Below are 51,346 nucleotides of genomic sequence, written 5' to 3'. Positions count from 1 at the left end.
GGTAGGCCAGTGGTTGGTCTGGGCCAGTAGTACTGGCTGTGGTTGCAGGTCTCTGATGTTGATTTAATCCATAATACAAATGCCATGCCAGTCCTTAACATACGACTAATCAACATTATATCACTAGCATTAATGTTTTTATTGTTACATCTTAACAGACTGCAACTGACCTTTGCTAGCTAGCTAAACTATTATAATAAAGTCATTCCATTATTGCGCAGTGTTGACATATGGCAACACAGACGTTTTATCGATTTACCAAAAACTAATTTCATAAAAAAAAATTTGAGTGGTGAATATGTCATCATACATTAACTGAGATGATTTTAACAATTTTTTTGTGAAAATGACATGGGCGGGTCCTTGTTTGTTACTGACGTTTTAGTTTGCTTTCAGCAACTACCGACAAGAGACGGCAGTCTGTCAGAAATCACGCCACAGAAAAAAATTGCATGTCATGTGACTTAACCAAAGCACATCATTGGCTAAACTAAGGTCTTCTCTTACCAACAAGAAAAATGAGAATGTTCTCTTAAAGAGACAGTGGCAAGGAAATGAACACAAAGATTACGTTGCCATATGGTAGGGTGACCAGACGTCCCCGTTTTCCGGGGACAGTCCCGGTTTTTGGTGCTCCATCCCCGACTGGAGCTGTCCCCGGAAATGTCCCCGTTTTATATCTCGTTCAAAATAATCCGCAAATACATTTCAAAAAAGTCTGGCCAGCATACAGCATAGAGGTTTCTTAATAGTGCTGTCAAAATATATTTTTTCTAAACATATCTCTCTATTGAAATATGTTAAACAGTTCAACACCACTTTTCTACAGTATACATACACCGGCAGTGAGTTCACGCACACCGCAGTTGAACACAGACACGCCTCCTGTGACACTCACTCAGCTCAGCGGCAGACCTCGAGACGCTCTTTCGGTCCGGTTGAAAGGTTTTTATGATATAACAATTGATATGACAACTTTAGCACATGCGTCAGCTAAACATTCATTCAGTGTTTCCCATTAATGACCCTGTGCGCCGCCATAGTTTCATAATGAACCGAAAATTTAAAACATAAATCGTCTCTACGTTGTATTTTGCCAACGAACTAAAATCGAAACCGTGATATGGCTTTGTGCCTTTATAAAACAGCAAAATACAGTGATTAAGTATATATACAGTCTGTCTGTCCTGCGTGTTTTAAAGAGAAGTGAGCACAAGTGCGCAATTTGCTCACGATCAGCTGGTGATCAAAATTAAAGCTCAAGGATTTATCTTAGAAATTGGCTACAAACTAGTATTTTAATTTCCCTATAAGTTGAGTAAAGTAGCCTAACTAAATAATAATTTATTTTAGAGTGCATTTGTTACAATAGCCTAAATGGATATTATATTATTTTATTGTAATAATTGTTTGGCATCCTAAAACACAATGTAGACTAAGACACTATATCACAACATAAACATAAACATAAAAATATGTTTAAACCCTCTTTAATGTCCAGGTACAAGTCAATGTTGTTTCTTTGTTTAATTTGCACTCTGTACATGGGTTGAAGCTCTTAATTTTGAGCTTCCAAAGTGCAACAGATTGATGCATTTAACCTCAAAATGTACAAAATTTTTCCCCCTAGAGGAAAATGAAATGAAAATGAAAATATTAAATTCAATAATAAATGTTGCAAATGTTATTTGTGTTATTTAGCTCATATTTTGTAATGTGATTTTTCAAAATAGTGAAGTAGTTTAATAGTTTTTTGTAGTCAGGCCTACTGGCTAGTTATTTTGGTGAAATGTATTAAAACCAGACCAAAAATCCTAATAATAAAATTAAATCATTTATTAATGTAAAATGTAGAACCCCCAACAATTAAAAAAAAAAAAAAGAAAAAAAAGTAGGCTACTGTCCCCTTTTTTTAATTAATAGATAATAACAAATGAGATTTTGGTGGTATTTTGACCACTCAAATAGGAAATGTCTCCGGTTTCCATTTCAGAAATCTGGTCACCTTACCATATGGCAACACTATGCGGTAGAGGGTTAAACACATGCAGTCTGTATAATTCATAAACACAACTTCATTCTGTATTAGCCATTAGCCACTGAGCATACTATGAAACTCATTCAGAATCAAATGTAAGCATCCAAATAAATACTATACTTACATGATCTGATATGCTGCATGACGAACACTTTGTAAAGATCCATTTTGAGGATTATATTAGCTGTGTGAACTTTGTTTATTCAGTGTTTTATAGAGTTGCGAGCTCGGGGGCGGGGAGCTCGAGCATTTAAAGGGGACACACATTTTTAATTACACCCCAAAATAGGCAGTTAAAACATTATGAAATTTTAGCTCAAAATACCCCATAGATTTTTTAATATACAGACACATTCTGGTGACACCTTAGACTTATATTACATCTTATGATATAGTGTTCTAGTGCACCTTTAAATCCTAACTCTGTTCCCCCTTTTTTTTTTTACAAATTAAAAAATATGATCACCAAATAATTTCTTGCACTCACTCAATAACATAGGCCTTTTTACCTGGAAAACACTCATGCAGTGCTGTAAAAGGAAAAAGTTAAGTGTGATGTGGACAGGGCAAGCTTTCTTGCAGGTGTGCCACTGAGTTCTTTCTGCCAGTTTAGCATAGTGGTTGAAGAAATGTTTGGGTAAACAAGGTTTACCATCAACACTAAATCAAATACCATCTTTAATACTGCAGATTTCCTCCAGACAGCTCTCTCTGCCTCTGAAGCTAAAATATTTCATGCTCTGTAGAGAGTTAGAACAGTCAAAGTTATTTTTAGATAACGTGGTACACACAATCTCCCTTGTTTGGGTGGCAGCAGCTTTTGCCTTTTTAGAAACAGAAATCCAAATGAACAAAATATTGTCCAGCAAATCTGACACGAACACACAATGAATGATTTGGCGACCATCTGACTTCAATCATTTTCCATGTTTCCACAGCGCCCCAATATCATGTAACACCCCAAAACAAAAACAGGAGTCTGTCAATCGTCACACATTTCCCTGCCATTAATTTACAGATCATTTTGATAGTGACTGTCATTTTTTATATCCCTACCGTCAAGTCTATAACATTTTTTGTTTATCATTCTGATCACACATAGCTAACGGTATTTAAATTTAGACCCTCAGTTCAACTTAGATAAAGCGTCAATCTTCAACTTCACATTTCCAATTTGAATCAATACTTAAACTAATCCTGAATATAATTCAAATCAACATCATAAATGACAGAAGTAGTCTTTAGCAGACAGAACTGATAACCGCTCTAATTAAAGCTCATCTGTATCATCTTTTTCATCAGATTCAGTCAGAATTATCATCTTCTTTAAAGTTTTGTCATTTCATTTAACCCATCTGTAATGACACTCTTTCCAGAGGTTAGTGACACAATATACACACGGTAGGGACAAAATAGTACCTTGAGCTAACAAATACAAAACAAAGTCCAATGACCACACACACACACACACACACACACACACACACACACACACACTAGACACACATGACTATTAACCGCTCATTTTCAAGGTTTGATGTTTGGTGTTAACTCTAAAACATTTAAATGTTGCATTTTTCAGGTTTTACCTAATTCTTTACATGGTCTCTTAACCATTTTTAAAGCATGTCTGATCATTATAAATTAGTTTTAAAAGAGTCAGCTGGGATTGTTTTGGTTGTGATATCATTACTTTATGTTTTGTTTAAGCTTTAGCAGATAACATCCCTGCTTCCACTAAGTCTCTCTTTCTCTCTCTCTCTCTTACAGCACAAATAATCTTTTCAATGGCCTCCTAACACTGTAACTTAGACAAAATGTAATATTAAATTCATTACGATATAAAAGCCTTAATGTTCAAATGTAAATGTTTAACTACCAAATAAAAACCATTACAACAATCTTGAAATTTTTTATGCTAGGATCATTTTTAAGGTTACCTTTAGTTAAAATGCTGAAATCACTTAACCTTTGTAATCCAGACTTTTCTTTAGGCACCACCATGTCTTGGAGTTATTCTATGTCATGTCTAATGACCTGCAGGATTGAAAACTATAATAAAGACATATTTGTTCAATATCAACATATCTCACAGGTTCAGGAACTCATCATAATGCTGAATCCTAAACTTCTACAGTTCTTGCCCATATGGCAACCAACATCATGTTAATAAATTTTGGTCTCCCCAGAAATTACATACAATCACCTTATGGTCTTAGCTGGCTCTTGAAACCTCGCTTTCATCAGCTCTTTATAATCTTCTTCTCCTCAGGGTCTTGTCCCCTGGCACAGTTGCTTGTCACAATGAAAAGCAAGCCGTCTTAGGAATGCGGTTTCTGGTATAAAGGAACATTTTTGGGGCGGACTGCTGTACCTTTTACAGGCCATCCCTTCTTAATGGTGCTGCTGGCCGCACAGTCATCGCTCAACTCTCATACCCATCTCACGTAAAAAACCTCCCATTAGGGTAGATGTCCAGTGGCGGCGGTAACCCCCTGCCTTAGGTTGTCCCGTCTGGCCAAAGAATTCATTTAATTTATTTGATTCAAAATATTCACAAACTTGTTAACTATATAATGAATTTTTGATATATTCCGATTGTAAAATACGTGGAAGAATGTTTTGTTGCGCGATGAGTTTGCACGGCAATTCAGCTGTCAGATTTACAAAATCTTCCCCAAAATACATAAAAGTAGCCTATGTTGCCGGTGAACTGGGAGAAGAATAGAGTAAACTTTATTGTTCATATTATTTTACTGATATGAATAAAACACTTCATCAAATTCTATAATTGAAAGGGTTATTGTTGCAGCTTCCGTAGACATCAGTGTATGGAATTTGATTTTAACAATCTATAAATGCCTTTTTTTATGCAGTAGCCTACTTAATTCAAATGTGTATTTAAATGTCTCAACACTGGGTGTATTACAGCTTCAAAATTATATCAACACGATCACATGAGAATGTGTATCAATAGTACAAGTGTGTAATCTCGTAGAATATATACACCAAAATGAGTTTTGGCGTGCAAATGGTACGCAGTTTTTCGCGTGCATATGATACGCATTTTATGGCGTGTATATGACACGCTGTTGGGTAGGATGGGGGTGGGGGGGGGTGGTGGTTTTGTGCGTATGATACGCCATAAAGTGAAAATCATATGCACGTGAAAAGCTGTGTACCATAACTCATTTTGGCGTATATATTCTACCAGATTACACACTCGTACTATTGATACGCATTTTCGTGTGATCAGGCTAATTATATTCATATAGACTGTCAACAGTGATAAAGTATCGTTAAGAGTGGTCCAGACCAACCTTAAGAAAGTATGACTTACAGAAAGTATACTTAACTAGGAACGTTTCGGGAAACATGTATTAACGTTAAGGTACAGCTTAAGGTATAATTTAAGAATGATGTAGAGTTAAGAAGGTTTCGGGAAATCCAGCCCTGGTCTTCATTGTACACAATGCAGAGACAAACGTAACAGCTGTCAGTGACAAGCCGGTTTCACTGACACTGTCACTCCTCGTGTTTCTGGATTTCAGGAAAGCACAGTATTATACACAAACCTGTAGGGTCACTGCAATAATGAATGAGCATAAACAGCCGCGTTTCGTCACTGTGCGACTCTCAGAATCCAAACTACAGTGACTGCAGAAAAAAACATGTTGCAAACATAGAGGAATGCATGTCTGGTACTGGATAGTTTGTACTGTTATTAAGTCAAAAGTTCAGAGTTTTGTAAGATTAAAGCTGCCAAAGAAAACACAACTTTAATCTGTCAACATTGCATACATTTGTAAAACATTAAGCCAGCACAACAATATTTTTTGAGAAGCAGTCATATGCTGTTGGCTATTTTGTCTGTCATTGGCTAAATTGTTAATCATGTGAGCATTACTTAAGATTATGGTACAAAAGCATTCGATTTGTAACATTCTGAACATACAGATACAGCACACACATCTCCAACACGCTTTAGCTAAAGCACTAAGAATGAAGTTCAGAGTAGCAGTTCTTCTGCTTCTGTACAAATGTCTTGTATTCGCTCCGAATGTCATATTCGCGACAGAATCTGCCGTCTCAGGATTGCCTTGTCCTTTGAAAACATGCACAGATGTACTGAAGGAACTTGGAGCCACAGAGAAGCAACTAAAAGATCTGGAAATCAGACATGCTAAGAGTGAAGCTAAGACTGAGGAAATCAAACAAGATCTGGAAATCAGACTGGCTAAGAGTGAAGCTCAGATTGAGGAAATCAGAAAGGAAAAACAAGATCTGGAAATCAGACTGGCTAAGAGTGAAGCTCAGATTGAAGAAATCAAAAAGGAAAAACAAGCTCAGATTGAGGAAATCAAAAAGGAAAAACAAGGTGAGACGACACTCAAAAAAGTGATTGAAAGCAGTTTTTTTTTTTTTCAAAAACATGAAAAAACAAGAAATTCAACTACATTTTTCATTTTTCGTTCAGGGAACGACTCTGTGTCCATAAATTTGGCAGCTTACGTGTGTTTATCTCAGAAATATTATCCTTATACTAGTTTATCTCAGATGTGATAATTTAAGTCATTGTGTTAAGGAAGGAGCTATTTATTCATTCTCTGATTCATTCAGGAATAAAATCAAGTGGCTGTCTATATTAATTGGTCACTGAATCATCGTCTATATTAATGGGTTGTTCATAGACTCTTATTCATTCAGGAATGAAACAACTCTGTGTGCCTACAGCGAGTCAGTCGCTCAAAGGTTCTGTGAATTTATTTGCTTTGGAAGTTTATTTGGCAGAGAACATAACTGTTCTGTGTACCATCAGTTAGCCGGCCAATACTTAATATTAATTAAATAATCTCAGCGTATTGCCTAAAACAAAAAGTTATGACATCTTTGTATGATGACTTAAATTGATACTGATCTGGGCTTCACTATATCTCTGTGCTGTCCAGCGTGAGTTGTGCAGCATTGCAACACAGATTTTGATAGGTGGTCAGCAATAATAAAACAGGTAGTGTGACAAAGCTGTTGGCTATTAGGTAGTTGTGAGTGCAGGTGCGAAGTAAATTATTACATCTGAGATAAATAGTATAATAATATTTCTTATAGCCTATTAACACACTTAGGTTGCCGAATTTATGGACACACAGAAGGAAGCCTTGTCTAGGGTCTGCCTTGATATGGTAGCCAATGTGTCAAGCCATTCGTAAATCTGGCTGTTTAATGAGAAAGAGACAGAGATTTAGATTAAATATAAATTTAAAAGAACACATTAAATCTATCACAGCAAAGGACTATTATTCTGCTGCACGGAACAGCGGAAGAACTGATGACGGCACCGTTTCATGTTTGGTTGACCAATCAGCAGAAAGGGGTGTTTCATTCCCACCCACATGTTGAGATCAAATATTCAAGTTGTTTATCATTTTCTACTCCTGAACAAAAAATTAAGGCAAGGCAAGGCAAGGCAATTTTATTTGTATAGCACATTTCATACACAATGGTAATTCAAAGTGCTTTACATAAAGAAGAATAATAAAGATAAAACATAAGGAATAACAGTAAAACAGATAATTTTGCTATCTGGATGGAAGAGCTAGGAAGTCTTAGGGAGTTTTGTGTTGTTGTTGCCGTCAGAGTGGATCTAAACCTCACACGACAGGACCGCTCTCTAGCGACCTGTTAAGGCACTTCAAACTGATAAACAAAGTTTCAATCTCCTCTTTTGCCAAGACACCTCAAACTGCGCCACACAGCCCTAATCCCCCTTCCGGAGATATCTTATCTATGCAACACAGTTCAAATTTCCCCTTTGGAAAGTGTCCTGACTGTAATCCAGAGATATCTTAACCATCCATCACAGCTCAAATTTCCCCATGGTTTGTCCAAATTTACCAAATTTTAACCTAATCACAAATGCTTTCTTCCTAATTCTCCCAACTTTTTCAAACAGACAGCAGTATTTAAAATGCATTAAAAATATATAAAAGAAATAACAAGATAAAATACATTAAAATGAAATAAAAACAGGAAAAATTATTAAAAGAATAAAGAGATAATACATATAATACATGCAATCAGTTTGGACATAGCACAGTGCTCAATCTGCAAATGCATAGGTAAAAAGATGTGTTTTGAGTCTTGATTTGAATGTGGCTACTGTTGGAGCACACCTGATCTCTTCTGGAAGCTGGTTCCAGCTGCGACTAGCGTAACAGCTAAAAGCAGACTCTCCCTGCTTTGAGTGAACCCTGGGTATTTCTAAGTGACATGATCCTGATGATCTGAGTGATCTGTTAGGTTTATATTCTGTGAGCATATCCATAATGTATTGGGGTCCTAGGCCATTGAGTGATTTATAAACAAGTAACAGTACTTTAAAATCAATTCTAAATGCAACTGGAAGCCAGTGCAAGGACCTGAGGACTGGTGTGATGTGTTCATGTTTTCTGGTTCTGCTCAGAATCCTGGCAGCAGCGTTTTGTACGAGCTGCAGCTGTCTTATGGTCTTTTTGGGAAGACCAGTGAGGAGCCCATTACAGTAATCCACCCTGCTGGTGATGAAAGCATGAACAAGTTTCTCTAAGTCTTGACTGGAGACAAAGCATCTAATTCTTGCAATATTTTTGAGATGATAATATGCTGATTTAGTTATTGTCTTTACATGGCTACTGAAACTCATATCTGACTCCAAAATCACACCAAGATTCCTGACTTGATTTTTAGTTGCTTGACCCCTAGCATGAAGATATGTGTTCACTTTGAGAACTTCATCTTTGTTTCCAAACGCAATGACTTCAGTTTTGTCTTTGTTTAACTGAAGGAAGTTTTGGCACATCCAATTTTTAATTTCATCAATGCATTGGTACAGGGAGTCAATGGGGCTGTAGTCGTTAGGTGATAGGGCAAGGTAAATCTGGGTGTCATCTGCATAGCTGTGATATGCAATTTGGTTCTTTCTCATTATTTGGCTCAGTGGTAGCATATATAGGTTGAACAGGAGGGGTGCAAGTATTGAACCTTGAGGGACTCCGCATGTCATGGATGTCCACTCAGACTTATGGTCACCGATACTCACATAATAACCTCTCCCTTCTAAGTATGACCTGAACCATTTAAGAACCATCCCAGAAAGCCCAACCCAGTTTTCCAGCCTGTCAAGAAGAATGTTGTGATCGACAGTGTCAAACGCAGCACTGAGGTCGAGTAGAACCAGCACTGATAATTTACCTGCATCTGTGTTTAGGCGAATATCATTTATTATCTTTATGAGTGCTGTCTCTGTGCTGTGATGCGGTCGGAAACCAGATTGAAAGTTGTCAAAGTACCCATTCAAACTTAAGAATTTGTTCAGCTGATTGAAAACAACTTTTTCAATGATCTTGCCTATGAAAGGAAGATTTGAGATTGGCCTGTAGTTGCTCAATATGGTGTTATCCAGATTGCTCTTTTTCAGGAGGGGCTTAACAACTGCAGTTTTCAGGGATTTTGGAAAAGTCCCAGAGAGAAGTGAGGCATTTACCACTTCTAGGAGATCTGCTTCTAAACAGTTAAACACGCTTTTGAAAAAAGATGTGGGAAGGGTGTCAAGGGCACAGGTTGATGTTTTAAGGTGCTGTACTATTTCTTCCAAAATTTTACCATCAATTGCTTCAAAAACAGACATAATGGCTACTTTCTGAGGTTGTGATCTGATCTGTTTTTCCCCAGTGCAGCTCAAGGATGTGCTGATCGCCTTTCTGATATTATTAATTTTCTCAGAGAAGAAGGAAGCAAACTCACAACATTTGCTGTCTGAGAGCATTTCACTGGGAATCTGACTTGGGGGGTTTGTTAGTCTCTCTACAGTAGCAAAAAGAGTGCGGGTGTTGTTTAAGTTTCTGTTTATAATATTTGAGAAGAAGGTCTGTCTAGCTTTCCCTAGTTCCACATTGAAAGCATGAAGGTTATCTTTATAGATGTTATAGTGGATTTCAAGTTTTGTCTTTCGCCACATCCGCTCAGCTTTTCTGCATTCTCTTTTCATATTTTGCACTGTTGTTGAGTTTCTCCACGGTGCTTTTTGCCTGCCACTCTTCTTCCTGACTTTCACAGGAGCAATGTTATCAATAACATTCTGTACTTTTGAGTTAAAAGAATCAAGGAGAAAATCAACAGAGTCTGCAGATATGCTTGGTGTTAAAGATATAGCCTTCATAAACAGAGCACTAGTATTCTCATTTAAGCATCGCTTTTTGACCGAGATAGATCTAGCTTCAACAGTCGGAGAGATCAATAGATCAAAGAAAATACAGAAATGATCAGATAGTGCTACATCCTTAATGACAATGGATGAAATGTTTAGACCCTTACTAATAATTAAATCTAGTGTATGTCCACGATTGTGTGTGGGTCCATGTACATGCTGAGTCAGATCAAAAGTATGCAAAACTGTTAGAATTTCTTTTGCCATATTGGATTCTGCATTTTCTATGTGGATGTTAAAGTCCCCATTAATAGCAAAACAGTCAAACTCTGAGGAAATTGCTGATAACAGTTCTGTAATGTCCTCCACAAAGGCTGGAGAATATTTTGGAGGCCTGTAAATGACTATAAGTAGAATGCGAGGAGCACCTTTTAACACAATACCCAAGTATTCAAAAGACAAGTAATCACCAAATGACACTTGCTTGCACTGATAGACATCTTTAAATATAGCGGCTACACCTCCACCTCTCCTAAAAGCTCTGCAGACACTCATAAAAGTAAAGTTAGGAGGGGCTGTTTCATTCAGGATTGTTGAACTGCAACTGTCTTCAAGCCATGTTTCATTTAGAAGCATAAAATCTAGATTGTTTGTGGTTATTAAGTCATTGACTAGAAATGATTTATTTTTAAGTGAACGGATGTTTAAAAGTGCTAACTTAACAGTCTTATTTTCTGTTTCTACAGTAATCTTAGTTTGACGTGTAATAGGCAGCAGATTAAATGGGTTTACCAAACGTTTTGAGAAGGCCTTAGGCTTTCTATTACGTAACAAAACAGAAATAGAGAAAGCAACAGGCACACTGGGTTCCCGCTTGTTCTGTAAACATTTGACAAAGTCACTGTTATCATAGCGGGGACCCGACACACATCACTGAGAGCTGTTATCACTTGTTTTTGGTTCACCTAGAACAGACGGAGGAGGTTGAGGGCCCTGGCGTTGTGGCAGGGGCCGAAGAGCTCTCACAGGAGGAGGGGGAGGTCGAGCTGGGCCCACAGGCTTTGGTGGTTGTGGGGCTTGTCGCTTTTTCGTTGATATCTGGGGGCTCGCAGCAAAAGAATGGCAGAGTTTGGTTCCAGCATACACCAGTTCCTCCATTTTCTCTGAGAAGCACAGAAGAGGGGATGCTGGAGAGAGGGATAACGTGTCCGGTGAGAGAGGCTGTTGCTCTGGTGTTACAGGAGGCTGTAATATGTTGTCCTGGCTTCCCTGGCTGTTTTCCAGAAAGTCGTCCTTGGGTGCTGAATCTTGGAGAAGTTCTAATACGTCACTCTCTATCGGTGAGCTCTGTGGGCAGGGCTCAGTTGGGATTCTGTCCGTGAGCAGTGGTTGTTGTGGCTGCGTGGTGTTATCATTGTCCTTGTGGGATGTGTCAGCCGCATGTCCATTCAGCTGCTGAAATGAAGTCCTGTGGTTAGTTGCACTCTGTCCAGGTGTGTTTGTGCCATTCAGATTGAGTGGATTTGCACACACTGCTGAAGGATGATGAAGGGAGAAGTAGATATTGTCCTTTAGCACTCTTGAGCCCAGTTTGTTTGGGTGCAGGCCATCATGTGTGAACAACTGTCTCTGACTCCAGAAAAGATTGAAGTTGTCAATAAAATTCAGTCCATTTAAGTTGCAGGTATTTTGCAGCCATGTGTTAAGACCAAGCAACCGTGTAAATCTATTTGTTCCTCTTGCTGGGAGTGGTCCACTGATGAACGACTGAACTTTTAGTCTTCTGAGCATTTCAAAAAGTTCATTGAAATCCCTTTTAAGGAGTTCTGACTGCTCCTTCCGAATATCATTCTTCCCCACATGGATGATTAGTCGGTTTGCAGTTTTATATTTCATCAGAATGCTCTTAAGTTCCCTGTTTACATCAGAAACTGTTGCTTGTGGAAGGTAGCATGTAGTTGTATCCCTGCTGCTAATGTTTCTGATAATAGAGTCACCCACTATCAGAGTCCTGGGCTCGGCTGCTCTCTGAGCTGAGTGCCGCTGTCTGCTCAACCTTGAGCGGCAGTTAGCATCGGTGTTAGCTGCTGGCTGATTTGATCTGTGTCCGATCATGTTTGGGGATTCCTCACCCACATTCATTAACACTTCAAATCTGTTCTCCAGATGTATTGGCGGTGGTAGGGAGCTAGTGTTTGGGGTAGAGGATGCTACTGCAAAATGTGATACTTGTGACAATCTGATGTCTCGAGTGCCTTTGGGTCTCGCTCCCTGTTTGTGCCATCGATTAGTATGTTGATCAATTACGGCACTCAGTATGGCCTGATTAGGAGCGTTAGATTCATGGGACTCACCGACTGTGTGCTGAGGACGTCCATGACGAAGCTCTGTTGTTTGTTCCGTCTGGTTTGGTAGTCCCGCAAGTAACTTTGTTTCAAGAACTGCAATCCTTTGTAGAAGTCTGTGGCAGTTTGTGCAGCAGGTAGATTCTTCAACCAGAGGAGGCATATTATTTCTAATCTTTTTGGATGTAGGCGGCTGTGTTTTCCCTTCTCCGGAATGTAAGCTGATGGTTCCCGTCAGTGGGAGGCTGGTTGGATAAAAATTCCCCTTTTTTGTAGCAATTCTTCCAGTTAAAAAGTTTGTTGGTGCCAAGATTTGCCGTTTGAGCACTGTGCTGTTTGCTGTATTTAAAATTAGGAGATAAAATATAAAAGCAATAGAGCAAAGCGCAGAGCTGTAAGCAAGAGCGTCCGAACAGTAGCGAAGCAGGAAGTGCAATTAAAAATCAAGGCGAATTCTTGTTTTTCATTTTGTTTGAAAAAAATGGAAAAATGTGCGAAAAATGAAATTTCGGCACGTTGCGTGGAAAATGGCACTGTGGGAACGCTTTGCGTGATATTTTTTTTTTTTTTTTTTTTTTTTTTTTATTTGTATATTTGTGTATTTTACAGTCACAGCATAGCTAATAGGCCTATTCTATTTTGAGTTATTTTTTCAAGATGTAGGACATTTTCTCTGCCAACTAAACTTCCAATGCATATCAGAACCATTGTGTGACTGGCAGTAAGTTCTGGAAGATCATTTTTAGTCAATATGCAAGACAGACATTTCAGGATAAGAGATGGACTAAAAGTGAACTCCCACACCTTACTGGCAGATTCTGGAAGATAAATTTAAACAGTGCAGAGGATGTGGTGCTGGTCCTTCAGGAGTCACTCTCAAGCTGTCTGTCTATAAGGCCTATAAAAACCCAGTCTTAATGTATTTTATAACACTTCAGCTTGTGTTTCTGATTAAGTGTGGGTCATTTTTTAGGATTCTTTAGCTAACCCAAGTCTCTGAGACCCTGACACCTTGCACTTCTGGAGACTCTAGGTAGGTTTCAGTTCTGAAAAATGATGGCGTTGGAGACTAAAGGGTTCCTGATGGTTTCACACTTAATTCTTCATCTTAATTCTTTTGCAGTTAACATGTGTCTTTTCTTCTCCAGGTGTTTTTGTATGACCCCGCTGACCCAATGAGCATTTTGCTGTCCATTGGTCATGCTTTAACTTTGCAATTTCTAGTATTGCATTAGTATTGTGTCCTTCTCATGAGCATGTAATCATTTTTGACTTTTCAGTCTGAGTTAAATCTCTTTTTTGGCTCATTTTGCCTGTAAAAGCAAACCTGCCTTATAATTCTGCACACCTGAATATAAGGCATTTTTCATTTCCAGCTTTCATGAACAATTATATATCACTTATAAATGATTAAATACAATATTAATAGTAGTTATTAAGATTGTGGTTTAGAATTGGTAAAATGTGCTTGGAAAAAAATATGATCAGAAAATCAACTTGCCTAATAATTCTGCTCACAGTGTAGTCCAGGTAATGTGTGGCAGCTGGGTGTGGTGATTAGTGTTAGCTGATTAATGGAGTGAGTGCAGGTGATTGGCAGGGAGGATTTTGGGAAATGTAGTCCGAGAATGACTGGACACGTGACAGAGACAGTTTCTGTGTGAACTTGGCAAAATGAGCATCTTGTATCAATATTGGTTTTATATTTAATCATAAAATATTTAGCAGAGTAAAATGTATTTATTATTTTGAAAGGCACTTCTTTACTTTACTTTACTTTATTGGTAAGAAAATATTTTTGTTGTAAAGACCAAGTCTTTTTCCAGTTTAAATTTTTAAATAATTTATTCCAGTAAAAGATTGCAGGAGATATCGATCTATTATCTTCAAGAAACAGGGATCTAACTTTCTTATTTCTATCTTTTTTTCCTGAAAAAAATTATTTTACCTATTGGAGTATCTATTGGCTCAGGGAAAGTAGTGTTTATAGTAGTAGTGAGTATAATTCCTAAAAAGCATACAGATTCCTGTTGGTATCACTCCCATAACTATGACAAATTCTTTGGGAGTAACTGGTACATTGTATTCTGAAAGAGATTCAGCGTATGTTAAATAGCTGACAGACTAAAAGTAAACCATTATTAAATCACTGATCAAAAAATAAAGTTCTGTTTTTGTATAAAATATTTTGATTGTTCCAAATAAAAAATTTATGGGGAGTGAAATTATGTTTATATATTAAAGCCCATGCCAAAAGTAACTGTTGGTGGAAATTAGAAAGTTTGATAGGAATTTTGATTCCTTTGAATCTTGATTTTTCAAATATTGATGAAGCCAATTTATTTTGAAAGTGTAATTTAAAGAATTAAAATCAATAACATTTAAGCCACCTTTGTTGTAGGAATTTAAGATAATAGACTTCTTCATACAATGGCTTTTGTTTTTCCAGACAAAATAGTTAGAGCTCTATCAATCAATTTACATGTAGGCTTATCTACATAGAGAGATTGGGCCGCATAAGAGAGGCATGAAAGACCTTCGGCCTTAGAGAGCAAAACTCTTCCTTTAATAGATAGATCCCTTTAAAAGCTTTTTCTTTGTTTTTTTCCATAATCGAATTAAAGTTTGTTGCACATCTATTTCTTTAGTTATTTCTATACCAAGATATTTAACAGTGCTTTTTCTATACCGCAGATTAAAGAGACATTACAACTTTTAATGGGAAATAATTCACATTTATCAGTTAAGGTTTAGATTAATTAGATTAAATGATTGAAGGATATTTAAGGCTACAGAGATTTGAGAGGAGTCTTCTAAAAACAATGCTGTGTCATCAGCTAGACTGATGGTTAATTCAGAAAAAAAACAGTGATGCCTTTTAGATTACTCTTTTTAATATGTAAATTAAGAAATTGTACTGCAATTAAGAACAGATAAGGAGACACTGTGCATCCTTGAAGAACACCATGATTTAGAGAACCTGGGAGAAGTACTGTTTTTTAATTTAATTGAGCTATTTCCATTTACATATAACATTTTAACCATCTTACAGAAATAATCACCAAACCCATTTTTAGGTGCTTGAAATACAAAACCGTGTTCTAAAGTATAAGGCTTTATAATAAACTAAGAAAAAGATGAAGCTGTCATTATGAATTGTATCAGAATAATCCAAACTGTCTAATATCAATCTTATATTATTAGATATGTGTCTATTTGGCATAAAGCCAGATTGTGTTTCATCAATAATAAAATGTAATACTCCTTTTAATTTTTTGGCCAATACTAAAGCAATTATTTTATAATCATTGTTTGAAAGAGTTATTGGATGCCAGTTATCTAATAAAGTGATATTTTTACTTAAAAGTGATCAGCCCTTGGCATAGTGTAGGTGGGAGAAAAGATTTATTTATGCTTTCCTTAAAGACGTTTAACAAAAAAGGGGCAATGTTTTTACTGAACATATGATAGAATTCTGACGTTATACCGTCTGTACCAGGGGATTTATTCATTTTTAAAGATTTAATTGCGTCATCAATTTCTTTTAAAGTAATGGGAGAATTGCAAATGGCTTGATCATTGTTACTTAATTGATTAAAGGAAAATAACGACTGAAAAAAATCATGAGCATGCTGTTTGTTAAATTTAGATGTATATAAATCATGATAAAATTTGGCAAAGAAATAGCCCTTTGGTCTTCACATAGAGATCCATCAATTATAAGCTTTCCAATCAGATTTTTGTTTATTTGTTGTTTTTCTTGTCTAAAAAAAGAGAAGAGTTTTGCTCACCTTCCTCAATCCATCTTTTCCGTGATCTAACAAAAGCTCCCTCAGTTTTTGTTTATAAAAGTTATCTAATGCGTTTTGATGATGAGCAAGCTAAACTTTTTCAGCATCAGACAGAACCATATTAGATAAAAGATTTGACATATTATAATACTCTCATTTTTTTTTAGTCAAAAGTACGCAAAGTATGTATGCTGCTAAAAGTACGCAAGAATTTCATATTTCGCCAATTCCCAATTACTGCAAAAATTGTTCCCTTTTGAAAAGGAACATCAACTCTGTGTTTACTGCTTTAGGGAACCGTCACTCGTGACAGGTGTTCGAAATGCCAAGAATCACACCACTCCAATCCAATTGGCCGGCGACAGCCTATGACGTCATTATTGCACGAACCGTGACGTATAAAGGGAGCGCCTGAGGAAGCAGTCAACACCTTCTCGTCTTTTCGGGACTGTTTGTTCATGCCATTGTTTCATAACACCGGTTGGAATTACTCCATTTATGTCTTACAAGCGTTCAGACAGATGGGAGGAGGAAGAAGCGAGAACAATGGGTGATCAAATGTTAACACCATTGTGTTTGTAATCGATTCCCCAGCTATTTTAACCCTGTAAAGCCCACTGTTGCAGAATCACTTTCAACAATTTTTAAAAAAGGCTTGCAAATGTTTTTTTCTCTCAAGACCACATTTACATAGTTAATGGGTTCTATTGATTGTCCTCACAATGCTATTGGATAGAAGAAGTGTTTATAGGTCCGGTCATCTGGCCATGAAGTTACGCTACCTGCAAACTTCACGTCAAGCTCATCTCCTTTTTTTACATGACTGGATTTGTCAAGATTCAAGTAAGTAAATTTCCTTACATATTTTTTTGGTGTTTATTACAATGTCTAGAACACAGATATATTTAGTTATTTTGGAAAACATTAATCAAATTTGATTTAGAGCTTGTTAAGTCCATGTTGTAATTCTACAACGTTGGGCTAGAGTGGGAGTCAAAATAGCATGTGCTCCTACACATTACATAAGGACACTGCACTTCCCACAGTGGGGGGATGCATGTGTTCCTTTAGTATGATAAGTAGAGAGCATAATAGGTCAGCCAGACAGTATTGTTTGAATGTAGTAGTGGCATTTTGATTAGCATTTGCATTGAAATTATAATACTTTGATGGATAAAATACTTAGATCTCTACCCTCGACACATGGTCTACCACCCTGTATTCTTTCAGTTTATCTACAATATAAGACCCATTTGTATTATTCACTTATTAATTTTTTTACTTTTTCCATTTCAGAATGCCAAGATGTCATCGAAATACCCCCCACTGGATGTACGCAAAGACATGACTGCACATTTCACAGTAAAGACGAAGAGAGGATGCTGTAGACACTGCAGTAATAAATACATTGTGTAGCAAGTGCAATGTTCGCCTGTGCTTCTTAGATGAAAAGAACTGTCTTAGGGACTATCACTGTAAAACAGACTTAATTCAAACCACATTGAAAGTGATAGAAGAAAAAGTTTTATAAATATAATTTATAATTTTTTTTCAATATTTTTATTAATAAATGCTTATTCATAAAAAATATGATTGTTGTGATTATTACTCATGATATATACTGTTATGGAGCTATGTAAGCAATCAACCCTGCAAATGAATGCTTAAATGCTCTGTATATCTGTTCAGACAAAGTGAGTACAAATACAGAAATTCTGCTCCTACCTAGGCCCAACGTTGCAATATTACAACATTTCCCTAAAAACTTACTAAAAAGTAATTTAAAAAAAAAAAAAAATCTTTATTTTCTACATCAGAGGCCTCCTAAAACAATATCTGAGAGGTCAAAAAAATGTTTGCTCTTTTTTTTTTTTTTTATATTTGGTTTTACAGGGTTAAGGGCGATTATATCTGCCCTCTCCTCTTCTTCTTTCACCTCCTCTATATATATATATATATATATATATATATATATATATATATATATATATAAATATGTGTGTGTGTGATATATATATATATATATATATATATATATATATATATAAATTTTATCCTTTTTCATGTAAAAGAGAGTATTAGGATCTTCGGTCTTTTAGCCGCAGGAATATGAGATAAGGGTCTATTTTATGTTTTTTAAAATAGGACCTTGTTTTCCTGTATAGTTTTTCTGAGCATGTGGTTGAGGTCTTTCTACTTGCTCAGGTGCTTTCACAGTTAGGCTGTCGGCTTGCCTTTTGATAATATCTTTTCTAAAGGCCGCCTTCTAACTTGATAGTGAAAGTGCTTTTAGGCTTAAAAGAACTTTGATTTCATCCTTCTTCATGCACTAAAATAAGGAGGGAAAATCTACGAGCCACAGGAAGGTAAATTGGTCAATTGAAGGTAAATCTGCTCTCTATATTTTTATGTTTATAAAAAAGGTAGACCTTGTTTTTCCTGTATAGCTTTCCTGAGCATGTAGTCAGTAAAGTAAGAAGGGGTTCTTTTGGGCAAAATAACTGTAGCACAAGGTTGGCTAGTTTTCAAAATATGCAGACCGCTTTATGGCCGTTATTTTGTAGCCTCCTATGTTAGAGTAGCTTCTCAGCTAATACTTTAGTTTGGTTTGAGTTAGCACTCGTCACTTCAGTTATTCGTGTGCAGGAAGGCTTATCGGCTGCCTGACACTGTTTGCTTGCAGTGCTTCATTTTCTCCTCACATTTGAAGGATTTAAAATGAAGCCCAAGCTTTGCTTGGCCTTAGCTAGCAGCTGGGCTAGAGCTAGGTTTAGGTGTTTGTTTTTTACATCACCCTCATTATGACTATCCCTGTGAGGTTGTATAGTTCCTAGTTCTGGCCTCCTCCTGAGGGAGTTGGTAGCCATATGCCCAATTCCCCTTCGATGTGAAATTGTAGGTGCAAAGGCTGAGGTTAACAGCTAAGGTTATAGGCTGTTATTAGCCTTCCTGGTGCTGTTTTTCCCAGGTGGTATGCCCTTATCTTCGAAAAGATGAGTTATGCAGTGCTGCTAGGCCCCACTGTTTAGAACTTTTGTCATGCTTACAATTTCTTCACATGAGCCCCTTGAATTATATTCAAGTTTGAGCATACTTTGCTAAATGTTTTTAGCTTTCGGTCTCAAGGGTTCAATACTGTTTTGTGAAACCATTTATACTGTTTGGATGGCATGTATTACAAAGCATGTGTGTTTGCTTTGGGTTCTAAGCTTTAGCCCTACATACTTTCAATATATGTGAGCTTACTCTAGTGCTGCCACAGGTTAGCAACTGTTTCTGTGATTAGCCTCTATCTATGAATGTGGTGTTTTGTTGTACTCCCCGGTTAGGGTTTGTGTTTCACTGAGTGCATCACCTGTTGTATTGCACACTCAGGTTGAGTGTAGAGAGACTCATTCTGGTTAGAATAGTATGATCCTCTGTTAGCTCCCAGTCGATCATGACCACAGCAGGTGTTCAACATATGCTGTGAGATTGTTGGCTCTCTTTTGTAGCCTCTTTCGTAATACAGCTTGTTTCTGGGCGATGTTGGTTTACGATCGTGAGTTTGCTCATATAGCTTAGCACTGCCTCAGGCATATGCTCATATTTGTTTGAGGTGTTAGGCCTTAGGGGCCTCCCTTAGACCATGATAGCATGTTCATGTGTATTATGTACATTGCCTGTTGGAATGTGTAGGCTTTGCTTAGATTGTGTAGCTAGTTACCCAGAATTAACTTGTTGGGTCTAAAGCTGGTCCCCTTTGAGCTTGGGCCCTTTATATGGTGCTCACTTAGCCTAGCACTGCCTCAGGCTTATGCTCATGTTGTTTGGGGTAGCAGGCCTTGCAGGCCTTCCTTAGACCATGATAGCATATTATGTGTACTGGGTACATTGCCTGTTGGAATGTGTACACCTAAGCTCAGATTGTGTAAGCTATTTCCCCTTAGTAAACTTTAGGGTTTAGTGCTGGCCTTTGTTGAGCTTGGGTCTTGTATATGACCACTGGCTGGCGCCACATTGTGCTAAAAGTAGTAGGCCTTGCCAGGCCTCCTTTTGTAGCCTCCGTGTTGGCCCAGCTAGACTCATTCCATGGTCGAGTCTTGTCTTATGACTCACTCCACCATCGGCCGAAGGGTTTTCTCGAGTACTTGGCCTGCTGGCTGGTCTTAGTCACGAAGCTACCACTGGCTGATGCCATGTGTTCATGGAGGTCGAAGGCCCCACCAGGGCCTCCTTTCAGTCTGCATGTTTGGCACAGCTTTGTGTGGGTTTCTATGTGACTCATCACCATGGATGGGTCATTATTGCCACTAGCTGTCGCCGCGTGTTTACGGGTGGTAGGCCTTCGCAGGCCTCCTATTTTGTCACGCTGGAGTCTGGCTGTGTACTCCTCTCGCTTAGAGAGTAAAGGTGCTTTTACTGAGTACATTGTTTGAGTGGCTTGCCCCTTGAGGTGAGTTCTTGTGTTAAAACCAACTGTTTGCTTGGTTTTATGCATTTTCTTCCTTGAGCTTGGTTTCCTTTAGCTCTAGTTGAACTAAGTAGTTACCTTGTTTGTTACTCCGTTCTATTTTGCTCTTAGAACTTTAGTTATACCTTTCTAGTGTTTTCTTTCACAATTTTACTGAAAACACTGGCCAGGGTTCAGGCTGAGTAATGACCTCCTTTGTGATCGGTCTATTATGGCCTGAACCTTGATAACACTGCCACAAGCTGATGCCACATGTCTGCTGAGGTTATAGGCCTACGGGCCTTCCTTAGCGCGTGATGGCGTGTGCTGTACTCCTCTTGCTTAAAGAGTAAAAGGTGCTTTTACCGAGTACGCTGCTGTTGGATTGTGTTGGACAGGCTGTTTCGTGGGCACTCACAGCTATCTAATTACTTGGGTGGTCATGCGGTCAGCATGCTATGTTTTCAGTCGATTGGACTTTTTTGGCCATCCTGAATACCACCATGTAATTTAGGTTTTTTGTGTGATATTAGTTCAGTTGTAAGAACTTTGAGTTATGTTGTAGGCCCCTTCTGGTCGGCCTCCATGACTGTGCCTACAGTATGGTCTGTCTGTTAGGTTGAGCTTCGTACTTCCCTTCGGGTTGACTGCGTAATTGTGCTTAGCTCCCTAAGCTGGTCATTGATTGTAGACTTCTATGAAGTCTTCCGTTCAGACTAGCCCCAGGCTGGTTTGTGCTCCCCTGTACCAGGGTTTTTCTAGCGCACTGCCTCCTTAGTGCTTTAAGCAGACACTGATTAGATCCTAGGATGAGTGGTTTGTACTCCCCTCGACACAAGGATTTTATAGCGCTCAGCTGAGTTCCGCTCTCTAGGATGCCCATTTCTTGGTGGCCGCCAGCTGATGCCACGTGTGACAGGTAGGCTCTCGGGGCCTCCTTCAGGAACATGCTGGCATGTACCTTTTGTGTTTCTTTGACATTCGTTACTGAGATCAGTAAAAGGTAAAATCTTATGTCGCTGGCTGGCCAGGGCTCTGGCTATCTTATGACCTCCTTTTGTAGTCGGTTTGTCTAGCCTGGAGCCTGACAACACTGCCACAAGCTGATGCCACGTGTCTGCTGAGGTTATAGGCCTATGGGGCCTTCTTTAGCATGTGATGGTGTACGCTGTACTCCTCTTGCTTAAAGAGTAAAAGGTGCTTTTACCGAGTACACTGCTCGTTGGATTGTGTTGGATGGACTGTTTTGTAGGCACTCACAGCTACCTAATTACTTCGTTGGTCATGCGCACAGCATGCTATGTTTTCAGTCGAATGGCCTTATGGGCCGTCCTGAATACCACCATATGAATTGGGTTCTTGGTGTGATATTAGTTAATTTGTAAGAACTTTAGTTATGTTGTAGGCCCCTTCTGGTCAGCCTCCATGACTATGTGCCTACAGTATGGTCTGTCTGTTAGGTTGAGCTTCGTTCTTCCCTTTGGGTTGACTGCATAGTTGTGCTTAGCTCCCTAAACTGGTCATTGGTTGCAGACTTCTATGAAGTCTTCTGTTCAGACTAGCCCCAGGCTGGTTTGTGCTCCCCTGTGCCAGGGTTCCTAGCGCACAGCCTCCTCAGTGCTCTTATCAAACACTGAGTAATTCCTAGGACGAGTGGATTATACTCCCCTCAATACGAGGGTTTATAGCGCTCAGCTGAGTTCTGCTCTCCAGTATGCACATCTCTGCGTGTGGGTTTGAGTTGCTTACTGCTCTTCTGCAGTCGCTCTTATCTGCTCTCTTCTTTGAAGAATGCGCCTCAGAGATTCTGTATATCAACAGTCCAGCTATGTTTGGCTTTCGCTAGATTAGTACGGCCTCCTTGGTGGCATTGAGGGTGACTTCGTTCCCTTCTAGTGACTGGCTGGGGTTCCATTTGGTTTCCTGGCCACATTCCCTTTGAGGGACCACTTTCCACGGATTGCTGGTCCCAGATGCCTTGAGCAGCCTTGGAAGGCTTTCTTCGGAAGGCCTCTTTTAGGCTCAGCTTGGGCTGTTGGCCATAGGGAATGCTGTCACTGACAGCCTTGGGGGGAGTTGCTCCCGGCTTTTCACTGGAACTGCCGGACGTTTGTCCAGACATTTGGCATGCACTCTCCTCCGGCATGGCGGTGTGGGTATATCATTCCCCAAAGCGGTAAAAGCAGAGTTGAAGTTCCCTTTCGAAAGGGAAAGTCTCAGGTTACGTATGTAACCATAGTTCCCTGAGAACAGGGAACGAGATGGTGTAGACTGCTTCCTCAGGCGCTCCCTTTCATGGTTCCTGCCATAATGACGTCATAGGATTGGAGTGGTGCGATTCTTGGCATTTCGAACACCTGTTACGAGTGACGGTTCCCCAAAGCGGTAAACACAGAGTCTTGTTCCCTGTTCTCAGGGAACTATGGTTACATGCGTAACCTGAGACGTTTTCCTTATTAGCTTTTTCCCATAATTTGTGATTATGAAATAATATTTATCCTTTACTTCATTGTACTTGAGCAATGAAGCATTCAACTTCCAGTATAAGGTAGTTCTTGGTAAATTAGCAGTATCTGAAAGAGGAATGCATACAGAGATACATTTTGTGATCAGAGAGTGGCGATGAAATAATAATATGAGAAAATACATTCTTTACATCTCTAGAGATAAGCCACATATCGATACGAAATTGATTTGAAAGAGTATTATTGCTCCATGTGAATATTTTTTGAGAGGGATGAGTTTCTCTCCAACTGTCAAGTGAAGAAAATCATTGCATAAACCTCTTTAAGTACAAACTTGAATTATCAGGAGATTTTGGAGGCCATCTGTCTAAGACGTAATTCAAAGCCACATTAAAATCCCCTTCAAAAACTAAAAAGAGTTTGGATATTTGGCTAGCAAATTCAACACTTGTTCTTCCACTTGATCAATAAGATTTTCATTATCTTTTTGTTGATTAAAACCATAAATATTAACAATAATAACTGTTACATTTGAAATGTCCTGTGCAAGACCGATATAACGTCCACCTGGATCACAATCAGAGCATATAATCTACCCATCAAAAGGGTTTTTAAGGATACAAACACCAGCTGAGTTACTTGTTCCATGAGCCATTCATAAATTAGATCCCCACTGAGATCTCCAGTAAACATAATCCTCTTTGGTTGAGTGGCATTCTTGCAGAAAATAAAAGTCAGATTTAAATTAAGAAACAAAAAAATTGCTTTTCTTTTTGCAATATTTCTTAACCCTCTAGTGTTAAAAGAAATAATAGATAGAGACATAAAGGACAAAGAATAGCTTACTATAGATTAAGCCTACTAAGCAGATTGAACTGGTCTCTGAAAATGTGTTAACTACACACAAAATGATGAGAACAGCAAACTCTATTGGTACAAATGAAGTAGTGCAATTCAGAATTTAGACGTCAACATCCATAGAACCTAAGTAATGTTTTATCTTGTAAATTTAAATTTCTTATTTCTATAGTGTAAATACAGTCAATATAATAACAGAACAAACAAAGTACTCTTTTTTTTTCCACAAGGAATGAGTTACAAAAACAAATTCCAGAGATTAGAATGCCATTAGTCATAACTAAAGGGGAAAAATAAATAAAATAATAATAGTATATTTAATAGTTTATATATTTTTATAATTATATAAACAATTATAACTTAGGATGGCAGCAATTATAATATATTACTTCAAAATACTAAATAATTTTTTATTTGTCTTCTTTTAAGGAAAAAAAAACTTAAGGGCAACAATCTCGAGATAATATAGACTTTCGTTTGTCCACTGTTTCAATACATAGTGAAACAAGTTTCATGTATATCCAGGTCAGCTGCATAAAGTTTCAGGCTGGAGGGAATATTTTGATTCCTTCTACAAACACCCTACCTCCAATAAAGTAAGCACGCTTATTATTTTGTCTTGCTCCATTTTGCTCACCTTGGACTCCACTGCTCTGTTTTCAGACAATTAACTTCCTCGCTTATGAATTCGATAGCTTCCTTGACACTTGTGATTTGCTTGGTATTTTCATTTATTACCTCCTTTATGTTAGTAATTGCGTGTGTATTTTCTCCAGGGAATCTGACCGAGTGTTTATTAATTGAGAAAGTGCTCCAAGTTGTGAAAGTAGTTCAGCAATATCAGATCGCTCACTCTTTCGTTGTTTGGCGGCAGGAGATTTGCATGGTGTGTCTAAAAGTGCTGGAAATTCCTCCTTGCACAACATGAATTCGTCAGAGATTGCATTCAAGTCTGTCTTGACGTAATCATGCAGATTCTCTGTCGCAAGAATATTAGAGGCTTGCAGTGTTTCATGGATTTAATAGCAGGATTAGCATTAGCCTGCGAAGGGCTCTTTGTTTTTCTTTTTTTTTGGACTTGCCCATTATGTCACTCTTTACTAGAAGGACATTTGTCTATAAATTGCTATAGAAGATAAAAGAAAGTGATATAGTCTTATTTTGATGGCACTAAAAGTCAATTTCTCCATTTGAGTTTGCAGAGCACATCAACTCACATGTTGCTAAGGCGCCATATTGAACCGCCCCCTCACCTATGAAATCAGTCCAGTAGCGTGATGGAAGGTTGGTGATGTCATGACCAGGAAACTATATAGCTTACCCAAACCAAACAATGTCAGCTTCTGTGCGTTCAGCAAGCTCTCTATGTGAAATTGTCTCTGTCTATTTATTGTAGTTTGTCCACAAGCATATTTTATCTAGACAGGAGTTTTAATGGCGAGCAAACAGTGATTTGAATCATGTGTTCCTCCCTGCACTGGCTGCTCAGGGATACACATGATTTATGTGTTGTTTGCTGGGACTAAAGTGCACATCAGCTCTCATTAAAGATCGGGCTGACAGTGTTCATTTATAAAAATGTCCCAAATTGTAGCATGTACTATCAGGATAGTTATTTTATCTCCGCTCCTGTTGGCTTTATTCTTGAGGGAATAAAAGTCTCATGCACGGCTCGGATCTCGTGTTTGCCGAGGCATCGCATAGATCACAGGCTTGCAATAAGAATATAGTAGCTTGGATCTTGTGTTTGCCGAGGCAGCGTATATAGCATGTATGTATGTGTGTGTGTGTATATATATATATATATATATATATATATATATATGTATATGTATGTGTGTGTGTGTGTGTGTACATATATATAATATGTGTACATATATATACTTTAGTTATGTGGGAGAGGTCTTGGTACTTGTCCTAGGTTCCTGTGCTGGAGCTCCTTGTCGTCGCGTAATGCGAACGACAGATGCTTTCCTCACGGGCTGAGGAGCGATCATGGATGGTTGCTCAGAGTCTGTGGATATGTTATCATTTTCCTGGCACCTGCCTGGTGATGATGACTCAGGCTCTACATCCCTGGATACCAGATTTAGGGAGTGAACATCCTGTTGAGACAGGGGGTTGAGGCCCAGAGAACGGAGACTCCACCCCAAGGTGTTGGAGCTCATATGGAGGAGCAGATGTGGCTGAGGCTGTGTCTGTACACGGTTCCCTGATCGCTCTACTCCCGGGAGTTTTGGAGAGTTATAGTGTGGGTTTGGCCTCTGACGGAGCTCAATTCATAGACTCAGGTCTCTCAACTGAGGTTGTGAGACCATGCTAACTCAGGAGCACAAGGAAACTGGCAGAAATCTTCAGTTGGATCCAGTTACTACCCAGTTGGTACAGTGCTGGAATTTCAGCAGAATCGATTCTCTGCAGGGTTATCCTCCTCCACTTTAAAGGTTTGCTTGTCTTAGTTGTGCTCGCCTGATTTCACACAAGAATCGCACTGGACAGTATGGCTGCATAGGTATAAACGCTCCCACAGCGTCATTTTCGATGCAACGCGAGTTCCCTTGAAAGGGAACGTCTCGGTTTCGACTGTAACCTTAGTTCCCTGAAGAGAGAATGAGATGGTGCGTTGCCCTGCCATACTTCCGGCATACCTATGATCGACTTGCTTCGGCCTGTCAGAAGCTGACATTGTTTGGTCTGGGTGCACTATGTAGTTTCCTGGTCATGATGTGACCCACCTTCCGTCAAGCCATTGGACTGATTTCATAAGTGCTTCACAATGCAGATCATCCACGCAGAGGGTTTATACAGCGTCATTTTCTATGTTTTTTTACATTTTCCGATTTCAATATTAAATCAAAAAACTTTGAGCTTTCTGAACCACTTCCAGTGGGAAATCAAACAGGAAGTGTTTTTCAGATCTCACAACAGGTTTTGGGGAACACGCATATCTTTGCGAGGGAATGCAAATGATTTAAGAGGGAAAAATTAAAAATATATATTTTTTTCCTCGCATCCCAAATTTTTTCCACCACTATGTCCCTTTAGGGGCTCCGTAGTATTGTACTGTGCATTTATGAATTTTATTTTGTAAATATATCATTTTTGAGGCTGGCTCTGAATGAATTGGTTGATACAATGTCAAATGTAATGAGCAAAACCTTATTTTATCATGACAACAATGCATGCAACCAAAACTGATCTTGATTCGAATTGGAGATTATAAAAATGCTCTCTGTTACATATTTTGTCAAACAAATAATCAGCTACAATGCAGAACACACACAGAAGTGAAGGGGTCGAGTCAAGTCACCTTTATTTATATAACGCTTTTTACAGTGCAGATTGTGTCAAAGCAGCTTTACATTGATAACTGGTATATAATTTTGGGTGCACAGCAGCTCTTAAAGAATAGTGTCAATGCAGGCAGATAAAGGGGTGACACCATACTACATCCACAATAGAGAACAAACATGCACACAACACCATGTTCAGGTTTGACTGTATCGTGGCATAATTGCAAAATGTTTTAAAATTTTAAAATACTTCAGTGATCATATATTGTTATAATGTCTAAACACAAATCTAAATGAAAACTTGTGAAAAGATACCTATAAAAATAGATATGTGCAAAATGGGCCAGGGAGTGATGTTCTTCAGCCATCTTGTGGTTGTTCTTAAAATTTCAAGTTATTTTAGTTTTAAATGTTTTCCAGTAGATGCCAGCAATCTTCCACTAAATCATGACACATTGTCCATGTTATCTCCATGAAGAAAATTAAGAAATTAGATATAAATTATCACCAATGCAAACACATTATAAAATCACCATATAAGTGGTCATGCTTATGATTATTTTTTATGGATTTATCAAGGATTCTTGGTGCCTATTCATCATACAGTAAACATTTTTCTTTTATTCATATTATATATGCTTTTTTATTTCAAAAGCTTATAAAGTGCATTAGCACTTGCATTAGCTTTAATAGTATATATATATTTATGGAGATATAAAAACACCTTGTAGAGCTATGATCAGCATCGCTTGCATCTTCTGATTTTCTGATATATTTTTCTAATTTAAAAAAAAAAAATGTATTTAGATACCAGTTCTAGTACATTTGAGCCCATAGTGTACTACAAGTGGTATACATTTTTTTAATTTTTTTTTTTGAAATTTTTTATTTTGATGTAGCAGCATCAACAACAGTTCACCATTTCAAAACAGATGCAATTACACTGTTCTCTGCCCATCAATTTTCTCTTTTTTAACACAATTCGAAACTCAACAACAAACAAAATAAAATAAAAATTAAATAATAAAATAACAACAATAATTTCTACAATTCAGGGGAGGACAGATACAAAATCAATAATCATACATTTAGAAAAGAAGAGTCAATTGTTTTATATCTCCATAAAGTCTGGCTGTAATGGCTTTACATATTCAACCCACTTAGACCAGAATTTTCTGAACACATTCCTCTGAAGTCGAAGGGAAAAAGTAATCTTTTCCATAACATAAATATCATTTACTATATCTATCCACTCTTGTATTGTGGGGGGTTCAGGAAGCAACCAATGCCTTGTAAGCGCTTTTTTACCAGCAGATGTCAAAATGCCAAATAGGTATCTCTCAGAGGATCTTGTCTGGAAATCAGCTATTCCTAAAAATAATGTGGAAAACTGCAAAGGCATTGTAGTTTTAAGTATGCTTTCCACTGCTTTATGAAGCTCCACCCAGAAAGATTTTATCACTGGGCACTCCCAAAATTTATGCCAACATTTGGCATCCCCTCCCTCAATATGTGCTTTCTGTTTTGGTGTAATAAAATATCTGATAAGGCATTTCCACCCAAACTCCCGCCATATGTGAGAGTTAGTACATTTCCACGGAAATTTACACACATCAAGCCACTCCTCATTCGATATCAAAAAATGACCTTCTTTTTCCCATTTTTCTTTAATGTATTCTGTAGAATGATTTTTTTTTTACCCTGAGACCTTTATAAAATTTAGAAATGACACCTTTATTTGAAACACCTTGGTAAGCACCTATAAATATCTTAAATATTGGGTCATCAAAGTCTGTCTTATTTTTAATGTTGTTTTCAAAATGATTACGTAGTTGGAGGTATCTATAAAAATCAGATTTCTCAAGACAATATTCTTTCTTCAAACTTTCAAAATCTTTCAAATCTCCCTTTTCCGTAAGAGAATAGAATGTTGTTATTCCTTTTGAGACCCAAGATTTGAATCTTTAATCCAATATATTTGGCTTAAATTCAGGGTCATAAGCACACCAGTGCATTATTTGTAATTTACAATCCAGTTTATATTTTTCTTTTATTGTATTCCAGATTTTTAGTTGAGCTTTAATCCATGAGTTTTGCACCTTATCTATAAATCTTCCCAAGTTTTTATGTGCCAATATTGCTTGAGTTGAGGGAACATTCATTATTGAAAGTTCAATATCTTTTCACCTAGCTTGATATGTTGGATTACATATGTTAATTACATATTTAGTCTGGGCCGGATAAAAATAATCCCTAAAAGTGGGTAATGCCATGCCTCCTTCCTCTGTTGGAAGCTGTAATGTTTTGAATTTAATCCTGGGTTTTTTCCCCTGCCAGATAAATCTAGAAATGATCTTATCTAATTCGGACCAATGTTTTAAGGGAATTTCTACAGGAAGTGCTTGAAATAGATAGAGATACCTTGGAAGAATGTTCATCTTTATCGAGTCAATTCTATGACTTAGGCTAAGGAAAGAGATGGCATTCCATCTATGTATATCATCTTTGATTTTTAATAAAAGTGGGTCAAAATTTACCTCTACTAGTGTTGAAATTTCTTTCGTTAAATATATTCCCAAATATTTCAATGAAATCTGATCCCAATTGAGATGGAATTTATCTCTAATATGTTTTGGAGGTGTATAATTCAAAGTCAAAGTTTGTGTTTTTTGTATATTTAATTTGTATTCTGCATATCTGCCAAATTTTTCTAAAAGATTCATTAATTCAAGAAATGAGTTAGTGGGTTTACTTAAGTAAATCAGTATATCGTCCGCATATAGTGCCAACAGATGCCTTTGATGTTTTCAGTCTGACTTATCCACTGTGCGAGAGGTTCTATATAGAGCGCAAAAAGCAGTGGTGAAATTGGGCACCCCTGTCTTGATCCACGTTCTAATATAATGGTATCTGAAAGGTACCCATTTATTTTTATTCGGGCAGATGGTTTATTATATAGTGAACGGATGCCCCTAACAAAAATTTTGTGAATACCAAATCTTTCAAGAGTTTTGTATAAGAAAGGCCAGCTTACGGAATCAAAAGCCTTTTCCGCATCTAAACTAATTAAGAGAGCTTCAAGTTTGTCTTGTTGAATATGACTTAATATATGCAGAGATCGTCTTATATTATCATGAGTTTGTCTTTGAGAGATAAACCCAGTCTGATCATTATGTATTAGTTGGGGGAGAATCTTTTCTAATCTCTTGGCAAGGATGCTTGTAAATAATTTGTAATCAACGTTCAGAATTGAGATTGGTCTGTATGAACTGCATTCTAGTTTATCTTTTCCCTCTTTTGGGATAACTGAGATCACTGCTTCACTCCACGATGGAGGCATTTTGGCCTCCATTAAAGATGTATTGCAAGCCCGAAGAAGACTCGGTATTAATTCAGATCGAAAAGTCTTGTACCACTCTGATGGAAAGCCATCAGGGCCAGGAGACTTATTCACCTTGAGCCTGGAGATGGTGTTATTTAGTTCTGTCTCACTTATCTCAGTTATTAATGTTTGATTTTGTTCCTCTGTCATAACTGGTAAATTGAGGGAATCGAGGAATTGTCCAATCAGTTGCTCGTTCTCTAGGCGTGGTTGTGTATACAGTAACTTGTAATATTTTTTTAAACGTTTTTTGTATTTCATTTTGTTTATATTGTATGTTTTTAGAATTCAGATCCCTTATTTTATATATTGTATAATTGTTGTTTTTGTAGCTTCCTTGCCTAAAGTTTTGTTGATTTAGAGCCTGATTCATAGTATTTCTGTTTTGTAAATACCATCTTTCTTTCAATTTCTTGAGAATACATTATATTTATTTCATTCCTAATTTTCTTTATTTTAATCATCTGGTTTGATTTTTGTTCCTTTTTGTGTTGCGTTTCAAGATCTTTTAGTTCATTATTTAGATCTGCTAGTCTTAATTGCTTTAATTTCTTTTGATAAGCACAAAAGGATATAATTCTACCCTTAATGACTGCTTTTAAAGCATCCCATACTGTGGCAGAATTAACTTCCCTGTTATCATTTTCTTCAAGAAATATTCTTATATCTTCCTTAATTTGAGTTTGAAATTGTTGGTTATTTAGAATGCTTGTATTTAACCTCCACAGTGTTCTTCCCGGGTTATCTCTAATATGTATAGTGCAAGAGAGCATAAATATGCATAAATATTACATATTGTTATGATGGTGTCATCTATTTTCCCTGAAATTATTATATATCTCCCTTCCTTATCCGAGATTTCTGAGAGGTATTCAAATGATATTTTTTGTGATATTAAAATTGCTACTCCTCTTCTATGACCTGACCTATAAGATGAATAATACACCTTAGAGAATCCCATTCTCTTTAGTTTTTCATGTTCTGCTGGAGTGAGATGTGTTTCTTGTAGGAGTACAATCTCTGCATTCTCCCTTTTCATTTTTAACAGTATTTGACTTCTTTTACCTGGGTTCAAAATCCCATTCACATTAAATGTAGTAACTTTAAGAATGTGCTTGTTCATAATTTTTTTTTGCTGGATCTATTGGCTTTCAATTTATACATTAACAGTACCTCTCCCAAATTACAAACATTAAACAAAAACCAAGCTGGAACAATTTTAAACAACAAAACGCCACCAAAACAAACAGGAACAGTTGTTTCCAGTGTTGAGGCTCATTTCAAAAGAGCCTTAAGGGGCTTCATACAGTCAAAGCCTCTGTAAGGGAAAGTCCCACGTCGTGACAAAAGTGGGGCCCTACTATATGGCCATACGCTAGTCCAAATAAAATTGTAAATAATTTAACGAAAACAAAACACGTCTCGGATAACTCGCCAGGTTAACAAGTCCCGACTCCTTCAATTATTCATAAATTAGAACTGTAGGAATTACACAACTAAATAAAAGTAAGTGGCAATCAAAATAGAAAATATAACTGTAAAGATCAGTTAGAACTTATCTGCATTTCTGACTCAGGCGTAAACCTTTCGCGAGGGATCATTTCCTGAATTTCTGGAGTTTTTCTTTATATTGAGAGCGGGCAGTTTTCTTAGATTGTGTGCAACCGTCCACTGCTCCAGATTCCTGATCCCCGCCCTGTTCGCGTCATCTCCCCGCCATTTGCCAAGTAGATAGTAGCTCGATTTCCTCCTGATCCGTAGTAGTGGGTGACTTCACCACGGAAACCGAGAATCCTTGTGAAACGATGTCCCTCATTGCCTCCGTAGCATCCTGGTACAGCCGAGTGCCGTCATCATAAAATACACGCATCCTTACAGTGTTTGGAACTTTATTTGTTTTTCTTTTAACACTTTCTTGGCTTCTGCGTACTCCCCTCGTCTTTTAAGCACTTCAGGAGGGAAATCATGGTCAACATAGAAGCGAGCATCGTTGCAGAACAATTCTTTTTTTCTGCCAGGCTCTCCGAAGAACCTCCTCCTTTGTCCGGTAACTACCGAATTTTACTACTATTGACCGTGGCTTTGCTTGCGGATTATTGGGCCTCGGTACTAATGCTCGGTGTGCTCATTCAATCCCAAGCTCTCTGTCCGGGGGAAAGGCTAGTGCGTTTTTCAACAAGTTATCTAGAAAGCCAACCATGTCCGTACCTTCTTTTTCTTCGGGTATTCTGAAAATCCTTAAATTGTCTCTACGAGCACGACCCTCCTGATCTATCAGTCTGGCTTCCAGATTAGCTTGGCGCTGTGTTAGCCGTTTGATTAGCGTTGATGTTGCTTGAAGTGCGGTCTCCGTTTCCTCAATTCTTTCCTCTGCCTCCTCCAGTCTGTCATTTGTTCTCTTTAATTCTTGTTTGATGTCGGAAAGCTGTACTTTATTGTCCCTTCTGAACTCTCGAAGCTCGTTGAGAATACATCGCAAGCTATCTTCGGAACTATCTTCGTCATTGTGCATTGATGTCGGAGAGCTACTTCTGCTATCTTGCCTTGCTTCAGGGTCATTTTCTGTTACAATCGCCATTGTCCTACTTCTAGTAGTAACCCCTTTCTCCATTGTTATGTAAAATATTCACAAGTTATGACAAAAAACTAATTTTTGGGGTTATTTTACAAAACCGTCGGGGAGCTCGACAATTAGGCTGTCATCCTCTTGGTGGCGTAACCGGAAAACCCCGGTATACATTTTTTAAATACAGAGATGGTATATTAAAATCACATTTTAGTTCATATTTAATGCTGTCTCAAAATAGCACAGTTGAGTACTGTAGCGAATTAGCTCAAAATAAATATGAATAATTAATCATAACTAGTTATAATTAATTATTAATATTTGGATCAGTTAATAAAATTAACTTAATGTAATAAAATTAATATTACAATCAATTAACCCGTTCAATGAACACACAGTGTTAATTGTTTGTTAATTCTAAGAAATGTTCATTTCCAGGTTATGGAAAATAACAATTCTATTGTACAGTACTACTAAGAGCCTGTCAGGATCTGCATGAATAGGGACTCCCGTATATGAGCGCAAAACACGGACAACTTTACATGTGACATGAACAAGACTTTATTAACTAGACTAAACACTTAAACTACTCTAACATTCACACTCATACATGCATACAGTTTACCAAGAGAGAGAGAGCTAAAGCAGAGTACAGTAAAGCTAGAAGTTACAGCATTGTTTGACATTCAGCAGATCAACAGCCTTTAGCAAACCATCAGTTTAGTTTTAACAGGCCCTTCTTTAAAAGGGGTAAGGATTCTTAATGTATCAAATAACGAGACTAAGATTGATACTTGCATGTCTCTCCAAGTTGAATTAAAACTGTCCTGATGCAATTTGTGGAGGCTTCCGTTGAATCTTTGCTGATATTGTCTTGATGAAAGAGAACCAGTTGGATTCAGAGGATCTTTGGTGAATGGAAGTTTCTAGGCCGAAGCCTGGCACAAGCTTGGGGTTTCACAGAAGCTTCTAGCTTCTTACAGCATCATCTTAACATCATCATTTGTCAGTAAAAGAGAAGAAGAAGAGCAGGAAGAGAGGAGGGGTTTGATCTTGTGATCAGTGAATATAAGGGGTGAAGGTGTCACACCCTCTTGAGGTGTCTGAGCCAATAAGGAGTTTCCCTTTCAGAGGGAACTTTTACGAGTCTTTGTTCTGTAGCAAGATATTAGCATAAGACACTGGATTGGATGAATGAGAAAATAACCTTCTAGATTCTTATAATACTAACATGTCACAGAGTTAGTAACATGTAACATAAATTACCACATAGGAAATGAAAGTTGGAGTCCGTAGATACCAAACATGCTACCAATGCGATCTCAGTTAACTATACATTTGCAACTATGGAACATTAATACCAAAATAGTTCAAAAGAGAGAATTAATACATAGAATAAAGCCTATAAAAGGAAAGTCATGAGATGGGAAAGTTGGATACATGTTTATACATTTCCCAAGTGGTTATATAGAGAATACATAGGATTAAGAGAGTTTATTTGTCCTTATCAGAAAGAATTAAGTCAGAGTCACTAGTCTCTGCAAATTCTTCTTGATCGTAAAAGGGTCCAAGTATCTGTAACAGGACCCCTTGTTCTGCCTGTGGTTTAGCTACATTTGGGATGCTAGTTGCAGTTTTAGGGGGATGGGTTCACAGAACTTTGATAGAGTGAGGGTAATTCATTAAATACAATGAATAATTGTGTGGCTGATTGATCCAGACGCTACAAGTACAGATGATCTTAAGAAGTACTAAAGAATAATTTTTAGTATATTAAGTACAAAATTAGTGCATGGAAATAGAGCACTTCAAGTACATTATAGAAGTGTACTTTTTTCACCTGGGGAGGCACATTTGTTTTAACACTCTCCACTTTTTCACACAATGATAGTCAATGCAGTATTGCCGATGTGTGCTTCTGGTTTAAACTTCTTTTCAGAACTTGTGAAAGATTGGGACAGTAGCTGGAACTGAGCCAGTGTTGAATCTTCACGAAAGTTTATAATTTGCTTGTGTTTAAAGCCTTGCAAAAAACAGTGCAGCACATCTCAAACAGTGTCTGTTAGATCACAACACTGGAGAACAGAGCGCTGTGAATTGTTCTTCACACACACAGTAACTGTTTAAAGAAAATGCTCAAACTGTGACTGTGTTGCTTCAAGCACATCATTCCGCACACGGGATGTGTATTAGTGTTCCCTTTCAGTCGGTCACGTTCGACGTATGTCAGTAGTGACCGACGAATTGGGATATTGCTAGAGAGCCCTATCAGCTTCGAGTGAACTAAAACAGGCCAATGGAATTGGCGTGCTATATTTGCATAATGTGCACCGCCTCTGACAGATGTATATAAATAGGAAGCAGATGCAATCACACTCTGTCTTTCACTTCGGAGCCAACAGTTGGTGTCCAGCTTTCAGACTTCACAAGAGTGAAACTAAACAAGCCTTCTTTGAAGATTCAGCATCTGTTTGTGTTGGTGTTAAGGCACAACAGCGAGGTCGCAAGCTTCCCGGGGAGCCTGAGCTTAAGCTCTCAACTGCTGTTTTAACAGCAACCGAATTTCCCATATAAAATGCAATTGTCTGTTGCGATTTGGGCTTTCCGGTGTGTTTGGGGAGTGGTGTAACTGAACACATCGTGTCACTCCCTGTGTGCTTCAGCACGAGAGAGCTGACTCTTCCCTTTCTAAAAGAGCTTCACAGACGAACCCTGCGTCTTTTTCAAGATGTCATTTCGTCTGTGCGTTACTGGGTGCAGTTGTTCCCTGGTCCCTGCTGATGGGCACAATCGCTGCATCACGTGTTTGGGCGTTCAGCACGCTGAAGCAGCTTTTGTGGATAGTTCATGTACTCACTGCGGGAACATGACTTTCGCAGTGCTGAGATCTAGACTCTCGTTCCTTGGTTCTCAGGGAGCGGGGGTCCCCTCCCATATGCCCCATTCGGCCGTTTTTCCCAGCTTTGGTCGGAATGACGGTTCGGTGGTGTATAGGCAGGGTGATCTGAGGATCACGGTTAGGGCTTCCCCGCTGATTGCCACTCTGCAGGCCCCTGCTGCCTCATCAGCACTGCAACCCATCGTGCCGCCATTGGATTTCGCGGGGCCCTCTGCGGACTGTCCAGCCATTTCCTTTGGTGCACCTGCTGAGGATCAGATGTCAATCACAGCATCGGAAGGTGAGCAGGAGTCCTCGGGAGATGAAGACTTGGCTCCGCTGCCTCCCTCTGAGACTGTAGCGCTGCCCGAGTCTGATCCCGAGTTGACGGCTGTGCTTCCCGGGCGGCCGAGAGAGTCTGGCTCGTGTGGAATCCTCCACCCTGTCCTGGGCCCTCTCGGCTCGATGATTGGTATCTCGGGGCGGCCCGCGCTGCTCAAACGCAGCGCCCCGCCCCGATGCCTTTCTTCCCGGAGGTGCACGATGAGGTGACCAGATCTTGGCGGGCGCCGTATAGCGTCTGTGCAAGGTCTGGGCCCTCGTCCGCCTTCAGCTCCCTGGATAGCGGAGAGGCTAGGGGATACACGCGGATCCCCCCAGTCGAGCGGTCTGTTGCGATGCAGCTGTGTCCAATGGCCACGGGCTGGCGTGGTGAGCCGCGTCTCCCGTCCCGGGGCTGTAAAATCTCATCAGGGCTGACTGAGAAAGCTTACAGAGCCTGTGGGCAAGCTGCCTCCGCCTTGCATGCCATGGCGTTGATGGAAATGCCCCAGGGAGGTCTTGACTAGCAGCTGCTTGGGGAGCTGCGTGCTGCCACCGACCTCGCCCTCCGGACGACTAAGGTGACAGCACGTTCTGTTGGTCAGGAGATGTCTACCTTGGTAGTTCAGCAACGCCACCTCTGGCTGACCCTGGCGGACATGAGGGAAACCGACAAACATCGGTTCCTGGATTCCCCCATGTCCCCGGTCAGCCTTTTCGGCGACGCGGTGGAGAACTTCGCCCAACAGTTCTTCGCCGCACAGAAGCAGGCTGAAGCTATTAAACACGTCATGCCCCGGCGGTCCGCTGCTGCCTCCACCCTGCCGCCGCCGGCGGCTCAGCCTCAGCCCGCTCGTCGCCGAGGGCGCCCGTCGCGGATGTGGTGCCCAGCCCGTCTCAATCAAGCCAGGTGGTAAGTGGTCGAGGAAGTCACGACCCTGAGACGGGCGACCTTGAGGGGAAGGATCCTGCTCTTCGGGAGGGTTTTCCATCATCTCTCCCAACCCCGGAGGAGGACCAGGGGGAATTTATAAACATGTCTGTCTATCTACCACCACTGGCTCTCCGGACACCAGCAGTACCCACTTCCTCACAAAAAGAGCAGTTTCCCCAACCTCCAGGTCAAAAAAGGGACGCGTCTGTCAGGGTGCGAGGCTCCGCCTTGCCGCTCGCAGCCCCCTCTCACATCGCCAGCAGGTGGCAGTGTGATGGTGCAGGCTGCGCCCCGTGCGCTGTCTCCCATACGCACTGCTACCCCGCAGAGTCTGACCACACTCCAGGCCATTCCCATGCCGTCCGAGTCAGGTCCCCATTAGTGTTAATTTCGTCACCTATTTTTAATTTAGTCTTAGTCTTAGTCTTGTGCCAAATGTCCTTGTTAGTTTTAGTCATATTTAGTCATTCACATATCTTTTTTTGTTAGTCAAGTTTTAGTCGACTAAACGTCTCGTCATTTTAGTCTAGTTTTAGTCAAAAGAAAACTCAAGGTGTCTTAGTCAAGTTTTAGTCGACTAAAAGTCTTTTAATTTTAGTCTAGTTTTAGTCAAAAAATTGTAGTCTTTTTTAAAAAATAACACATTATTACTGAGATTATTACTGATAAACATTTCAGTAAAAAAAAGTGTTTCACATATCTCAAACATTGGTTAAATGTCATAATTACCTGACAAAATACACTTGTTGAAAGATTTTTGTTGAATGCAAATGTTAAACGTGTCTGGTTTTCAATTTCTGATTTAGGAGACACATTCACAAATGATTAACCTGTTCTGAAGAGTATTTTATTTTAACCAACACAATTCAAAAGCTAGCATGTCGTCGTCGTCGCTCGTGTTCGCTTTGGGTGTTGTGTGTTCAGCAGTTTCGTGTTGCAGCCACAGGCGTATGAGACCTGTAAAGCCTCGTTTACACTGCACGCGTGTGCGGCTGCGACGCGGCTACCGGAGCTGATACACGGCCACTCTAGTCAATGCTTGTGTTTACACCAGCCGCGCCGCGGTGCGTTTGAGAAGCGGCTCGACGCGCCGCTTCGCTAAAGATAGGCGCCTCGCCTCCAAGACGCGCAGCTCAAATACAAAACAAAGTCAAAATAATCACCCTGTGTAAACTCCCGCTCATATTTTACATCACTAGAAACTGACGACAAGAGATTCGAAGTTGAAAAACTTGAAATTTCTTTGTTTGAGTTGACATCGCGCAGAGGACGGAACAACACCTTGCCGGAGCCGTAACGAGCCGCACACGCATGCGGTGTAAACAAGGCTTCAACGAGGCTTAACTTGAGCAACAGCGCGAAGCCGCGAACTCATTCTGAATATTTTAAAGGCGTAACAGCTGATGAAAAAGCAGAGACGATTGTAGACGAAAATGAAGAGAGATTTTATCTTAGTTTTTATTTTATACAAAACATTTTCGTCTCGTCTTTTTTCGTCAACAATAATGCATGTTAATTTAGTCTTAGTCAGCGTTTTTGGACAGTGGTGCAGTCTTGTCATCGTCTCATCTTAGTCATGAAAAAAAAGGTCGTTGACGAACATATTTCCAGTCGGTGTTGAACTGCCTGAGTTCGCTCAAGTGCAGGACACAGCCCCACTGAAAGACTTTCAGAGGCTCCTGGGGCATATGGCATCTGCAGCCGCGGTCACGCCGCTCGGATTGCTCCATATGAGGCCGCTTCAACACTGGCTCCACGGCCGAATCCCGAGATGGGTGTGGCAGTGCGGCACACTCAGTGTCCCCGTGACACCGAGCTGCCATCGCACCCTTGTCCGGTGGTCGGATCCTTCGTTCCTGCGGGTGGGAGTGCCCCTTGAACAAGTGTCCAGGCATGATGTGGTCCACACAGATGCCTCTGCCACCGGATAGGGGGCCACGTACAACGGGCATGCAGTGTCGAGTCTTTGGACGGGGCCTCAGCTGCATTGGCATATCAACTGCCTGGAGTTGCTAGCAGTACGTCTTGTACTGGGCCACTTCAAGGAGCTGCTGTCAGACAAGCACGTACTGGTCCACTCGGACAGCACTGCGGCCGTTGCGTACATCAACCATCAGGGTGGTCTACGCTCCCGTTGCATGTCACAACTTGCCCGCCATCTCTTGCTAGGAGTCAGAAGAATCTGAGGTCGCTTTGTGCCATTCATGTCCCAGGTGTGCACAACCGTGCAGCCGACGAGCTCTCACGGCAGCCTCCACTTGCGGCCGAGTGACGGCTCCATCCCCAAGCGGTCCAGCTGATCTGGCAGCACTTCGGCGAGGCCCAGGTAGACCTGTTTGCCTCCCCAGAAACTGCCCACTGCCAGTTGTTTTATTCCCTGACCGGCGGCACGCTCGGCACGGATGCCCTGGCACACAGCTGGCCCCGGGGCCTATGCAAATATGCGTTTTCCCCAGTGAGCCTTCTCGTACAGCTCCTGTGCAAGGTCAGGGAGGACGAGGAGCAGGTCTTGCTTGTGGCTCCGTATTGGCCCACTCGGACCTGGTTTTCGGACCTGATGCTCCTCACAACAGCTCCTCCTTGGCCGATTCCTCTGAGGAAGGACCTCCTCCAGAGACGGAGCACCCTATGGCACCCACGTCCCGACCTGTGGAACCTCCACGTGTGGTCCCTGGATGGGATGCGGAGGTTCTGAGTGATCTCCCGCAAGCGGTCGTAGACACCATCACTTCCGCTAGAGCTCCTTCCACGAGGAGCCTCTACGTGTTGAAGTGGAACCTATTCGTTGAATGGTGCTCCTCTCACCGAGAGGACCCCCGATCATGCTCGGTCAGATCTGTGCTTTCCTTCCTGCAAGAGGGCTTGGAGCGAAGGCTGTCTCTCAAGGTGTATGTTGCCGCTATCGCCGCACATCACCATGCAGCTGATGGCAAGTCCCTGGGGAAGCACGATGTGATCGTCAGGTTCCTGAGGGGAACCTCCCTCCATACCCTCTTGGGATCTGACCCTGGTTGTTACATCTCTCCGGGGTCATCCCTTTGAACCTTTGCAATCAGTCAAGTTAAAAGTACTGTCTCTTAAGACCGTCCTCCTGGTTGCATTGGCTTCGCTTAAGAGGGTAGGGGATCTGCACGCATTTTCGGTCGACGAATCGTGCCTAGAATTCGGGCCCGGTGACTCTCACGTCATCCTGAGACCCCGGCCCGGATATGTGCCCAAGGTTCCTACCACTCCCTGCAGAGATTAGGTAGTGAACCTGCAAGCGCTGCCTTCGGAGGAGGCAGACCCAGCCCTAGCTTTGCTCTGTCCCGTCCGCACTCTGCGTGTATACGTAGACAGAACGCAAAGCTTCAGGACCTCAGATCAGCACTTTGTCTGTTACGGAGGCCAGCAGAAGGTAAAGGCTGTCTCCAAGCAGAGGATGGCCCACTGGATAGTGGATGCCATCGCCCTGGCGTACGAATCCCAGGGCGTGCCTTGCCCGTTCGGGTTGAGAGCCCACTCCACCAGAGGAGTGGCCTCTTCCTGGGCGCTGGCTCATGGCACCTCGCTGACAGATATCTGTAGAGCTGCGGGCTGGGCGACACCCAACACGTTCGCTAGGTTCTATAGCCTAAGTGTAGAACCGGTTTCTTCCCGTGTACTCGCTTCCACCAGCCGGTAGACGCGTTGAATCTGCTCTAAGTGTCGGCTTGCAATGCCATGTATGTGATATGCGATATGTGCATCTTTGACTCCAGTCGCGTTCCCCGCTTGGTGAAGCCTGTCAAGTTCCTCTACCTCCCCCTCGGCTCGGACATCGTGGAGTGTCTGATGCCAGGCCAACATCCATCTCTGACGTTGTCTGTTGGCTGGGTTCCATATGTTGTGACTCCTCTACGTGAGCGGTCCCATATGTGTAATTCTCCACGGTCAAACTTCCTACGGTGAGCCCGTGTCTTTCCTATAGCAGAGCCAGCTCTGCTGTCACCTGTCAGACGTGTCTCCCCCTACCCAGGTGGAGCCGTCCCAGGGACTCCATATGCGTACTGCCCCCGGGGTCAGTCCATATGTGTATTCTCCACGTAAATTCCTCCCCTACTGGGTAGGTTGTGGCCTCCGCAGCGTCCCTTTAGGGTTCGCTTCCCAGTGTAGTTTAGTTTACTTAGTGGGTATTTAGGTAACAGCAGTAAACTCTCTCGGCGTTGAACTCGCCCCCTTCACCGTCCCAGTTGGTGCGACGGGTGGCTAGAGCTTGTGCTGGGCACTGGAAGGGGTTTTGTAACTATGGTGCTTTATTTGGGATCCCAATTCGTCGGTCACTACTGACGTACGTCGAACGTGACCGACTGAAAGGGAACGTCTCGGTTACGTATGTAACCCTCGTTCCCTGAAGGAGGGAACGGAGACGTACGTCCCGTCGCCACAGTTTCTGTACCCTCGCTGTTGTGCGGACACCAGTTGTCTCCTCAGCGAAAAACAGAGGGCGATTGCATCTGCTTCCTATTTATATACACCTGTCGGAGGCGGTGCGCATTATGCAAATATCGCACGCCAATTCCATTGGCCTGTTTTAGTTCACTCGAAGCTGATAGGGCTCTCTAGTGATATCCCAATTCGTCGGTCACTACTGACGTACGTCTCCGTTCCCTCCTTCAGGGAATGAGGGGTGAGACATTTTGTGCCGCTCTATATGTATAATACTTTTGCACAATGAAAGTATATTATTTGTCAGTCTTGTTTTGTCCTAACATATATATTCATGTATGTTGTTGCTTCGTTAAAAAGTTGCGCTATACAGTTAAAAGAAATATCTTTTATTTTTATAGAATATATGGCGTGCGTCCATATAAGTTGCGAATGCTCTGCATACCCAAGCCATTCGTGGACTCGGCAATTAACATTAATTACTTTTGGCCCCATTTATTTTTGATCAGTGCATACACATACAAACTTTTAATCCAAAAGTGTGCACATTTGGAGAAATACACATTTACTTTATATTTCATTAGATAGAATATAAGCTGGGGCGTACGCAGGGTTTCATAATTACCAAGGTCAGAAAATGCTTGCCTAGGGGGGTACGGGGGCATACTCCCCCGAAAATTTAGATTTCCCTGGTGTACATATGTGTATTTTTAAGATGTTTTAAGGCCAACAAATTGGATAACAATTTAAAACCATGTCAACAAATAAATGCATGCACAGTTATGAGGCAGCTTTAATCGCATGTTTGGCAATTTCATGACTTAAATGTAGGACTTGGCCTATTTATTAGCTCAATTATCAAGAGGGGTAATTGAGTTACAGGGAATAAGAATCGAATCAACTGTAATTGATTCACTGTAAATGATTCAGAATTAATATTTAACACTTCATCAATTATTCGTCCAGCAAAAAATTGAGGTTAAAGTATTTTACCAATTCTGGATAAAATATTATTCTGCGGCCGACAGTAACAATATTTTATTATGATTATTATAAGCAAGAGGTAACTTGATCTTTTAAGTTTAAGGCAGTAATTTGACACGCAGAACAAGAAACTCGTATATGTGAAAAATCAAAACAAGTTTTATTGACTACTTCTAATGATTACAAGAAACTAAGGCTAAACACACACACATACATACGCACACACACACACATTCGCGGAGTTGATATGAGTTATGAAGAAAGTCCCAAATACTAACTAAACATCGCAACCTGAGGAAAATCACAAAAGCAGAGCTTTGGCTTGATTCTTTAGGTTTAAATGAGTTTCACCAGTTTCCAGCAAGAAAGAGAAGTTTGCTTGTACCTGCGTTTGCTCTGACAGCTGAGGTAATCGTGTTGTTCTGCGACTCGTGTGCAGCGGAGTCCCGTTTTGGATTGGCTGTCTTTCAGGTGACGTCTTCTCGGGAAAGCCCTTCGTGGGTTGCGCAAAGCTTTAAAGTTGTTGCCGGCTGGTGAAACGCGCTGTTCTGAGCAGTTTTCTTCTTTGGAGACTTTGGTCAGATATTTCACGGAGTGTTTTAGAGTCTGGATGTGACGGCTGTTGAATGGTCAGCTGCGCGGCTCGTGGATGACGTCGGCGACTGTTAGATGGAAAATCAGCCCCGGTAAAGGATCAGTTCTCAACTTCTTCTTTTCAGCATGACCCAAGCAACTTTTCCGCCGTGGTCAAAGTAGCGGTGCTTCGGCTACTGGGCTTCAACGACTGTGCTTCAGTCCGACTTCGACCGACTTTTGACCGATTTCTGACAACTAGCTATTGGGAAAGCATAGCTTTAAAGGAGGAAGTTAGCTCCGTCCCCCGATGTGTTTCTCCAATGAGACGTTGCTACGGAGATTAGACACGCCTCGTCTATTGTCTATTGATCACATCGCGTGATATCTGTGGAACATTCTCCTGTTTTATTAACAACTTTATAACGTTTCTTAATATCTTCCTGATACTGAATTTCAATGTTTCATTCACACAGAATTACAGTGAATTATAAACTCTGTATTTAGAACTCAAACATGACACACTTCTTACACACATATTACTAGACTGACCTAATTAAAACAATGATTACAAGAGAAAGAAAATGCATACGGGAATACAAACATATAATGCATTGACTCCAACATGTTAGTAATCACATCATAGCATGTGTTATTCTAGATATAGTTAATATTTTAAAATATCAACAATTGTCCTTTTGAGATTGAAGATTGAGTCTGTAAGCATAGAGTCATTGAACAGCGACCAGAGTCACAAGTGACCGGGTCAAAACGGACTCCTAATCAGGAGGATGTCTGTATGGATCGTTGTTCTTTTCAGGTCCGTTTAATTAGTGTTTCCTGTTCCGTTCGTTTGATACAAAAGGGTTTTGTGAGCGTCTATAAATTTAATGTGATCAGGAAGGCCTCAGAACAGATATTCTCTGTTCTTAAGTCATGTTACCACTTCTCTTAATGCTGACTAGCTGGAATTAGGAGCTATCCAGTGCCCCCAGGGATTTTGGTGTCAGCAAATGAATCCTTTGTCAAATGAAGCTTTGTTCGATCACGTTGTTCATTGATAAAGTCATTGGTAAGTTCTGTCGAGCGATGCCCTACATAAATTACAACAGAACAACGACAGTCATTGTTTGTAGTTTCTTTTGCACTTTATTTAAGCTATAATAAAGTAATTATGCAGTGCGCGCCGGCGCATTTGCGCATGCAATTCTTGAGTGCGTGCCACGAGCACAATGTAATGGCTGATTGGACAGCCATGTAAATGTTTCTGAGATTTACTGACATAGCCTGACACCATCTCATTTGACCGCAGTTCACTGTTGTTCAACTGAAGCTCCCTCGTCCTCATAAATACATACATTTCCGCGCTCGTTTGACTTGCGCCTGGCGCTGAAGTGAAGCCGGAATCCACGTCTGAAAAGTGGCCACATTTGTTGTGGTCGTAAAGAGACATTTCTATATAAACGCAGCGTTTTACTTGATGTTTTAATAAAAAAAATATATTTTTGGTATTTTGTATATGGTGGTTTGTGGAGTAGCATCACCTGGGAGGGATATTTTTTTTATCCCCACCGGGGATAAAAATAATTCAGCAGAGGCAGGGATACATAGACCAGAAGAGGGGAAATTCCCCCCGTCCCCCCCCTACAAATCGCACCCTATATCCAATATTTGCATATGCCAGTCCATGTTCAAGGCATTAGACAAGCCAGTATTAACATCTGGATCTGTACAGCTGAATCATTAGACTAGGTAAGCAAACAAGGACAATAGAGGAAAAATGGCAGATGGAGCAATAATAACTGTCATGATCCATGATTACATGATATTTTTAGTGATATTTGTAAATTTCTTTCTAAATGTTTCGTTAGCATGTTGCTAATGTACTGTTAAATGTGGTTAAAGTTACCATTGTTAGGATATTAACCATCGCTCTGTATTCACGGAGACAAGAGCCGTCGCTATTTTCATTATTAAACACTTGCAGTCTGTATAATTCATAAACACAACTTCATTCTTTATAAATCTCTCCAACAGTGTGTAATGTTAGCTTTAGTCACGGAGCATAGCCTCAAACTCATTCAGAATCAAATGTAAACATCCAAATAAATACTATACTCACATGATCCGATGTATGCATGCAGCATGCATGACGAACATCTTGTAAAGATCCATTTGAGGGTTATATTAGCTGTGTGAACTTTGTAAATGCACTGTATTATAGTCGAGAGCTCGGGGCAGGGAGCGCGAGGATTTAAAGGGCCGCAGCCTGAATCGGTGCATAGTTAATGATGCCCCAAAATAGGCAGTTAAAAAAATTAATAAAAAAAATATCTATGGGTATTTTGAGCTGAAACTTCACAGACACATTCAGGGGACACCTTAGACTTATATTACATCTTGTAAAAGAACGTTCTACGGCACCTTTCAAAGGATCAGGTGTTTCCATCATGCAAAGGCCGATGTGACACTCGTTAGGAGACTGACACTGCATACCTGTATGTTGACATTCATGAAATAAAATGATTTACAGCACAACAATGATTTTGTAGATCAAATAAAACATACATGTAAATAAATAAAAAAACATTTTATATCTGTGGTAAGTTGGATAATTATGGTGAGGTTCCTTTCCGAAGCTGATGTCTCACAGAACATGAGCACAAAAGCAGTTAATCACCATACAGACAAAACAATTTCTAGGAATAAGTCTTTTTGGGAGTGCAGCATTTTATGCAGCATATAAATGCATATTTAATTTCCATAATAATAATAAATAGTGGACTGTGCCAAAGTTGTACAAAGTAATTTTACTGAAGTAATTTTGAAAATTAATATTTTTTTGTTCATTAGTAGTTACTTCGTAGTTATTTTTCTTGAACTTTAATTAGTAGATAATTACTAGTAGTTCTTCAGGAGATATGACAGAATTCATTAGTTATTGATTAGCTAACTGTTACTCAACATAATCATAAGATTCTATTACATACTGATTAGTTAACACATCTTCCTTAGTAGTTAACAGTAGTGAATTAAGTGTTAATGAAGAATTATCTATTAGTTCTTCAGTGATTTCTTATTAGTTATGCAGTAAGTAAGAAACAGTATTCTAAAGTGTTACCCACAGTTCTGTGTTGTTTGATACACTTACTGAAAAGATTTTCACCTCTAAATGAAGAATGACTTAACTTGAAGTATACAGAGCCTTTGAGAGATGCTTTTCTGCAATGAATACTTACATTTTAGCTTTATTTTATTTACTCTGTTAATGTTATGAATTGAAAGACATGAGCACAACAGTGTCATAACTGTTACATTCTGCCTATTCTAGGCTATGTAAACAGAAAGGGAAGACCACGCGGATTGTTCAAATAAAGAAATTATTTATTAAAGTTAAAGAATGAACAACGTAAATTAAGTAAAGTCAGTATATATGTTAAGTTGAGAAATAAAAATGTATGCGACAAGAAATATGAGGTGTCAGGCATAAGCAAACAAAACATCACAACGGTGCGGGAGAGAAGGAGAAACGGCGGCCTCTTCAACCAGCTCCGGAGAGACCTTTAAGCCCAAGATACTGGCAGCAGTCACACGCGATCCTGGAAGCAATCACAAGCGCAACACCCCACACCTGCGCTCCCTCACCTGCAGGAAAGACATAATAGACAGAACAAAGCAAAGAGGAGGAGCCCAGCAGATCCGTGACATAACAGCGACTGAATTGTTGAAGGACGCTCTTGTGTGTCACACAGACGGAGAGAGATGCGCTCAAATTGTAAATGTACACAAGGAATGTTGTCTAATTTAAATTAAAAAAAAACATTTTTCTGTATGTTTGAATTATTAAACTGGAACTTTATATTATATTGTAACATTTCATATTAAATATTTTGGAACCTTATATTGTATCATTTCATATTAAATATTTTATATTAAACATTTATGGTCCTATGTAGATCATACAAAAAAAAAAAACATTTTAAAAATATCTATATCTTTCGTTGCCTTGAATTCATTCATTGTTGAATATGGAGTCAGTGCAGTAAGATCTCGACCCCTGATCTGACCCTATAATTGAGTTATTTTACATAATTTACAACTCTAAACAATGTAGTTTATATTCTTTATTAAACATCTATGGAACTGTAGATCATATAATAATAACAACAATTAATATCAGGCTTTGTTTATTGCTGGTAGATTATCTGAGAAATCATAATGTTGCTAATGTAAGGATGGAACAATCGCAGAATGAGAGTAAAACTGGTAAAAGCAGTTCAATCTGGTGAACTGAAGGAGAGAAGAGATCGACTCGTCAAACACTGGGTCACTTCTAACAGCACTAACATGAGTCTACTGTAGCCCCGATTTACTGTTAAAATCACACATTCAAATACTGATGATACCAAATATGTTTTTAGAAGTATTTAAAACCAAAACATTTTTATGATTTTAATAACTGAAGCTGAAATGTGGCTTCCATGTATTCAGTCATTTTCATAATAAACAGTAGAATTATAATATACTGTCGGCTAATCAAATGATTGAGCAGGAGACATTTATTGATTGATCAGAGTCTCTTTGAAGAACATTACTAAGGAGGTTGAAGTTTAATCCAAGTCTTATGAAGCGATATGATTTCTCTGTATGGGGAGCAAAGTGAAATTTGATCCTGTTCCCTCTGATCAGTTCATGTCTACAGAAGACAAATCAAATATGGTGACGTGTCAATAATATCAAACCCTCAGTAGTGTCTGTGTCAGGAAACAGCAGAGCCATTTCTCTAAATATCTTCTGTTTTGGAGGATTTCTGCATGTGTGAGCGATGGATGCAGGGATCATTTTCTCCTGACATGATAATCACACTCTTCATGTCTCTTGATGTCCACAGACTTTGTTCCCAAGACCAGGAACGACTTCCTACAATGTAAGTCACTGAGAAAACAAACAGAGAAACTCACTGAGTGAGAAAACACGACAGAAGAGATTTAGAGTTGATCATGATAATGATGATTTTCACAGGATATCTGCTCAACTGCTGAAATACTGAACATGAAGAGTTCAGATACATTAAAAGATCCGATTGATCATTCCTGATTGTGATGTGTTTTATCTCCATCAGATTCCCAACGGTTCACTGTGGATCTGAACACAGTGAGTGAACGCCTCCGTCTGTCTGAGGGGAACACAATGATTACTGTCACTGACACAGATCAGTCGTATCCTGATCATCCAGACAGATTTGATCATTATCCTCAGGTGTTGTGTAGAGAGAGTGTGAGTGATCGACGCTCTTACTGGGAGGTTGAGAAGAGTGAGAGTGTGTATATATCAGTGTCATATAAGAGCATCAGCAGGAAGGGATCGGGTAGTGAGTGTGAGTTTGGATCTAATGATCAATCCTGGAGTTTGAGATGCCTTATTGTGGGATACTCATTCACACACAATAACGGACACACTATTCTCCCTGTAAAGCCCATCATCAGTAGAACAGTGAATGGGAAGGATTACTATAAAATTGGAGTGTATGTGGATCACAGTGCAGGAACTCTGTCCTTCTACAGCGTCTCTGGAGACACAATGATCCTCATCCACACAGTCCAGACCACATTCACTCAACCACTCTATCCTGGGTTTAGGGTTTATTATAGATCATCAGTGAAACTGTTATAGAGTCTCTTCATGACATTAACACTGAAATATCACGACACAATAAATGTGTGTTAATGACTCAAAATCACATGATGAAATAAATGTTGAAATATTGTAATAAATGTTGAACTCAGTGTTCATGTATATTGTGTCATGTGGTGTCGTTATGAGGAGCAGGAGTGACACAAAGATTTAGATCCACTAACCCACTGAAAAATAACATCAACAATCAATTTATCAATTTAATCATTCAAACACAAATGGACATTTTTACATCTATGAATAAATACACAAACTTAAAACTGTTTATTTGATTCATGTTTTAAAATGTAGATTAATAGAACAATAAAAAGTACATTAATAAATAATTTTTAAAAAGCATTGGCCAATTGCTTTTCTTTATCTATTTGTCAATTGAGTTAAAAACGCCATTGGTCAGGACACACGTGGAGCAACCAATCAACTTTCACCTCAGTGTGAAGAGCCAATCCTCTGTTACTGTAAATGTAACACGCGCTGTCATTGGACAGTGAGAACAACTATTCGTCAGAGCCATTAAATATGAGAGTTGAGACACTCTGACTGAAAGAGTCTGAAACCGTCTACTTCTCTACTATATAGTAGGTGAAAAGCAGTAGGCGAGAGAATAAGTGTGTCAGAAACCTCAGTAATCATAAAAGAGTAGGAGAGAATTACTCGTGTTGAGATGCAGCAGGACTGTAAACACGTGATTGTTAGATCAATTTTTTATTCAAAAGTTTGAATAAAGCGTTGTTTTTTTAAAGGGTCACATGAATAATTTCCATCTTAAATTGTTCATCTGTAAATTACATCATAAACTCCACTTATGTGCTTTTTTGTCTCACAAATAAATTTACTCATTTCTATGAATGAAAATGACTTAATCAAACATGTACTGCCTTTTTCAGGTTAAGATCATAATGAATAAAGCATTTTTTGTTGTCAAACATGCTTTTATTCTGTCTTGTTTGTACTGTAACCATAAATAACACACAAACCAAATATATATAAAATGTAAGATATAAAAAACTGCTTAAATTTTCTGTCATTGAGAAAGATCATTTTATTACATAAAAACATGTTCATGAATGAGTTTCTGTGGGAAAGATCCTAATATCTGACATATAAAAGCAGTCATACTTGCTAAAGCTTGTGTGTGTCGAACAGTAATGAGGAACGATCTCAAACGCTCATTAATCAGTGCAGTTTCTCACCAGAACTTGATCATAATGCTTCGTCTCTCAATCTCAGTCATGAGTTTGTTTTGAAGTGATCATGTGACAGACACTGTTGAAACAAACAGCATCTGCTGGTTAAGGGAGGTTTTGAAGCTGGTTTGAGCTGGTCAAGTGCTGGTCAGAAACTGGTCCTGGACCAGCATAGGTTCACTTTCAAATGGTGTCAATAAATAAAGCCGTATAATTGAAATAATTCTCTTAAAATAAAAGGGTAGCCTTCTTTCCATAGCTTATTTTGTTCCTCAAATCAAGCCTCAAAATTGCACACATTTTTCTTTAAATAAATAAAGAGGAAAATGTATCTCTTGGTTTTATTAGTGAAATCTTTTCTATCAAACATTAATTTTCTTTAATTATCACATTATTTTTTTTTAATGAAAATGACAAAGACCCTGAAGACGTCAACAGGGCCTGAAACACTTTCTGGTAAGAGAGCGTTCGTTCAAGTAAGAAACAAGTGCTTTTGTTTGAGTTAGTTTGGATTGTCTTAGTGTGAAGAGCTAAAGTTTTTAATGTTGTTTATATGTCTATGCGGTGTTTTTAATATGCTTTAAGACACACCATGTGCAAATTCATAAGTCAACACAATTGCTGAGTATTTTCTCTTGATCTAAAGACAGTATAAAAGTCTTTGAACTGAGTGACTCGCTCATGAACACAGTCTTTGCCGCCATCTAATGGTGTAATAATGTAACTTCTGTTGCTGTTCACGGACAGGGACTGTTTTGTTTCCGGCGGAAGGAAGGTTTTTAATGACTTCATGAAAGTTGCATTGATACATATTTTTGGCTTTAATAAAACAAACAAATCCAGCATTTTCCCAACAAACACGATCTGCTTTGCAGAGGAAAACTCGACTCACAAACAAACAGAAAGTGATGTGCAAATACAAATGTCAGTTTGAGCGAAAACGCAGAGCAACAAATAAATGTGTTTTACAAATAAACAAACTTCAATCCAGTTGATACAGGCTAAAACAATCGTGG

At 39.5% G+C, this 51,346-nt stretch overlaps 1 protein-coding gene across 1 annotated transcript; it reads left to right on the top strand.

The window, feature by feature from the left end:
- The first annotated feature begins 5,949 nt into the window (after positions 1-5,949).
- LOC125246033 (tripartite motif-containing protein 16-like) lies at positions 5,950-49,245 on the top strand. Its single transcript, XM_048156882.1, has 3 exons — positions 5,950-6,416; positions 48,341-48,376; positions 48,572-49,245. Exons 1-3 carry the CDS (start codon positions 5,954-5,956, stop codon positions 49,120-49,122), a joined length of 1,050 nt encoding a protein of 349 aa, XP_048012839.1. The 5' UTR covers positions 5,950-5,953; the 3' UTR covers positions 49,123-49,245.
- The last annotated feature ends 2,101 nt before the right edge of the window (positions 49,246-51,346 follow it).

This window comes from Megalobrama amblycephala, linkage group LG14 (assembly GCF_018812025.1).
Source record: "Megalobrama amblycephala isolate DHTTF-2021 linkage group LG14, ASM1881202v1, whole genome shotgun sequence".
Classification (NCBI taxonomy): Eukaryota; Metazoa; Chordata; class Actinopteri; order Cypriniformes; family Xenocyprididae; genus Megalobrama; species Megalobrama amblycephala.
This window is presented reverse-complemented; position numbering and strand designations above follow the sequence as displayed.

What these genes read in the sequence shown, in the direction of transcription:
- LOC125246033 (XM_048156882.1), top strand. Translation starts at nt 5,954, where the DNA reads ATGGTACAAAAGCATTCGATTTGTAACATTCTGAACATACAGATACAG. An exon ending in AATCAAAAAGGAAAAACAAG is followed by an intron (nt 6,417 to 48,340) that starts GTGAGACGACAC and finishes TGATGTCCACAG; the next exon opens with ACTTTGTTCCCAAGACCAGG. An exon ending in CAGGAACGACTTCCTACAAT is followed by an intron (nt 48,377 to 48,571) that starts GTAAGTCACTGA and finishes TATCTCCATCAG; the next exon opens with ATTCCCAACGGTTCACTGTG.